A 63641-nucleotide genomic window follows, 5' to 3' on the forward strand; every position below is an offset into this window, starting at 1 on the left:
TTTATTAGTTAATGTTCTGTAAACTCTGACCACTGGTTATTAGTTATATTAGTTAATGTTCTATAAACTCTGACCACTGGTTATTAGTTAATATTATATAATCTCTGACCACTGGTTATTAGTTAATGTCCTATAAACTCTGACCACTGGTTATTAGTTAATGTTCTATAAACTCTGACCACTGGTTATTAGTTATATTAGTTAATGTTCTATAAACTCTGACCACTGGTTATTAGTTAATGTTCTGTAAACTCTGACCACTGGTTATTAGTTATATTAGTTAATGTCCTAGAAACTCAGACCACTGGTTATTAGTTAATGTTCTATAAACTCTGACCACTGGTTATTAGTTAATGTCCTATAAACTCTGACCACTGGTTATTAGTTAATGTCCTATAAACTCTGGCCACTGGTTATTAGTTAATGTTCTATAAACTCTCACCACTGGTTATTAGTTAATGTTCTATAAACTCTGACCACTGGTTATTAGTTAATGTCCTATAAACTCTGACAACTGGTCATTAGTTATATTAGTTAATGTTCTATAAACTCTGACAACTGGTTATTAGTTAATATTCTATAAACTCTGACCACTGGTTATTAGTTATATTAGTTAATGTTATTTAAACTCTGACCACTGGTTATTAGTTAATGTTCTATAAACTCTGACCACTGGTTATTAGTTAATGTCCTATAAACTCTGACCACTGGTTATTAGTTAATGTTCTGTAAACTCTGACCACTGGTTATTAGTTATATTAGTTAATGTTCTATAAACTCTGACCACTGGTTATTAGATAATATTATATAATCTCTGACCACTGGTTATTAGTTAATGTCCTATAAACTCTGACCACTGGTTATTAGTTAATGTTCTATAAACTCTGACCACTGGTTATTAGTTATATTAGTTAATGTTCTATAAACTCTGACCACTGGTTATTAGTTAATGTTATATAAACTCTGACCACTGGTTATTAGTTAATGTTCTATAAACTCTGACCACTGGTTATTAGTTATATTAGTTAATGTCCTATAAACTCTGTCCACTGGTTATTAGTTATTGTCCTATAAACTCTGACCACTGTTTATTAGTTAATGTTCTGTAAACTCTGACCACTGGTTATTAGTTATATTAGTTAATGTTCTATAAACTCTGACCACTGGTTATTAGTTAATATTATATAATCTCTGACCACTGGTTATTAGTTAATGTCCTATAAACTCTGACCACTGGTTATTAGTTAATGTTCTATAAACTCTGACCACTGGTTATTAGTTATATTAGTTAATGTTCTATAAACTCTGACCACTGGTTATTAGTTAATGTCCTATAAACTCTGGCCACTGGTTATTAGTTAATGTTCTATAAACTCTCACCACTGGTTATTAGTTAATGTTCTATAAACTCTGACCACTGGTTATTAGTTAATGTCCTATAAACTCTGACCACTGGTTATTAGTTAATGTCCTATAAACTCTGGCCACTGGTTATTAGTTAATGTTCTATAAACTCTCACCACTGGTTATTAGTTAATGTTCTATAAACTCTGACAACTGGTTATTAGTTATATTAGTTAATGTTCTATAAACTCTGACCACTGGTTATTAGTTAATATTCTATAAACTCTGACCACTGGTTATTAGTTAATGTCCTATAAACTCTGACCACTGGTTATTAGTTATATTAGTTAATGTTATTTAAACTCTGACCACTGGTTATTAGTTAATGTTCTATAAACTCTGACCACTGGTTATTAGTTAATGTTCTATAAACTCTGACAACTGGTTATTAGTTATATTAGTTAATGTTCTATAAACTCTGACCACTGGTTATTAGTTAATATTCTATAAACTCTGACCACTGGTTATTAGTTAATGTTCTGTAAACTCTGACCACTGGTTATTAGTTATATTAGTTAATGTTCTATAAACTCTGACCACTGGTTATTAGTTAATATTATATAATCTCTGACCACTGGTTATTAGTTAATGTCCTATAAACTCTGACCACTGGTTATTAGTTAATGTCCTATAAACTCTGACCACTGGTTATTAGTTCTATTAGTTAATGTCCTATAAACTCTGACCACTGGTTATTAGTTAATGTCCTTTAAACTCTGACCACTGGTTATTAGTTAATGTTATATAAACTCTGACCACTGGTTATTAGTTATATTAGTTAATGTCCTATAAACTCTGACCACTGGTTATTAGTTAATGTCCTATAAACTCTGACCACTGGTTATTAGTTAATGTCCTATAAACTCTGACCACTGGTTATTAGTTATATTAGTTAATGTCCTATAAACTCTGTCCACTGGTTATTAGTTAATGTTCTTTAAACTCTCACCACTGGTTATTAGTTAATGTTATATAAACTCTGACCACTGGTTATTAGTTATATTAGTTAATGTCCTATAAACTCTGACCACTGGTTATTAGTTAATGTTCTATAAACTCTGACCACTGGTTATTAGTTAATGTCCTATAAACTCTGACCACTGGTTATTAGTTAATGTCCTATAAACTCTGACAACTGGTTATTAGTTATATTAGTTAATGTTCTATAAACTCTGACCACTGGTTATTAGTTATATTAGTTAATGTCCTAGAAACTCAGACCACTGGTTATTAGTTAATGTTCTGTAAACTCTGACCACTGGTTATTAGTTATATTAGTTAATGTCCTAGAAACTCAGACCACTGGTTATTAGTTAATATTCTATAAACTCTGACCACTAGTTATTAGTTATATTAGTTAATGTTCTATAAACTCTGACCACTGGTTATTAGTTAATGTCCTATAAACTCTGACCACTGGTTATTAGTTAATGTTCTATAAACTCTGACCACTGGTTATTAGTTATATTAGTTAATGTCCTATAAACTCTGACCACTGGTTATTAGTTAATGTTCTATAAACTCTGACCACTGGTTATTAGTTATATTAGTTAATGTCCTATAAACTCTGACCACTGGTTATTAGTTAATGTCCTATAAACTCTGACCACTGGTTATTAGTTAATGTCCTATAAACTCTGACCACTGGTTATTAGTTAATGTCCTATAAACTCTGACCACTGGTTATTAGTTAATGTCCTATAAACTCTGACCACTGGTTATTAGTTAATGTTCTATAAACTCTGACCACTGGTTATTAGTTAATGTCCTATAAACTCTGACCACTGGTTATTAGTTAATGTCCTATAAACTCTGACCACTGGTTATTAGTTATATTAGTTAATGTCCTATAAACTCTGTCCACTGGTTATTAGTTAATGTTCTATAAACTCTCACCACTGGTTATTAGTTATATTAGTTAATGTCCTATAAACTCTCACCACTGGTTATTAGTTCTATTAGTTAATGTCCTATAAACTCTCACCACTGGTTATTAGTTAATGTCCTTTAAACTCTGACCACTGGTTATTAGTTAATGTCCTATAAACTCTGACCACTCGTTATTAGTTCTATTAGTTAATGTCCTATAAACTCTGACCACTGGTTATTAGTTAATGTCCTATAAACTCTGACCACTGGTTATTAGTTAATGTTCTATAAACTCTGACCACTGGTTATTAGTTAATGTTCTATAAACTCTGACCACTGGTTATTAGTTAATGTCCTATAAACTCTGACCACTGGTTATTAGTTATATTAGTTAATGTTCTATAAACTCTGACCACTGGTTATTAGTTAATGTCCTATAAACTCTGACCACTGGTTATTAGTTAATGTCCTATAAACTCTGACCACTGGTTATTAGTTAATGTCCTATAAACTCTGACCACTGGTTATTAGTTAATGTTCTATAAACTCTGACCACTGGTTATTAGTTAATGTCCTATAAACTCTGACCACTGGTTATTAGTTAATGTCCTATAAACTCTGACCACTGGTTATTAGTTAATGTCCTATAAACTCTGACCACTGGTTATTAGTTAATGTTTTACACCCTCAGTAGCTTGACTCTGTTTAGATGTTCTATTCCTTTATCTAGTTTTTGTTTGTTTGTCCACACTGCTGAATCTGTGTGATTTATCACCATTAGAGGGGGGGGGGTTACTCGACAAGCCCATCTTTTATCCCCTCCTGCACATACTGTTGTTGTTTTACTGTTAAAAACTGTAGTTTTTACAACAGCCACTTTCCTCAGCATCTAGTTCCCCGATCAATATATTCATTGCCTGTGTATTTTGCAGTTACGTCATAGGAAGACTGTTTTATCATGTGGAGATTTAATTTACGTCTCTCTGTTTTTAACCAAATTTTATGTTTGTCTTTGGCAGGCGAGAGACCAGACTCTCACTCTGACCGTGGAAAGGGTCCTTCAGGGGAACGAGACCCAGAGACGCCCAAACCAGCGAGACCACACCACTGCTCCCAGTGTAATAAGAGTTTTAAGTGGTTATGTAAGCTGAAAAAGCATGAGAAAATACACACAGGAGAGAAGCCTTTCCAATGCTCCCAGTGTGGAAAGAGTTTTACCCAGTTAGGGACCCTGAAAAGGCATGAGAGAATACACACAGGAGTGAAGCCTTTCCAATGCTCCCAGTGTGGAAAGGGTTTTACACGATTAGGGAACCTGAAAAAGCATGAGGGAACCCACACAGGAGAGAACCCCTTACAATGCTCTCAGTGTGGAAAACGTTTTACCAAGTTAGGGAACCTGAAGGAGCATGAAAGGACACACACAGGGGAGAACTCTTACCGTTGCTCTCTGTGTGGAAAGGATTTTACCAAGTTAGGGAGCCTAAAAGTACATAAAAGAATACACACGGGAGAGAAACCTTTCCAGTGTTCTCAGTGTGGAAAAGGTTTTACACGGTTAGGGCATCTGAAGGAACATAAAAGAATACACACAGGAGAGAAACCTTTCCAATGCTCCCAGTGTGGAAAGGGTTTTACCTTGTTAGGGAACCTGAATATGCACGAAAAAACACACACGGGAGAAAAGCCTTACCAATGCTCCCAGTGTGGAAAGAGCTTTACACAGTTAGGGAACCTGAAGGAGCATGAAAAGACACATACAGGGGAGACATCTTACCATTGCTCTCTGTGTGGAAAGGATTTTACACGGTTAGGGAACCTGAAAAGGCATGAGAGAATACACGCGCTCTTTCCAACGCGCCCAGTGAGGAGCAGGACTTGGAACCGGTTCAGGGAACAGAACCTAAACCCGGAAAAGAGCAAAACGTTTGAGGAACAGAAACAGAACCGATAACGAAAGTGATCTCTACCGTTCAAGAACAGAACCGTTATTTTTGAAAAGCTTGGGAACCGGTTAATGTTATTTTAAAGTAATTGTGGAAATCTAACTTTTCAAAGTTCTTATTCTGTTAAAATCATACCCAAATAATGTCTTCTCGTATTTTATACACCAGTGAGCAAAAGGGTGTAACTGAAATAGCTAAATCTTCATTTGAAGTGGTGTCCACATACGTTTGACCATGTGGTGTATCTCATCAATGTTCCCGTCAGTATTATTCCACCATGTTAGAGAGAGAACACAGGTGCTGATTGTAAAACACTTTTGATGAATGCAAACATTTTTTTCTGAATATAAATAAAATGTGTAAGGCCATTAGTGAACGTTCATTATATACATCTATGTATTGTTACACCATGTAGTAGCAGTATAGACCTAGTCTGTTCATTATATACATCTATGTATTGTTACACCATGTAGGAGCAGTATAGACCTAGTCTGTTCATTATATACATCTATATGATGTATTGTTACACCATGTAGGAGCAGTATAGACCTAGTCTGTTCATTATATACATCTACATGATGTATTGTTACACCATGTAGGAGCAGTATAGACCTAGTCTGTTCATTATATACATCTATATGATGTATTGTTACACCATGTAGGAGCAGTATAGACCTAGTCTGTTCATTATATACATCTACATGATGTATTGTTACACCATGTAGGAGCAGTATAGACCTAGTCTGTTCATTATATACATGATGTATTGTTACACCATGTAGGAGCAGTATAGACCTAGTCTGTTCATTATATACATCAACATGATGTATTGTTACACCATGTAGGAGCAGTATAGACCTAGTCTGTTCATTATATACATCAACATGATGCATTGTTACACCATGTAGGACCAGTATAGACCTAGTCTGTTCATTATATACATCTATGTATTGTTACACCATGTAGGAGCAGTATAGACCTAGTCTGTTCATTATATCAAATCAAATCAAATGTATTTATAAAGCCCTTCGTACATCAGCTGATATCTCAAAGTGCTGTACAGAAACCCAGCCTAAAACCCCAAACAGCAAGCAATGCAGGTGTAGAAGCACGGTGGCTAGGAAAAACTCCCTAGAAAGGCCAAAACCTAGGAAGAAACCTAGAGAGGAACCAGGCTATGTGGGGTGGCCAGTCCTCTTCTGGCTGTGCCGGGTGGAGATTATAACAGAACATGGTCAAGATGTTCAAATGTTCATAAATGACCAGCATGGTCGAATAATAATAAGGCAGAACAGTTGAAACTGGAGCAGCAGCACAGTCAGGTGGACTGGGGACAGCAAGGAGTCATCATGTCAGGTAGTCCTGGGGCATGGTCCTAGGGCTCAGGTCCTCCGAGAGAGAGAATTAGAGAACGCACACTTAAATTCACACAGGACACCGAATAGGACAGGAGAAGTACTCCAGATATAACAAACTGACCCTAGCCCCCCGACACATAAACTACTGCAGCATAAATACTGGAGGCTGAGACAGGAGGGGTCAGGAGAACAGTATAGACCTAGTCTGTTCATTATATACATCTACATTATGTATTGTTACACCATGTAGGAGCAGTATAGACCTAGTCTGTTCATTATATACATCTACATGATGTATTGTTACACCATGTAGGAGCAGTATAGACCTAGTCTGTTACATGTAGAAGCAGTATAGACCTAGTCTGTTACATGTAGGAGCAGTATAGACCTAGTCTGTTACATGTAGGAGCAGTATAGACCTAGTCTGTTACATGTAGGAGCCGTATAGACCTAGTCTGTTACATGTAGGAGCAGTATAGACCTAGTCTGTTACATGTAGGAGCAGTATAGACCTAGTCTGTTACATGTAGGAGCAGTATAGACCTAGTCTGTTACATGTAGGAGCCGTATAGACCTAGTCTGTTACATGTAGGTGCAGTATAGACCTAGTTGCTTATTTTGATGCTATCTGTTTGTTTAAATGGCTCAATAAGAAATTTAAATGCAGATCTGTAGTAGATGTTACATTTTATTTTATTCTCACTCATTAAAAATCTTCACCAATCAATCAACACTCTCTTCTCTTTGTACGTCTCAATACAATATTGTTAGCTATTTAGTTAAATAAACATTTAAACATTTTAAACAATTAAATGTCTTTCCCATCAACTTCCAGGTCAATAGCTTCAGCCCCACCACACACACACACACAATTCTTATTGACGTTGAGCTCCTTTTTTGATTCGTTCTAACATGCGCGCTATTTGCATGTGTAACGCCCACAAACTTCCTCGTCAAGAAAAAGTCTGCGATGGAGCTTTCTGAAAAGGAGAAACGAAACTGACACATCGTAATGACCAGGGATTAAAACAGGAGCAACTAGAAGCATTGTGAGCCTTCGTGTGAGGGGAGGATGTATTAGCGGTCTTACCAACGGGGGAAAAGACGAATTTACCAGCTAGCTATTTTAGCTCCACAGCAATAAAAGTTCCCGTCGTCCGTAGTGACCATAACATTGTGGTAATACAATAATTTATAAGAGATCTTACAAAATGTTTTCTCAGGACTTTTTTTGTTGTTGAAGATGTTCAACATGTGTGTTGGTCTGATGTGTATCAGGAAGTGGAAGTTCAACATGTGTGTTGGTCTGATGTGTACCAGGAAGTGGAAGTTCAACATGTAGGTTGGTCTGATGTGTACCAGGAAGTGGAAGTTCAACATGTATGTTGGTCTGATGTGTATCAGGAAGTGGAAGTTCAACATGTGTGTTGGTCTGATGTGTATCAGGAAGTGGAAGTTCAACATGTGTGTTGGTCTGATGTGTATCAGGAAGTGGAAGTTCAACATGTATGTTGGTCTGATGTGTACCAGGAAGTGGAAGTTCAACATGTATGTTGGTCTGATGTGTACCAGGAAGTGGAAGTTCAACATGTATGTTGGTCTGATGTGTATCAGGAAGTGGAAGTTCAACATGTATGTTGGTCTGATGTGTATCAGGAAGTGGAAGTTCAACATGTGTGTTGGTCTGATGTGTACCAGGAAGTGGAAGTTCAACATGTATGTTGGTCTGATGTGTATCAGGAAGTGGAAGTTCAACATGTGTGTTGGTCTGATGTGTACCAGGAAGTGGAAGTTCCACATGTGTGTTGGTCTGATGTGTATCAGGAAGTGGAAGTTCAACATGTGTGTTGGTCTGATGTGTACCAGGAAGTGGAAGTTCAACATGTGTGTTGGTCTGATGTGTATCAGGAAGTGGAAGTTCAACATGTGTGTTGGTCTGATGTGTATCAGGAAGTGAATCCAGAAGCAGCACCGGAAGTATTTGATCAATTGTTGACGAGCTCCTGTTAAGAAATGAACAGTAAGAACTGCTGAAGCAGCTGTGTCCGCATGTGTTGGTTTTATATTATAGGCACAACACTTTAGTGAGGAAACAGCATGCGAATGGTCCATCAGCATCAAACGCTTATTTTCTCTAGTTGGCAAAACACGCTCTAACTTAAAGTGTGCAGGTGCAGAGCCCCGGAGTGTGTCCAAGAGCCCTGATTGGTTGGAATGAATCAGTAACCCTGATAGTTTCCTCCCACCAAGGCTTCAACTTAATCATTCACCTCAGTAACCCTGATAGTTTCCTTCCACTAAGGCTTCAACTTAATCCTTCACCTCAGTAACTGTGACTGTATTGCACCCAAAAGGTGCCAAAAGAGCTCTCTTGTGACATAAACAGACAGTCATGCAGCGAACCTCAAAAATACAGAGTTCACTCTTCCCACTGGGCACACAGTGGTTGAATAAATGTGATTTAGATGTGATTTCATTAAAACTACATTAAATTAAATGTTTTTTCCCCCACCTTTACACACCAGACAGTATCAATCAAACTCCTTTTCAACCTGTGTTCTTTGCTTAGTTAGTCTGAGTCTGGGGCCGGCTCTAGGGGGTGGCATTGATTCCCCAGATAGAATTTGAATTTGTGCCCCTCCCTCCCCTCCTCCCCCAGCTTTGTTTCCCATAAACATAACAGATGGAATGTGAATAACCCTGTCTGGTTCTGCCAATGTAGCGCTGGCGGTCCCGTCAGTAGAGCAGACCAGGACAGAGATGTTATATGCCAGGTGAGAACTGGCGGTGAAGTAGGGGGATGTAATAATGTCATATTTAGTACTTGAAATCCCAAAATGCATTCTGATTGGGCACCTAGCCATGTAATGTCATAAGGTACCGCATTCATTATCTTGTTTAGGAAGCTCATTGGATCCTAGGGAGGGTTTTTTTTACTCACAGAAAGGGGAAAAGGTTGATCACTTTTTCAGACAGCTACAGCTAACAATAGGCTAGCTAGTAGCTACTAGCTTCGATATGTTTTTGGAAGCGGCGCGCTGAATACTTATAGCTAGTTGGCTAAACTTTGGTCAGCATGGATAACGGAGAAATGGCTGGGCAAAAACTGAGGAACACCATGTCGAGAGCGATACCAAGCTCACCGACCAGTGTACAGGCCCGACCACCGAGGCTGAGGACCCTAGCAGTAATTGTAATTCAGGGGAATTCATAGATTTCGAAAGTGTGAGATTTTATGCATATGGGGCGAAGGCAGTTGTCTTTAATAAGCACGTTCCTCTCTTGTTGCGTAGCAATAGAACGGCCGTTCTCTTCCTGTCACGACGTAGCGGAAATAAATGATCCATTTATCATTCCAGTCACAGGGAAGTTCTTCATACATTCAGCAGATAAAACCAATGATAGGAATGACTGGAAACTACATAAATAAATACAATTATGGTGCGCAGTCATCTTGGCCCTTCCAGCTATAAACAGCGTCTCTTCGAGCGTATGAACTCGGTAGCACAGACTAGATCCATATTTTAGTGTATTTTTTAAAAACGTATTTCACCTTTATTTAACCAGGTGAACTTGAGAAATAATGCATCGTGGGACGATATCCGGAAATACGTTCATAAATATGTAATAACGCAAAAATAACAGTTTGTACTTATAGTTAACCAGATCGTGACTACAATTAATTTACTACATCTTTAACCACACTGTGTTGTTACATTGGTGAGTAAAAACTCATGATTCCTACCCCCCGACCTCTCTGATTCAGGGTTAAATGCGGACATATTTCAGTTGAATGCATTCAGTTGTACTTGTAACTTGTCCGAAAATTAAATGTTTTTAATCATCTGCGTTCCCCACTCCAGTCAGCAGATGGCGGTCTGGGAATATAAGGCGATGCTGCTGGTGTGACGTTTAATGTAGTGGACGGAACTCCAGCTAGTCAGACACCTCGGTAGCTTGTAGACAACAGAGACGCACCAATAAAGCTCTTAGACGTTTTGTGGTATATTAGCCACTGTGGTGTAAACACATTTATGTCGTCTAACGTTAGTTATACCATTTACTGTCACATTTACGTTGTTATTAGTCAACTAGCTGGCTTGTTAAGTTAGCACTAGCCTAGCTAGCTAACATCTCTGACCATGAGTTCACTAAGCTACTCTCCTCCTGATAAAGAAGAGGAGGTCTGCTGGACGGAGAGAGAAACGCTCGTGAAAGAGGAGGAGGAAGAGGAGGATGTTACAATACAAAAACAAGTAGAGGGTGAGTCTGGTACTGTGAAAGAAGAAGAGAAAGACGTCTCAGTGAAAGACGAGGAAGACTCGTTCAGAGTGAAAGAGGAGGAGGATGTTACAGTAAAAGAAGAGGAGGAAGAGAAAGAGGATGCAGTTTTTGGAGTGAAAGAGGAGGAGGAGGAGGAGATGGCTGTCACACTGAAAAAGGAGGAGGAAGAAGAAGAGGAGGAAACTGGATATCTGGGCCCGGTTTCCCAAAGCCATCTTAAGGCATCCAATAGTTCTAATGATGAACTTAGTCATAAGATGCTTTTGGAAAACCGTTCCCTGATTAACACTAGTAAGTACTGTCTTAAAAACAGAGGTACAAACTCTGTAGTTGTTGAACTGATGTTTGGTGTTAAAGGGGAAATCTATAGTTGCTACATCCATGTTTGGACTTTTAAATTGTTTATTTATAGCCATGGATTCTTGAAGAATATAACACACGCCTCATGAGCTTAGTTCAACTGTTGTACCCCATCAGAACCCAAAATAAGCTTATTTTTTTACTCCAATGTTTAGAAACAATGTAAATCAACACTGTATATCCTCAACATGGTTAAAACTATAGTGTCGATATCATAGATGGTCAGTCCTTGCATCCATAGGTCTGTCTATGAATTTGAGCGACTGTCAAGTCAACACCTTATAATGTCTGAACATCGTGACGAGGTCACTAGGTTGCTATAAAAGCTTTTGTCTATGAATTTGAGACTACTTACATTTCTCCATCCCTCATCTTATTACCAAAACAGTGGCGGAATGACAGCTTTGTTATTGTTTCAACTGCAGATTGATTGATGTGGGATTTAATCAGCAACAAAATGTCAGCCCTGAGCCCTGTTTTATTTCACCTTTTACCTTCAGACCAGTCTTGTCAGGCTTGTCAGGTCCACATGTACGTGTTGGTGAGAGACTTACCTTTCTACAGAGGGATCATATTATTGTGTAGCTAAAAACTGTTCAGATGTTTTTGTGAGAAGTCTGATTTTCAGGATGTCTCATGGTCTGACAAACCCTGATGTATCTCTATCACTTTTCACTGCAGTTTAAACAACATGATCCTTACACAGGTGCACCTTGTGCTGGGGACAATAACTGGCCACTCTAAAATGTGCCATTTTGTCACACAACACAATGCCACAGATGTCTGAAGTTGAGGGAGCATGCAATTGGCATGCTGACTGCAGGAATGTCCACCAGAGCTGTTTTACAGAAAATGTAATGTTAATTTCTCTACCATAAGCCGCCTTCAATGTTTTTTAAAGAATTTGTCAGTACGTCCAACCGGCCTCACACTGCAGACCTCGAGTATGGCATCGTGTGAGTAAGCGGTTTGCTGATGTCAACGTTGTGAACAGAGTGCCTTATGGTGGCTGTGGGGTTATAGTATGGGCAGGCATAAGCTACGGAAAATGAACACAATTGCATTTTATTGATGGCAGTTTGAATGCACAGAGATACCGAGACGAGATCCTGAGGCCTTTAGTCGTGCCATTCATCCGTTGCCATCACCACTATTCCTGGACGCTGAAAATGTCCCAGTTCTTCCATGGCCTAGCATGCTGTTTCCTTACTAAAGTGTTGTGGATCGTGTACAACATCGTGTTCTAGTTCGCACCAATATCCAGCAAATTCGCACAGCCGTTGAAGAGGAGTGGGATAACATTTCACAGACCACAATCAACAGCCTGATTAACTCTATGTAAAGGAGATGTGTCACGCTGCATGAGGCAAATGGTGGTCACACCAGATACTGACTTATTTTCTGATCCACTACCTTTTTTTTTTTTTTAAAGGTATCTGTATTCCCAGTCATGTGAAATCCATAGATTAGGGCCTAATGATTTCCTTATACGAACTCTAACTCGGGAAAAAATCTTTGAAATTGTTGCATGTTGCGTTTATAGTTTCTGTTCAGTATAAAATCTTCACTCACCAAGCTCCAGAGCTTATTATATTATATTATATTATTATATTATATTATTATATTATATTATTATATTATTATATTATTATATTATATTATTATATTATTATATTATATTATTATATTATTATATTATATTATTATATTATATTATTATATTATTATATTATATTATTATATTATTATATTATTATATTATATTATTATATTATATTATTATATTATTATATTATATTATTATATTATTATATTATTATATTATATTATTATATTATTATATTATATTATTATATTATTATATTATTATATTATATTATTATATTATATTATTATATTATATTATTATATTATTATATTATATTATTATATTATATTATTATATTATTATATTATTATATTATATTATTATATTATTATATTATTATTATATTATTATATTATATTATTATATTATATTATTATATTATTATATTATATTATTATATTATTATATTATATTATTATATTATATTATTATATTATATTATTATATTATTATATTATTATATTATATTATTATATTATATTATTATATTATTATATTATTATATTATTATATTATATTATTATATTATATTATTATATTATATTATATTATTATATTATATTATTATATTATATTATTATATTATATTATTATATTATTATATTATTATATTATATTATTATATTATTATATTATATTATTATATTATATTATTATATTATTATATTATTATATTATTATATTATATTATTATATTATTATATTATATTATTATATTATATTATTATATTATTATATTATATTATTATATTATTATATTATATTATTATATTATATTATATTATTATATTATTATATTATTATATTATATTATTATATTATATTATTATATTCATAACTTGCAGCTTCCTCATTCGCAGGGAGGGGCCTATATTGCTGACTAAAAGTCTGCTTAGGGTTTCAGCAACTGTAATAACTTATGAATGCTAACGCTCCTTGACAAGCTAGTAGCCAAAGAGCATTTTACAGGTTGAAAAAGTATAAACCAGTTGATTTGAGACGATGGCAAAAAAATGTTGCTCCATGCAGATTTACTTCATCCTTAACGGTTTCTGTATTAGCAGGGACTACTTTTTTAACACAGAAAAGTGCCTATATTCTAGCCTAGAATCATCAATTTTACTACAAAAGTGAAAAAATAAGACAATGCGACTGTTGTTGATCACTGACTCATATTAAGACAATTGTCAAATAAGTTTATCAAAGCATTTAAATATTCATTACAGATGTAAATTGTTGTACAACATCATGGGCATCACATTTTTTGGGCGAAAAGAAACAGTTGACTTCTGCTGTTGTGGGCCTTTAACCATCTGTCTGACTTTGTTGTTCACACAGAAGAGAGACGAGACTACCGTGGGTCCTCTGGGGAGCCTCAACGACCTCATGATGCTGACGAAGCAGAGAAGAGTCTCTCCACATCAGAACGTCTGATAAAACACCGGCAGAGACTCACAGGGAAGAGAACTCACCACTGCTCTGACTGTGGGAAGAGTTACTCAAGATCTGATTCACTACAACTTCACCAGAGAATTCACACTGGAGACAATTCTCACTGCTGCTCTGACTGTGGGAAGAGATTCACCTCTTCAGCAGACCTTAAAAAACATTTGAGAATCCACACAGGAGAGAAACCTTATAGTTGTGATCAATGTGGGAAGAGTTTTACTAGATCAAGTAATCTGAAAGCACACCAGAGAACACACACCGCAGAGAAACCCCATAGCTGTGATCAATGTGGGAAGAGTTTTTCTTCGTCTAGCCATCTGACTACACACCAGAGAACACACACAGGAGAGAAACCTCATCACTGCTTTGACTGTGGAAAGAGTTACTCAAGATCAGATTCACTGAAAGTGCACCAGAGAATTCACACTGGGGAAAAACCTTATAGCTGTTTTCAATGTGGGAAGAGTTGTAATAACACAAACAGCCTGAAAACACACCAGAGAATTCACACTGGAGAAAAACCTTATAACTGTGATCAGTGTGGGAAGAGTTTTAATGATACAAGCAGCCTGAAAACACACCAGAGAATTCACACTGGAGATAAACCTTATAGCTGCTCTGACTGTGGGAAGAGCTTTTCAAAATCATCTACATTGCAATCACACCAGAGAATTCACACTGGAGAGAAACCTTATGGCTGCTCTGACTGTGGGAAGACCTTTTCAAAATTATATACATTACAATCACACCAGAGAATACACACAGGAGAGAAACCTTACAGCTGTGATCAATGTGGAAAGAGTTTTGTTACGTCTAGCCATCTGACTATACACCAGAGAACACACACAGGAGAGAAACCTCATAGCTGTGATCAATGTGGGAAGAGATACTCTGATAAAAGAGCTCTGATTAGACATCAGAAAGTACATACATGAAGGAGTTGTTTCATGATATCAATGAAATAATGTCACAATGTAGAATATTTTAACATTGTAGTAGGAGTATTTTAATGATGTCACAATGTAGAATATTTTAACATTGTAGTAGGAGTAGGAGAATTCTAATGATGTCACAATGTAGAAGCCTAAATGTTTGTCCCCTGATCTATTGATTTCAGCATGATATGGATATTAGCCTCATCAGGGGAAAAATCCAGGTTTTGAAAGAGTCCTATTTATGTGATTTAACAAAAAAAGTGTTGCATTAGCGACCCACTTGAATGAAAATGCAACACTTCAAAATGTAGCTAGCTGTTTTCTACAAATTGTCCTCTAACCAGGGATGTACACATTATTCCCAGATTCTGTGTGGTGTTTGAGCTGTTAGTTTTAACAGGACGTGCAACCTCTTCTCCCCCCTCTCGTGCAATTTATTTCCAAATGATATCGATATGAGTGATGACGAATAAGTGTTGCATTTCTCTTCGTTTTAGGGACCACTAAATGTAAATGCATCACTCCAACATGTAGCTGACTGTTTTCTGCAGATTATCTAACCAGTGAGGTAAAAGATATCTCCCATTTCCATTTTTAGTTGCGTTAGTTTCAACAGCAAGAAACAATCTGATTTCCCCCCTAATAGATATCAGTGATTTATTGTTAATTGACAAAACACGTGTTTTTGGTGTTTGTGTTAATAAGGTGTTTAAAAAAAATACAAGTAATATGTTTGTGTCGATAAAACGTTAAAACTGTTTTGACATTGGGGCTATCCCACCTAGTGTCATTGAAAAGAAGACTATGCCCGACGTCCAATCTACGTTCGGTTTTGGTTGAACGTTGAAAAAAACGTATTTTTCGAATCGTTTCAACGACTCCACTGAATCAACCTAATTTTAACGTTCTAGAAGTTTATGAACAATTTTATTAACAATCTTGCATCGCTCCTAGTATTTACACACACAGTATTTCTTTACAACATTCAATTGCTAATTGTCTTTATTAATTATTGCCAAAACATATTGACCAAAGGGATGTACATTCGGTTTTGATAATAATACATAAATGTAATGTAACATTTAGTAATCATAATTATTTATGCAACTAACTTACAATTTATTTTCGTATAATTATATTGTTTACTAACAATGTCGTAAATCAAGCTTATAGTTTGTGCCAGGAGTCATTACAACCTATTCTTACTATTTTAATCAATGGTCTTTCCTTAGAATCATCATTAGTCTTTCATTGTTTTTGTTATTCTTTGTTTGTTGTGTAGTAAATATTTCAGTTTTTATTTTCATTGCTTTATCATTTTCCTGTGAATCCATTGTGTTGAATCCATGTCTGAAATGTTCTATATAAATAAAGTTTGATTTGATTTGAACATATTGTAAAACAATGAACCCAGTGACTGACCAATCAATACAAATTAACCCAATGACCGACCAATCAAAACAGATTAACCCAATGACTGACCAATCAAAACAAATGAACCCAATGACTGACCAATCAATACAAATTAACCCAATGACCGGCCAATCAACAGACTAGCAAAACCAATGAACAAATATTTGCGAGAGTAACACATATCTTGGTCGATCTTACTATGAAAGACAGTATAAGTTCAGTATATCTTCCACTATGTCAAAATGGTGCATGTCATGTACGTTTATTATCACATTTCAACCAATCCAGTACATTTTGTACAATACGTCAAAGGATTCTACTGCTGAAAACTGAAACAAACAAATGGATCAAACAGCAGGTCCTGGACAAGGTAGCACGTCCTGTGAACAGGTCATAGCCGCAGGAAGAACAGTTGAAACTGGATCAGCAGCACATCAAGGTGGACTGGGGACAGCCAGGAGTCAGCAGGCCAGGTGGTCCCAACATACGGTCCTAGGGATCAGGTCCTCCGAAAGAGAGATGGAAGAATTAGAGGGAGCATACTTATGTTCACACAGGACACCAGATAAGACAGGAGAATTGTGTGACCTCTCACCTCTCTGGCTGTAGAAGTGTCCTTCCTAACCAGTCCCTCAACAGCTCTCTGACTGAGCTCCGCTCACACTGGGTCTTCAGAGGAGAGGAAGGCTGAGGAGGGATGGATCAATCATTCAACAAGTCAGTAATATAAAGAGAGTGTTCATCATCTCCCACCTATGGAGAGACCTTTATACTGTATCCAGGGTTGGGTAGGTTACTTTCTAAATGTAATCTGTTAGTTACTAGTTACCTGTCTAAAAGTGTCATCAGTAACGTAACTATTGGATTCCCCAAACTCAGTAATGTAATCTGATTACTTTTAGATTCCTTTCTCCTCAAGAGGTTCAACTTAGTACCACAGTCATAAAATATATAACCTTTACCACACTGCTAACCCTAATGGCTAACTGCTAACCCTAATGGCTAACTGCTAACCCTAATGGCTAACTGCTAACCCTAATGCCTACCTTGTCCCGGACTTTACCTTAAATAACCCTAACCTTTACCACACTGCTAACCCTAATGGCTAACTAACCCTTACCTTAAATAACCCTAACCTTAACCACACTGCTAACCCTAATGGCTAACTAACCCTTACCTTAAATAACCTTAACCTTAACCATACTGCTAACCCTAATGCCTAACCCTAACCTTAACCACACCGTTAACCCTAATGCCTAACCCTAACCTTAACCACACCGTTAACCCTAATGCCTAACCCTAACCTTAACCACACTGTTAACCCTAATGCCTAATCCTAACCTTAAATAACCCTAACCATACTACTAACCCTAATGCCTAACCCTAACCACACCGTTAACCCTAATGCCTAACCCTAACCTTAAATAACCCTAACCATACTACTAACCCTAATGATGGTTCTGGTAGAACCATGCTAGAACAACCATGGGTTGGGTTCCAACTGACCTTCAGACCCTCAGAAACCACCACTAGAATATTCACACAGAAGGCTGGTAGGGAGAATATTGCCTTTTTTAGTGAACCTTTTCTGTCTTACTGTTCTAGCATCTGAATCAGGGGTGATATGGGATATGATATATGTCCTGTCTAGGTCGGTGATAGGGTAGAATATTGAATCAGAGGTGATATGGGATATGATATATGTCCTGTCTAGGTCGGTGATAGGGTAGAATATTGAATCAGAGGTGATATGGGATATGATATATGTCCTGTCTAGGTCGGTGATAGGGTAGAATATTGAATCAGAGGTGATATGATATATGTCCTGTCTAGGTCGGTGATAGGGTAGAATATTGAATCAGAGGTGATATGATATATGTCCTGTCCAGGTCGGTGATAGGGTAGAATATTGAATCAGAGGTGATATGGGATATGATATATGTCCTGTCCAGGTCGGTGATAGGGTAGAATATTGAATCAGAGGTGATATGGGATATGATATATGTCCTGTCTAGATCGGTGATAGGGTAGAATATTGAATCAGAGGTGATATGGGATATATGTCCTGTCTAGTTCGGTGATAGGGTAGAATATTGAATCAGAGGTGATATGGGATATGATATATGTCCTGTCTAGTTCGGTGATAGGGTAGAATATTGAATCAGAGGTGATATATATGTCCTGTCCAGGTCGGTGATAGGGTAGAATATTGAATCAGAGGTGATATGGGATATGATATACAGTGCCTTGCGAAAGTATTCGGCCCCCTTGAACTTTGCGACCTTTTGCCACATTTCAGGCTTCAAACATAAAGATATAAAACTGTATTTTTTTGTGAAGAATCAACAACAAGTGGGACACAATCATGAAGTGGAACGACATTTATTGGATATTTCAAACTTTTTTAACAAATCAAAAACTGAAAAATTGGGCGTGCAAAATTATTCAGCCCCCTTAAGTTAATACTTTGTAGCGCCACCTTTTGCTGCGATTACAGCTGTAAGTCGCTTGGGGTATGTCTCTATCAGTTTTGCACATCGAGAGACTGAATTTTTTTCCCATTCCTCCTTGCAAAACAGCTCGAGCTCAGTGAGGTTGGAAGGAGAGCATTTGTGAACAGCAGTTTTCAGTTCTTTCCACAGATTCTCGATTGGATTCAGGTCTGGACTTTGACTTGGCCATTCTAACACCTGGATATGTTTATTTTTGAACCATTCCATTGTAGATTTTGCTTTATGTTTTGGATCATTGTCTTGTTGGAAGACAAATCTCCGTCCCAGTCAAGTCTTTTGCAGACTCCATCAGGTTTTCTTCCAGAATGGTCCTGTATTTGGCTCCATCCATCTTCCCATCAATTTTAACCATCTTCCCTGTCCCTGCTGAAGAAAAGCAGGCCCAAACCATGATGCTGCCACCACCATGTTTGACAGTGGGGATGGTGTGTTCAGCTGTGTTGCTTTTACGCCAAACATAACGTTTTGCATTGTTGCCAAAAAGTTCAATTTTGGTTTCATCTGACCAGAGCACCTTCTTCCACATGTTTGGTGTGTCTCCCAGGTGGCTTGTGGCAAACTTTAAACGACACTTTTTATGGATATCTTTAAGAAATGGCTTTCTTCTTGCCACTCTTCCATAAAGGCCAGATTTGTGCAATATACGACTGATTGTTGTCCTATGGACAGAGTCTCCCACCTCAGCTGTAGATCTCTGCAGTTCATCCAGAGTGATCATGGGCCTCTTGGCTGCATCTCTGATCAGTCTTCTCCTTGTATGAGCTGAAAGTTTAGAGGGACGGCCAGGTCTTGGTAGATTTGCAGTGGTCTGATACTCCTTCCATTTCAATATTATCGCTTGCACAGTGCTCCTTGGGATGTTTAAAGCTTGGGAAATCTTTTTGTATCCAAATCCGGCTTTAAACTTCTTCACAACAGTATCTCGGACCTGCCTGGTGTGTTCCTTGTTCTTCATGATGCTCTCTGCGCTTTTAACGGACCTCTGAGACTATCACAGTGCAGGTGCATTTATACGGAGACTTGATTACACACAGGTGGATTGTATTTATCATCATTAGTCATTTAGGTCAACATTGGATCATTCAGAGATCCTCACTGAACTTCTGGAGAGAGTTTGCTGCACTGAAAGTAAAGGGGCTGAATAATTTTGCACGCCCATATTTTCAGTTTTTGATTTGTTGAAAAAGTTTGAAATATCCAATAAATGTCGTTCCACTTCATGATTGTGTCCCACTTGTTGTTGATTCTTCACAAAAAAATACAGTTTTGTAAATTTATGTTTGAAGCCTGAAATGTGGCAAAAGGTCGCAAAGTTCAAGGGGGCCGAATATTTTCGCAAGGCACTGTATGTCCTGTCTAGGTCGGTGATAGGGTAGAATATTGAATCAGAGGTGATATGGGATATGATATATGTCCTGTCTAGGTCAGTTCTACATCTACACATACAGTTTAAATGTCACAAATAAACTGCTTTTCACAGCTGTTCCCTAACATTAAAACAAATTATACATTTTCACATAGGATTCAAGATGTTTTTAAAATCACAACGTTACAGTATGTTTTATTACGTAGGCTACCCAGCATTCTCTGCTTAAGGACGTAGTTGTGAATGCAGCCGCAGAGCATGTTTATAGTGTGTCGGTTGGTGGGGTTTTTGTTATTGTCATATTTCATCAACATTTAGTCGTCGATGTTACATTCTTTGCAAATGAAGCACATTTCCCCTCATACACTCACCGGGTATTATCAATGGCTGAGCGTACACTCACCGGGTATTATCAATGGCTGAGCGTACACTTACCGGGTATTATCAATGGCTGAGCGTACACTTACCGGGTATTATCAATGGCTGAGCGTACACTTACCGGGTATTATCAATGGCTGCCCCACCTCCAAAAAAATATATATATATATTTTGTGATGAAGTGACGTTCCGAAAATTTCGGAAGGTACATGATTGGCTTAAAACCAATTGGAACAAGCTAGGCTCTTCATTGGCAGGTTTTTTGCTCTCTTTCTCTGAATTGGAACAAGCTGAAGCATCTGATTGGAGGAGAGGAGTAATGGAACAATTTGGACAATTGGAATAGAGAGGAATGCGTGAAAGGATCACACAAAGAAATTGCCCGTTCTTCTCAGTCAGGAAGAGGGGGAAATGGGGGCGGAGTTTTGCTGGGTGACAAGAGGACCCGTTCTTCTCAGTCAGGAAGAGGGGGAAATGGGGGCGGAGTTTTGCTGGGTGACAAGAGGACCCGTTCTTCTCAGTCAGGAAGAGGGGGAAATGGGGGCGGAGTTTTGCTGGGTGACAAGAGGACCCGTTCTTCTCAGTCAGGAAGAGGGGGAAATGGGGGCGGAGTTTTGCTGGGTGACAAGAGGACCCGTTCTTCTCAGTCAGGAAGAGGGGGAAATGGGGGCGGGTTTTGCTGCGTGAGAGGAGGAGTCGGCTGGGAACATGTCAACAATGCATATTCAGTAGCCATGTGCTTTGAGCATCAGGTCAAAAACAGTGATGATGAACCAGAGTATACATAGGGAAACAGGATGAAAATGGAAGGTAATTATAGCAATGTAAATCCAATAAACATTAAATTATAATGTCAGCCATCTCTATACACAAAATAACACACCATCGTTGCTCTAATGTATTGTGTGTGTGTGTGTGTGTGTGTTCGACCTTAGTACACGGGACATTAGCATGCACACAGGCTCTATTTCTTCTAACCGTCAGGTGGATGTATAACATGTGCGGTGATAGGGCGCCTGGAGCATTGATCGATTGGCGTTACACCATCAAGAGCAGTTTGAAGAAAGTGCATCTGGGCCACCGACCTGTGGACATGTTCAAAAATAAATATATTTTTTAAAAAGTAAGTTATTCATGTATTATTATTATTATTTTTTAAATTTTACTCCTTTTTCGTGGTATCCAATTGTTTAGTAGCTACTATCTTGTCTCATCGCTACAACTCCCGTATGGGCTCGGGAGAGACGAAGGTCGAAAGTCATGCGTCCTCCGATGCACAACCCAACCAAAGCCGCACTGCTTCTTAACACAGCGCGCATCCAACCCGGAAGACAGCCGCACCAATGTGTCGGAGGATACACCGTGCACCTGGCAACCTTGGTTAGCGCGCACTGCGCCCGGCCCAGACAATCCTACTGGCCAAACCCTCCCTAACCCGGACGACGCTAGGCCAATTGTGCGTCGCCCCACGGACCTCCCGGTCGCGGCCGGTTCCGACAGAGTACTCATAAAATGTGCATGTTGCTTGGGAACGGACCGACGTTAGTCTGGTGTCTCGCCTCAGACCCGCCTACCATGGGTTACCCTACCAGTAGGTCTTATAAACTACAGACAATATAGCTCTGAGGGTCCTCAACACACACAAGCCTCTACACCGCGTTCAAGGTCTCGGTCCAGGTAGAGGGGAACTGAACTATTTACAATAGAAACATCCGACCATCACAACCAGTGGCTCAGTGTCCTTCACCTCTCCCCTTAGTGTCCTTCACCTCTCCCCTTAGTGTCCTTCACCTCTCCCCTTAGTGTCCTTCACTTCTCCCCTTAGTGTCCTTCACTTCTCCCCTTAGCGTCCTTCACTTCTCCCCTTAGCGTACTTCATTTCCTCCAGCCACTGGGCCACGGTCTTACCCCCCGCAGCAACAGAGCAGAACCCCACGCCGCCGAAGCGGCTGGGCCCCGTCTCCCGCCGCTTCGGCAACCCACATTTGGAGCAGACGTACTGCTCGCGTTGTCTTCTCTTCCCAGATGTCCCCTCCTCTTTGTCCTCCGCCATCCTCTTCCTCCTCCAAGCCGTTGTCCTTGGCACCGGAGGAGGTAAAGAGGAGCCCGTCTGTGGTCCTTGGGCTTGCAGGGTTTGGGAGGGGCCGGGAAGTGCGGGGGATTGTTGCTCCAGGTGGGCTGGCAGAATGGGCGCGTGGGCGGGCCCTCCTTGCTGGGTGGTCTGGCGTGGGACTGGTGGGGGCGGCGTAGGGAAAGGGAAGAGTGCCTGGATTCCCTCCCGCTGGTAGTGGAGGGAGGGGCTTGGCTGCAGGGAGGGGCTGGGCTGCAGGGAGGGGTGGGGCTGCAGGGAGGGGCGGGGCTTGGCTGCACGGAGGGGCTGGGCTGCAGGGAGGGGCTGAGCGGTGACGCTGAGTCTTTTCCTAGGACAATGGACGACTTCCCCTTCGTTGCCTTGAACCGCCCCTGAACGATCCTCTCCTGGTGCCGGGCAGGGTAGATCAAGCGCTGCTTGTCTAAGTCCGGCAGCGCCAGCCACAGCGCCACCAGATCGTCTACCCTGCGGTCCGACAGCCCCTGACGGTTCCTCACCCCCACCAAGGCCCTGGCAAGCCGACAGACGTGCTGGTAGCCCGGCAGTCTATCAGGGCCTTTCGTCTCCCCCTGAAGATAAAGAGACATGGAAGAATCGATGAGGACGATGTCACACACATTTAGGGGTAACACATAAGATTCTTCTACAAAAGGAAAGAGGAGATGTTATTTTATATCGTGTAACTGATGGAATCTGTTTAAATGTACCGTGTGTCAAGTTAAACTGTAGTTTGTTTTGTTTACCTGTTTAGTGAATGATCACTGTGAGTAGTTTTAATGGCGTTTAGGCCATGAAAACGGTGTGTATGCTCATTTAGAAACCATGACCCAATCAGATAAGAGGAAATTGCCTAGGATCAGAGACCAGGGTCCAGAAGATGGTTCGCTAAACAAAGAGAGGACCGAGGACATTCCACCGAGGGAAAGACGTTGGGGTCATAGAATGTAAAGCTGGGGAGGTGACGTCTACAAGGGAAGAGTATAAGACGTGCTGTGAGCTTTCTAAGTGGATGCACTCAGCTGATTGGCTGATCCGTGGTATTAAGCTGATTGGCTGATCCGTGGTATTAAGCTGATTGGCTGATCCGTGGTATTAAGCTGATTGGCTGATCCGTGGTATTAAGCTGATTGGCTGATCCGTGGTATTAAGCTGATTGGCTGATCCGTGGTATTAAGCTGATTGGCTGATCCGTGGTATTAAGCTGATTGGCTGATCCGTGGTATTAAGCTGATTGGCTGATCCGTGGTATTAAGCTGATTGGCTGATCCGTGGTATTAAGCTGATTGGCTGATCCGTGGTGTTATTAAACACTGTACGACGCCGACAGTGAAGCGCCATCTCCTTCCTGCCGTATTAAACACCCAAAACGTGTCTTGAGTTTGTCTCAATTCCTTATTTCAGAGGTTGCAATAACATTTTTCTTTTTAACAACACAAAAAGGTCAATTATAATTACCTCTGAATCAGAGGAGTGGTCAGGGTGAGGAGAACCGTGTCGACCAGGGGCCTCAGGAGAGGTTCCGTCTTCAGGGGCCTCAGGAGAGGTTCCGTCTTCAGGGGCCTCAGGAGAGGTTCCGTCTTCAGGGGCGGTGGGACTGGTTGGCCCAGACCTGGGTGCGTCAGCGGGTTCCCCTGACAGAGGTGCCGCTGAGCTGGAGGACGGGCCGCTCATAGGAGGGACATGAGGGATGTGGACTGTCGGGTCCACATCCTCCTCCTGAAAGCCCTCGTCCTCCTCGTCGAGCTGCTCGACGGCGACTGCCTCTTCCGGAAGGCTCTCAGTGGTGACACCTGACGCGAACCGCCGCATCAGGTGCCAGACGTCCAGCCGAACCACCAGCTGGTCCCACTCATTGTACATGGCAGCTGTCTTTGATCCGCCGAAGCTGGAGCAGCAGTCTCGGTCCACGTACATGAGCTGGGGGGGCGCCATCCCGGCGAGCCGGTACCGCTCCATGAGACCAGCCGCCATGGGGAGCAGGCCCTCGCCCTCACCGGCAGTGAGGACACTGACGAGGACCTGCCCATGCTCGTTACCGACGTTGGTGACCCAGGCGGCTGTGTCTGCAGCGGTACCCGCAAGTTTTTTAGTCACCTGGAGACAGACACACAAAGACAGAAAGGTAAAGACATTGTTGGGGCGGCAGGGTAGCCTAGTGGTCAGAGTGTTGGACTAGTAACCGGAAGGTTGCAAGTTCAAACCCCCGAGCTGACAAGGTACAAATCTGTCGTTCTGCCCCTGAACAGGCAGTTAACCCACTGTTCCTAGGCTGTCATTGAAAATAAGAATTTGTTCTTAACTGACTTGCCTAGTTAAATAAAGGTAAAATAAAAAAATTAAATGTAAATATAGATATACAAAACCAGACATGACTTATCTCTACATTTTTAAGTGAAAACTCACCTTCTTGGTAGAGCATCTTTAAGATGGACCCAAAGATGGAGGTGACCCTGGCCTTCACCTCGTCCAGCCGCGACAGCACGTCACGGCTGTAGACCGTCAGCAGCAAGACGGGTGAGGGCACCGGGGGCATCTCCGGCGGATCGGTGAACTGCCGCCCAGTGCCCAAGGCCAGAAACTGCTCGCACTCCCCGAGGTACCGTATACAACTCCGCATCCAGGACTCGCTGTGACTTTCACACAGCTTTCTGTAGGTCTGTGACGCACTGTTCCCCAAAGGGCGCGACCTCAGCATCCTCACAACCCGCAGGTCACAGGACAGCCTAAGAGGAGAGAGAAAGAGAGAGATAAATCATATGAATGACATGCAATTAATTTGACTTCATTACTAACTAACAAAATTTGTGTGAACTTACTTGTATGTCAATATTGCTGGAAACTGGCAGCGATGCCTAGCGTCCAGCTGACTGACAAGGTCCCGTGACCACGCCGCGACCTTCTTCTTACACCGACCGCATTCCAGGTACTCAGTGGCCATGAGATACCAGCGGTCGATGTCCAAGACCCTCCGGATGGTCTTGTAGAGCCCAGCCTCACAGAGTGTGCCTCTGCACCCAGACTGGGGGCATGCCAGCCTGTATGCCCATATACGTACGGGCATCCAAAGGAACAGCTGACATGCGAAGAAGGGCTCGGGGGATGCGGGCGGATGATTGTAGATCGGCCGCGGTTGGGGAGGCGTCCACCACGTGACCAGGTCAGTGGCGAGCGTCGACCTCCCAAAGCTGTTCCTGGTGAACAGCGTGCGGCCGATCCACCGCTGCTGCTCCTTGGTGAGAGATGAACGCCAACTCTCTGGAAGCAGCAGCTGAGTGAGAGGAGAGAGTGACAGGGGAGAGGGGATGGTGATGTTTCAGAGAAACGGACAGGGAGAGAGGACGCAGGAGACAAGACAACTGGGCAGAATGGCATACTGTTTACTATCTTAACTGTGTGGTGTCAGTGCAGTCGATGAATTTACCTCAGCACTTTCGGAGGCGGGCCTTGGAGGCAGGAAGGACTGCCGGGGCAAATCCTCCTCTTCGCTCCACCCCAGTAGGGCAGGAACCGGGGCAGGATCCGGGGCAGGAACCGGGGTCGGGACTTGGTCAGTTGGAGACCGAGGGAGCGATGGGGGGAGCTGCAGGGCTACGGCTTTTGCAGTGACACAGAAATAAGTTGAATGAATAAATAAAATAACTAAATGCATGCATGAATGAATGAAGACATATCACAAATTTAGATTACATTGATTAAATTAATTGCACATTCCAACATGCCCACATCAATATCAATCATTGATACGATGTGATAAAAGAATGAAATGAGCGTTGGTCAAGTTTTAGAGTAAAACAAATGAAATTAGTGATGAAAATGGAAAAGAGAAACTCATGATTACGCTACATACATGGATGACAGCTACATACATGGATGACAGCTACATACATGGATGACAGCTACATACTGGATGACAGCTACATACTGGATGACAGCTACATACTGGATGACAGCTACATGGAGGATGACAGCTACAGACTGGATGACAGCTACATACTGGATGACAGCTACATACATGGATGACAGCTACATACTGGATGACAGCTACATACTGGATGACAGCTACATACTGGATGACAGCTACATACTGGATGACAGCTACATGGAGGATGACAGCTACATACTGGATGACAGCTACATACTGGATGACAGCTACATACATGGATGACAGCTACATACTGGATGACAGCTACATACTGGATGACAGCTACATACTGGATGACAGCTACATACTGGATGACAGCTACATGGAGGATGACAGCTATATAAAGGATGACAGCTACATACAGGATGACAGCTACATACTGGATGACAGCTACATACTGGATGACAGCTACATACTGGATGACAGCTACATACATGGATGACAGCTACATACTGGATGACAGCTACATACATGGATGACAGCTACATACTGGATGACAGCTACATGGAGGATGACAGCTACATGGAGGATGACAGCTATATAAAGGATGACAGCTACATACAGGATGACAGCTACATACAGGATGACAGCTACATACTGGATGACAGCTACATACAGGGTGACAGCTACATGGAGGATGACAGCTACATGGAGGATGACAGCTACATGGAGGATGACAGCTACATGCAGGATGATAGCTACATACATGGATGACAGCTACATGCAGGATGACAGCTACATGGAGGATGACAGCTACATGGAGGATGACAGCTACATACAGGATGACAGCTACATACTGGATGACAGCTACATGGAGGATGACAGCTACATGGAGGATGACAGCTACATACAGGATGACAGCTGCATGCAGGATGACAGCTACATACATGGATGACAGCTACATACTGGATGACAGCTACATGGAGGATGACAGCTACATGGAGGATGACAGCTATATAAAGGATGACAGCTACATACAGGATGACAGCTACATACAGGATGACAGCTACATACTGGATGACAGCTACATACTGGATGACAGCTACATACATGGATGACAGTTACATACATGGATGACAGCTACATACTGGATGACACCTACATGCAGGATGACAGCTACACGCAGGATGACAGCTACATACAGGATGACAGCTACATACTGGATGAAAGCTACATGGAGGATGACAGCTACATGCAGGATGACAGCTATATAAAGGATGACAGCTACATACAGGATGACAGCTACATACAGGATGACAGCTACATACTGGATGACAGCTACATACAGGATGACAGCTACATGGAGGATGACAGCTACATGCAGGATGACAGCTGCATGCAGGATGACAGCTACATGCAGGATGACAGCTACATGCAGGATGACAGCTACATGGAGGATGACAGCTATATGGAGGATGAAAGCTATATGGATGATGACAGCTACATGGAGGATGACAGCTACATGGAGGATGACAGCTACATACATGGATGACAGCTACATGCAGGATGACAGCTACATGGAGGATGACAGCTACATGGAGGATGACAGCTATATGGAGGATGACAGCTACATGCAAGATGACAGCTACATGCAGGATGACAGCTACATGCAGGATGACAGCTACATACATGGATGACAGCTACACACATGGGTGACAGATACATGCAGGATGACAGCTACATGCAGGATAATAGCTACATACATGGATGAAAGCTACATGGAGGATGACAGCTACATACATGGATGACAGCTACATGGAGGATGACACCTACATGCAGGATGACAGCTACACGCAGGATGACAGCTACATACATGGATGACAGCTACATGGAGGATGACACCTACATGCAGGATGACAGCTACACGCAGGATGACAGCTACATGCAGGATGACAGCTACATGCAGGATGACAGCTACATAGAGGATGACAGCTACATGGAGGATGACAGCTACATGCAGGATGACAGCTACATACATGGATGACAGCTACACACATGGATGACAGCTACATGCAGGATGACAGCTACATGCAGGATAATAGCTACATACATGGATGAAAGCTACATGGAGGATGACAGCTACATACATGGATGACAGCTACATAAAGGATGACAGCTACATGGAGGATGACACCTACATGCAGGATGACAGCTACACGCAGGATGACAGCTACATGCAGGATGACAGCTACATGCAGGATGACAGCTACATAGAGGATGACAGCTACATGGAGGATGACAGCTACATGGAGGATCACAGCTACATGGAGGATGACAGCTACATGGAGGATCACAGCTACATGGAGGATGACAGCTACATGGAGGATCACAGCTACATACATGGATGACAGCTACATACATGGATGACAGCTACATGGAGGATGACAGCTACATACATGGATGACAGCTACATGGAGGATGACACCTACATGCAGGATGACAGCTACACGCAGGATGACAGCTACATACAGGATGACAGCTACATGGAGGTTGAAATCTACATGGAGGATGACAGCTGCATGGAGGATGACAGCTACATGGAGGATGACAGCTACATACATGGATGACAGCTACATACATGGATGACAGCTACATGCAGGATGACAGCTACATGGAGGATGACAACTACATAAAGGATGACAGCTACATGGAGGATGACAGCTACATGCAGGATGACAACTCCATGGAGGATGACAGCTACATAAAGGATGACAGCTACATGGAGGATGACAGCTACATGGAGGTTGACAGCTACATGCAGGATGACAGCTACATGCAGGATGACAGCTACATGGAGGATGACAGCTTCATGGAGGATGACAGCTACATTGAGGATGACAGCTACATGGAGGATGACAGCTCTCAAACCTGTTTGAAAATATCAGGACGTCTGGGACTGCTCAAAGACGTGATCAGTAGCCCTCAGATTGTGTCTCTGACCAGCTCACATTAAATGAGTGTCGGTGACGGCCGCACACCCCGAGTAGGCAACGACACAGTGACTTTGTCCCAATCACAAAAACTTGTCAAAGACAGCTAAATCGGGGCCAAAATCATGTAGTGTACAGGCCCCTTCCTGTACTGTGCCATCCCCACAGCATCAGCAATGGATTTGTCCACTTAAAATATATATACATGGAGGATCACAGCTACATGGAGGATGACAGCTACATGGAGGATCACAGCTACATGGAGGATGACAGCTACATGGAGGATCACAGCTACATACATGGATGACAGCTACATGGAGGATGACAGCTACATACATGGATGACAGCTACATGGAGGATGACACCTACATGCAGGATGACAGCTACACGCAGGATGACAGCTACATACAGGATGACAGCTACATGGAGGTTGAAATCTACATGGAGGATGACAGCTACATGCAGGATGACAGCTACATGCAGGATGACAGCTACAAGGAGGATGACAGCTACATGCAGGATGACAGCTACATACAGGATGACAGCTACATGGAGGATGAAAGCTACATGGAGGATGACAGCTGCATGGAGGATGACAGCTACATGGAGGATGACAGCTACATACATGGATGACAGCTACATACATGGATGACAGCTACATGCAGGATGACAGCTACATGGAGGATGACAACTACATAAAGGATGACAGCTACATGGAGGATGACAGCTACATGCAGGATGACAACTCCATGGAGGATGACAGCTACATAAAGGATGACAGCTACATGGAGGATGACAGCTACATGGAGGTTGACAGCTACATGCAGGATGACAGCTACATGCAGGATGACAGCTACATGCAGGATGACAGCTACATGGAGGATGACAGCTTCATGGAGGATGACAGCTACATTGAGGATGACAGCTACATGGAGGATGACAGCTCTCAAACCTGTTTGAAAATATCAGGACGTCTGGGACTGCTCAAAGACGTGATCAGTAGCCCTCAGATTGTGTCTCTGACCAGCTCACATTAAATGAGTGTCGGTGACGGCCGCACACCCCGAGTAGGCAACGACACAGTGACTTTGTCCCAATCACAAAAACTTGTCAAAGACAGCTAAATCGGGGCCAAAATCATGTAGTGTACAGGCCCCTTCCTGTACTGTGCCATCCCCACAGCATCAGCAATGGATTTGTCCACTTAAAATATATATACAAAAAATGTATATAATTTGCAACTGCTCGACTGCTCAGGAGGCGAGTAGTTTAGTGAACTCATGGTCGGGGATGTTAGCAAGCTAGGCTAATGCTAACTTAACCAAATGAATAATAACAACAGCATAAATATGAAATTAAATCGGATAACTAACTAGACGACAGAAGCGGGTTTAAAACACAGTGGCTAATATACACTAACCCGTCTAAAGAGCTTTATTGGTTCGTCTATTTTGTCTAGCAAGCTACCGAGGAGTCTGACTAACTGTTGCTGCTGTTGAAAAGAAGCGTTCCGTCCACTAGATTATACGTCACACCAGCAGCATCGCTTTAAAGTCGCACATCGCCACCTGCTGACTGGAGTGGGTAACGCAGTTGAGTAAAATGCAACTTCAGCCAGTTGAGTAAAATATAACTTCAGCCTCTTGTGAAAATGTGAGCTGCTGTCTGATGAAGAGAAACAGATATATCTAGCCTCCAAATACTGAAATAAGATACATAGATTTTTGTTAGAGTGCACTGAAAATATTCAGCTGCAATAATAATTATCTTGATAGTTTGTAAAGCTAGCCAATGTTACAGTTTGAATAGCCTAGCCAGCTACTGTAAATGTCCATTTGTGTTTCGAGGCTGTTGTTACATCCTAGATAAAAGCAGGTCATTGGCTGCCTCGATCACAAGAGGTCTGTACTGGACTTCTGATTGGTTCCAAGTTTAGGAGTTTGGCAAATTTGCCTGAGCAGACAGACAGCGTGTTAAAATATACTTTTCATGCGAAAATGTGCAAGAACAAGAGAACAAAAGTTATAGACATGACAATGTTGTACTGTGATATCTTGCCCACTCGTCAGCAGATGACGGTCTGCGACTTTAAGGCGATGCTGCTGGTGTGACGTATAATTTAGTGGACGGAACTCTTCTTTCAACAGCAGCAACAGTTAGTCAGACACCTCCGTAGCTTGCTAGACAACAGAGACGCACCAATAAAGATCTTTAGACGGGTTCGTAGAGCCAGTGTATTTTATTTTATATTATTACTGTCGTCTAGTTAGTTATCCCATTTAATTTCATATTTACGGTGTTGTTATTAGTCAGCTAGCTGGCTGGTTAAGTTAGCATTAGCCTAGCTATCATCCGCGACCATGAGTTCACTAAGCTACTCTCCTCCTGACAAAGAAGAGGAGGTCTGCTGGACGGAGAAAGAAGGTCTGGGGCTGAACATTGTCGTGAAAGAGGAGAAGGAAGAGGAGGATGTTACAATACAAAAACAAGTAGAGGGTGAGGCTTTTACCGTGAAACAAGAAGAGAAAGGCGTTTCAGTGAAAGAAGAGGAAGACGCGTTCAGAGTGAAAGAGGAGGAGGATGTTACAGTAAAAGAAGAGGAGGAAGAGAAAGAGGAGGATGCAGTTTTTGGAGTGAAAGAGGAGGAGGGGGAGATGACTGTCACATCGAAAAAGGAGGAGGAAACTGGATATCTGGGCCCGGTTTCCCAAACGCATCTTAAGGCATCCAATGGTTCTAACGATGAAGTTAGCCATAAGATGGTTTTGAAAAACCGTTCCCTGATTAACACTAGTAAGTACCGTCTTAAAAACAGAGGCACAAACTCTGCAGTTGTTGAACTGATGTTTGGTGTTAAAGGGGAAATCTGCAGTTTGGACTTTTAAATGATTTATTTATAGCCATTGATTCTTGAAGAATATAACACATGAGCTTAGTTCAACTGTTGTACCCCATCAGAACCCCAAATAAGCTTATTTTTTTACTCCAATGTTTAGAAGCAATGTAAACCAACAGTGTATAGCCTCAACATGGTTATAACAAAATGTTGATATCATGGATGGTCAGTCTTTGTGTAACAGTATAACTTTAGACTGTCCCCTCGCCCATACCCGGGCGTGAACCAGGGACCCTTTGCACACATCAACAACAGTCACCCACGAAGCATCGTTACCTATCGTTCCACAAAAGCCGCGGCCCTTGCAGAGCAAGGGGAACTACTACTTCAAGGTCTCAGAGCAAGTGACGTCACCAATTGAAACGCTATTTAGCGCGCACCGCTAACTAAGCTAGCCGTTTCACATCCGTTACACTTGCACCCAAAGGTCTGTCTTTGCATTTGAGAGTAGTTACATTTTTCCAGCCCCATTCCTCATCTTATTACCAAAACAGTGGTGGAATGACAGATTTGTTATTGTGTAAACGGCATATTGGTTGATTGATGTGTGGCTTTTTAAAATGGGGCAAACTAGGATTTAAACAGCAACAAAATGCCTGCCCAGAGATTTGGCTTGGTAAACAGCTGAAGGATGGAGCAATGTAACCACTCTCAAATTCATAGAAAAAGCTATTGTAGGAACCTTAACCCAAAACCTAGTGACCTCATCAAGAAGTTCAGACATCTTGGCGTAACAGATATAAGGTGTTGACAGTCGTTGGACCCAGGTTTGAGTTCAGCTCAGGGCCTCGCTCTGAATTCACTACATTATGAATACAAGGACTGGACATCCAGAAGGTCAAAATTATCGTTTTAACCAGATTTTGAGGCTATACAGTGTTTGTTTATGAACAATGGCGTTTAACGAGCTCATGTTTTGGTTTCTGATGGGGAAATACAGTTGAATCATTTGAGGCATTTATAAGTTCTATTCTTCAGGAATCAATGGCTATTATGATGTCATAATGATATAATGTCTGACCCCATTTAGTCGACTGGTCGATAGGCTGTTGGTCGACCAACATCTTTTTAGTCGAGCAAATTATACATGTTTTTTATGGCACAAGACACATGTCCTGCGCCGTTTCAGTGGACTAATCCATTGCGGAGGCTGTGGGGATGGCACAGTCCAAGAAGGGGCGTGTACCCTACATGATTTTGGCCCCGATTTAGCTGTCTTTGACAAGTTTTTGTGATCTGAGACCAAATCCCCATGTTGTTGCCTACTCAGGGTGTGCGGCCGTCACCAACACTCGTTTAATGTGAGCTGGTCAGAGACACAATCTGAGGGCTACTGATCACGTCTTTGAGCAGTCCCAGACGTCCCGATATTTTAAAACATGTTTGATTTTAACGGAATATAATCTACAATGTATTTTTAGTGGTGAGATGTGCAATGACATGTTTTGAGAACGGTGATCAGAAATAGCCAATGAGAGCTCACCAGAGAAGAAGCCATGGAGATGATAACATTGTGTAGACCCCCCTAGTAGGAGAGATGACTACTAGTATGTGTTTGTATTTGCCTTTTAACCAAAGCCAGTGTGAAATCGATACAGCTTTGATGTTCACGAGCAACATAATCTACAATGTTATTCAATTCAAAGTGTTTGGTGGATATGTCAACTCTGTAGTGTGAGGGTGAATATCTGACTGAAAAGGTTTATGCTTCTGCTTTCAGACACAGCTTGTTCTAGCTCCGTTAACAATCTAATTACATCATCACATCATTGTGTAATTACATCATCACATCATTGTGTAATTACATCATCACGTCATTGTGTAATTACATCATCACGTCATTGTGTAATTACATCATCACGTCATTGTGTAATTACATCATCACGTCATTATCATCACATCATTGTGTAATTACATCATCACGTCATTGTGTAATTACATCATCACGTCATTGTGTAATTACATCATCACGTCATTGTGTAATTACATCATCACATCATTATCATCACATCATTGTGTAATTACATCATCACATCATTGTGTAATTACATCATCACGTCTTTGTGTAATTACATCATCACGTCATTGTTTTAGAGAGGTTGTAAATCAAATCAAAGTTTATTTGTCATGTTCAACTTACAGTGAAATGCTTACTTACAGGCTCTAACCAACAGTGCAGTTCAAGAAGAAATATTTACCAATTCTTAAGTAAAAAAAAATAGACAAGTAAAGAAATCAATTTAAAAAACAGTTAAATGACAGTGAAAATAACAGTAGCGAGGGTGGTACTGGCACAGAGTCAATGTGCGGGGGCACCGGCTAGTCGTGCTAATTGAGGTAATATGTACATGAATGTATAGTTAAAGTGACTATGCATAGACGATAAACAGAGAGTAGCAGCGCCGTAAAAGAGGGGTTGGGGGAGGGGGTGGCGGGTCACAATGCAAATAGTCCGGGTAGCCATTTATTTACCTGTTCAGGAGTCTTATGGCTTGGGGGTAAAATCTGTTGAGAAGCCTCTTGGTCCTAGACTTGGCGCTCCGATACCGCTTGCCATGCGGTGGTAGGGAGAACAGTCTATGACTGGGGTGGCTGGGGTCTTTGGCCGTTTTTAGGGTCTTCCTCTGACACCGCCTGGTGTAGAGGTCATGGATGGCAGGCAGCTTAGCCCCTGTGATGTACAGGGCCGTACGCACTACCCTCTGCAGTGCCTTGCAGTCGGAGGCCGAGCAGTTGCCGTACCAGGCAGTTATGCAACCAGGCAGTGATGCAACCAGTCAGGATGCTCTCGATGGTGCAGCTGTAGAACCTTTTGAGGATCTGGGGACCCATGCCAAATCTTATCAGTCTCCTGAGGGGGAATAGGCTTTGTTGTCTTGATGTGTTTTGACCATTCTAGTTTGTTGGTGATGTGGACACCAAGGAACTTGAAGCTCTCAACCTGCTCCACTACAGCCACGTCGATGAGAATGGGGGCGTCCTCGGTACTCCTTTTCCTGTAGTCCACAATCTCCTTTGTCTTGATTACATTGAGGGATAGGTTGTTATTCTGGCACAAACTTAATGATTGTGTTCGAGTCGTGCCTGGCCATGCAGTCGTGGGTGAATATGGAGTACAGGAGAGGACTGAGTACGCACCCCTGAGGGACTCCAGTGTTGAGGATCAACGTGGCAGATGTGTTGCTACCTACCCTCACCACATGGGAGCGGCCCGTCAAGAAGTCCAGGATCCAGTTGCAGAGGGAGGTGTTTAGTCCCAGGATCCTAAGCTTAGTGATGAGCTTTGAGGGCACAATGGTGTTGAACGCTGCGCTGTAGTCAATGAATAGCATTCTCACATAGGTGTTCCTTTTGTCCAGGTGGGAAAGGGCAGTGTGGAGTGCAATAGAGATTGCATCATCTGTGGATCTGTTTGGGCGGTATGCAAATTGGTGTTGGTCTAGGGTTTATGGGATAATGGTGTTGATGTGAGCCATTACCAGCCTTTCAAAGCACTTCATGGCTACGGATGTGAGTACTACGGGTGTGTAGTCATTTAGGCAGTTTACCTTAGTGCTCTTGGGCACAGGGACTATGGTGGTCTGCTTGAAGCATGTTGCCAGTTGATCAGCACATGCCCAGAGCACGCATCCTGGTAATCCGTCTGGCCCAACGGCCTTGTGAATGTCGACCTGTTTAAAGGTCTTACTCCCATCAGCTGTGGAGAGCGTGAAGACACAGTCGTCCGGAACAGCTGATGCTCTCATGTATGTCTCAGTGTTGCTTGCCTCGAAGCGAGCATAAAAGTGATTTAGCTCATCTGGTAGGCCCATGTCACTGGGCAGCTCGCAGCTGTGTTTCCCTTTTATAGTCTGTAATAGTTTGCAGGCCCTGACACGGTGCAGTACGATTCAATCTTAATACTGTATTGGCACTTTGTCTGTTTTGATGGTTCGTCTGAGGGCATAGCAGGTTTTCTTATAAGCTTCCGGTGTTAGAGTCCCACACCTTGAAAGCGGCAGCTCTACCCTTTAGCTCAGTGCAGATGTTGCCTGTAATCCATGGCTTCTGGTTGGGGTGTGTACGTACAGTCACTGTGGGGATGATGTCCTCGATGCACTTATTGAATCCCGGAACATATTCCAGTATGTGATAGCAAAACAGTCCTGTACTTAGCATCTGCTTCATTTCACCACTTTTTTATAGACCGAGTCACTGGTGCTTCCTGCTTTAATTTTTGCTTGTAAGCAGAAAATAATTATGGTCAGATTTGCCAAATGTTGGTCGAGGGAGATCTTTGTACGCGTCTCTGTGTGTGGAGTAAAGGTGATCTAGAATGTATTTCCCCCTCTGGTTGCGCATTGAACATGCTGATAGAAATGAGGTAAAGCTGATTTCAGTTTCCCTGCGTTAAAGTCCCCGGCCACTAGGAGCGCCACCTCTCGGTGAGCAGTTTCCTGTTTGCCTATTTCCTTATACAGCTGACTGCGGTCTTACTGCCAGCGTCTGTCTGTGGTGGTAAATAAAGAGAAAACTCTCTTGGCAAATCGTGTGGTCTACAGCTTATCATGAGATACTCTACTTCAGGCGAGAAAAATCTTGAGACTTCCTTATATTTCGTGCACCAGCAGTTGTTTACAAATACTCACAGACCTCCCCCTGTTCTGTCTAGCCGGTGCAGCGTATTTCCCACCAGCAGAATGTTTTCCATGTCGTCGTTCAGCCACGATTCGGTGAAACAGAAGATATTACAGTTTTTGATGTCCCGTCGGCGGATCCTCTACACCTGCGTCTCTTTCTCTATGACGGGGATGTTGGCCTTGTCCGGTGTCTGAAGTACATCCTGTGCTTCCAGCTTGTTGAAAAATAAAATCTGAGGTGAGCGATCGCTGATCCTGATATCCAGAAGCTCTTTTTCTGCCGTAAGATACGGTTGCAGAAACATCATGTACAAAATAAGCTACAAATAATGCGAGGGAAAAAAAACACATAATAGCACAATAGGTTAGGCACCCCCGTAAAACGGCTGCCATTTCTTCTTGACCCAAGTGAATAAGACGACCCGTCTGACGACCAAGTGAGGAATCTTGTAGTGTGTGACAGATGGTCAGTGTGCTCACCACCACTATGTTGGTAAGACTTAACTAGAGGGAAGACGGTTGTTTAATGCGAGGCTCGGAGATGTTTTGTAGTGTCCATCCGGTATAAGATGCTCAAGGTATGTCTCTATCCAGACGGCCATCACTGACGGTTGTTTAATGCGAGGCTCGGAGATGTTTTGTAGTGTCCATCCGGTATAAGATGCTCAAGGCATGTCTCTATCCAGACGGCCATCACTGACGGTCGTTTAATGCGAGGCTCGGAGATGTTTTGTAGTGTCCATCCGGTATAAGATGCTCAAGGCATGTCTCTATCCAGACGGCCATCACTGACGGTCGTTTAATGTGAGCTGGTCAGAGACACAATCGCTCTCTCTCTCCCCCAATTAGTGCGCATTCATTGTTTCCTCATTTCAATGTGTGAATTGTTTGCCTTTCGATTGTTCGATGTCTCACTGTTTGACAAACATTGCTGTAGCTCTTTCACCACAGCTTAAACAGAGGGGGGTTGTATTATGCTAATTCGTTTTCAGGGGGGGGGGTGCAGACATCAACTCTAGGGGGTTAAGCTGTCTCCCCCTCATCTACACTGATTGGAGTGGATTTAACAAGTGACCTCTATAAGGATCATATTTTTAACCTGTCTCCCCCTCATCTACACTGATTGGAGTGGTTTTAACAAGTGACATCAATAAGGATCATGTCTTTCACCTGGATTCACCTGGTTAGTCTGTCATGGAAGGAGCAGGTGTTCATAATGTTTTGTTCATTCAGTGTATAAAGTCTTCTGTCCCTGTAAACATGTGGAACTGCATGAAATGGGTTTTAGTTTCCAGTCATTTAGAAATGTCCCACATTATCCTCTTAATTAACAGAAACTCATATACAGTATAGTATTAGTTTAAAACTAAAATGGACCAATCCTGGATCGCCCCCTGTATTATCAGCCACTGAAATAGGAGAGACCAAAACACCCCATGTAGCCCATGGCAACCTGATGACTCAGAGTCACGTCATAAACAAGTACACCGGTTACCAGGTTATTACTGCTAAATAAACTGTTCACCATCTGGGACCATTCAACAGTCTAGATTTACCAGGTTATTACTAAATAAACTGTTCACCATCTGGGACCATTCAACAGTCTAGATTTACCAGGTTATTACTTCTAAATAAACTGTTCACCATCTGGGACCATTCAACAGTCTAGATTTACCAGGTTATTACTAAATAAACTGTTCACCATCTGGGACCATTCAACAGTCTAGATTTACCAGGTTATTACTAAATAAACTGTTCACCATCTGGGACCATTCAACAGTCTAGGTTTACCAGGTTATTACTAAATAAACTGTTCACCATCTGGGACCATTCAACAGTCTAGATTTACCAGGTTATTACTGCTAAATAAACTGTTCACCATCTGGGACCATTCAACAGTCTAGATTTACCAGGTTTGTACTGCTAAATAAACTGTTCACCATCTGGGACCATTCAACAGTCTAGATTTACCAGGTTATTACTGCTAAATAAACTGTTCACCATCTGGGACCATTCAACAGTCTAGATTTACCAGGTTATTACTAAATAAACTGTTCACCATTTGGGACCATTCAACAGTCTAGATTTACCAGGTTATTACTAAATAAACTGTTCAACATCTGGGACCACGACTGTAATAATGTATTTATAGCCTAGAATCATCCACTACTGTGGAAACAATAATACAAAACATGTATGTTGTTGCTCACTTGACTGTCTTTTTAAGTAAGTTTCTAAAAGCATTTAAACATTCATTACAGACGACATGGGCGTCATCTTTTAGATAAAAGTTGCTCTGCTGTTGTGGGCCTTTCTTTAACCATCTGTCTGACTTTGTTGTTCATACAGGAGAGAGACGTGACTCTTGTGGATCCTCTGGGGAGCCTCAACAACATCATGAAGCTGACGAGGCAGAGAAGAGTCTCTCCACATCAGAACACCTCAAGAAACACCAGCAGAGACCCACAGGGAAGAAATCTCACCACTGCTCTGACTTTAGAAAGAGTTACTCAAGATCATATTCACTAAAAGTACACCAGAGAATTCACACAGGAGACAGAACATATCGCTGTAATCAATGTGGAAAGAGGTTTGCTCACTTAAAAACACTGGTATTACACCTGAGAATACACACTGGGGAGAAATGTCACAGCTGCTCTGATTGTGGGAAGAGATGCACCTCTTTAGTAACTCTTAAAATACATCAAAGAATCCATACAGGAGAGAAACCTTATAGCTGCTCTGACTGTGGGAAGAGGTTTTTTTGGTCAGGACATTTAAAATCACACCAGAGAATACACACGGGAGAGAAACCTTATAGCTGTGACCAATGTGGGAAGAGTTTTACTCAGTCAAACAACCTGATATCACACCAGAGAACACACACAGGTGAGAAGCCTTACCACTGCTCTGACTGCGGTAAGAGTTTCTCAAGAACAGATACACTAAGAGTACACCAGAGAATCCATACAGGAGAGAAACGTTATAGCTGCTCTGACTGTGGGAGGAGATTTTTTTGGTCAGGACATTTAAAATCACATCAGAGAAGACACACTGGAGAGAAACCTTATAGCTGTGATCAATGTGGGAAGACTTTTACTCAGTCAAGCAACCTGATAGCACACCGGAGAACACACACAAGAGAGAAATATCACAGCTGCTCTGATTGTGGGAAGAGATGTACCTCTTTAGTAACACTTAAAATACATGAGAGAGTCCATACAGGAGCGAAATGTTATAGCTGTGACCAATGTGGGAAGAGTTTTACTCAGTCAAACAACCTGATATCACACCAGAGAACGCATACAGGGGAGAAGCCTTACCACTGTTCTGACTGCGGGAAGAGTTTCTCCAGATCAGATTCTCTAAAAAGACACCAGAGAACACACACAGGAGAGAAATCTCATAGCTGTGCTCAATGTGACAAGAGATACTCTGATAAAAGATCACTGATTAAACATCAGAAAATTCATACATGAAGGAGTTGTTCCATGATATCGATGAAATGATGTCACAATATAGAATGTTTTAACATTGTAGTAGGAGTATTCTAATGATGTCACAATATAGAATGTTTTAACATTGTAGTAGGAGTATTCTAATGATGTCATAATGTAGATATGACATACATGATATCAATGAAATAATAATGAGTATTTGAATGATGTTCTATTGATTTCAGTGTAACATGGATATTATATAGCCTGATAGCCTCATCAGGGGAAAAATCCAGGTTCTGAATTGAAAGATGACTATTTAACAACAAAAAGTGTTGCGTTTACACCTACCGCGTTGGTGACCCACTTGAATTAAAATGCAACACATCAACATGTAGCTGTTTGCTACTCATTGTTGTTTAACTGGTGATGTACATATTATTCACAGATTCCGTGTGGTTTTTGATCTGTTAGTTTTAACAGGACGTCACCCTTCGCGCAATTTATTTCCAAGTGATATCGATTTGAGTGATGACAAATAAGTGTTGCATTTCTCTTAGTTTTGGGGCATCCGACATTTAAATGCATCACTCCAAAAATGTAGATGACTGTCTTCTGCTAGTTGTCGTTATTCCACTACTGAAGAAGCATGTCTCAAATCACCTCATATTTCAAACATTCAGCCTGACAAAATATACATGTTTTATTATTCTATGCCTCACCATTAAGTGAAGTATTGCCACTACATATTAACAAAGGGGTGTATATTTGGTTTTGATATTGAATATTTCATAACATTTTCAATTCATGTAACGTTTGCAACCAACTTACAGTTTGTATAAATGTTTATAAAACAATGTAGTAAAACTAGCTTATATTTCTGGTTGGATGTTACATCCTATTCTTAATATTTTAATGTATTTTCCTTAGAGTGATCATTAGTCTTTCAGTTTTTATTGTTATTCTTTAGTTTTTTTATCCTCATATTAGTTTTTGAGGGGTCTCCATTTTGCAGTGTAATAATGATGTTGAATAATAATAAACTACAATCATCAATCTGACTCCATTACCATGTGAATGCTATAGGGCCCGTAATAGAATCCAGTGGGTATAGCCAAGGTTGTGAGTCTATCGTCACCACTCAGAATACTATAAGATGCAAGTGTCTAGGTTTAGGGCCCGTAATAGAATCCAGTGGGTATAGCCAAGGTTGTGAGTCTATCGTCACCACTCAGAATACTATAAGATGCAAGTGTCTAGGTTTAGGGCCCGTAATAGAATCCAGTGGGTATAGCCAAGGTTGTGAGTCTATCGTCACCACTCAGAATACTATAAGATGCAAGTGTCTAGGTTTAGGGCCCGTAATAGAATCCAGTGGGTGTAGCCAAGGTTGTGAGTCTATCGTCACCACTCAGAATACTATAAGATGCAAGTGTCCAGGTTTACCATTATGCAACTATTATTAAGGCTGAGGAACAAGGAGCTAATATTGATGTCTTTAGCATTAAATGATTGAGTTAACCTTAGCTCAGAGATGCACCGTTAGAGACTGAGCATTTATGCTATGTCCAGTGCGTTTGGAAAGTATTCAGACCTCTTGAAATATCATAAATATAATAAATATATATATATATATACATAAATATACTTTTTTCACATATATGTTATTATTCTAATTGGGTCTTATTAATCAACTAATTATTCTAAAATGGATTAAAAAATATTCATAATCCTCATCAATCTACACAAAATACACCATAATGACATCACAATACCCCATAATGACATCACAATACACCATAATGACATCACAATACCCCATAATGACAAAGCAAACACTGATTTTTTTTATATTTTTTTGCTCATTTATAAAAAATAAAAAATGAAATATGACATTTACATAAGTATTCAGACCCTTTACTCAGTACTTTGTTGAAGCACCTTTGGCAGAGATTATAGCCTCGAGTCTTCTTTGGTATGACACTACAAGTTTGGCACATCTGTATTTGGGGAGTTTCTCCCATTCTACTCTGCAGATCCTCTCAACCTCTGTCAGGTTGGATGGAGAGTGTCACTGCACAGCTATTTTCTGTTCAAGTCCGGGTCCTGGCTGGGCTACTCAAGGACATTCAGAGACTTGTCCCGATGCCACTCCTGTGTTGTCTTGGCTGTGTCCTTAGGGCCGTTGTTCTGATGAAAAGGGAACATTTGCCCAAGTCTGATGTCCCGAGCGCTCTGGAAAAGGATTTCATCAAGGATCTCTCTGGACTTTTCTCCGTTCATCTTACCCTCGATCCTGACTAGTCTCCCAGTCCCTGGCGCTGAAAAACATCCCCACAGCATGATGATGCCACCACCATGCTTCACCGTAGGGATGGTGCCAGGTTTCCTCCAGATGTGACGCTTGGCATTCAGGGCAAAGAGTTCAATCTTGGTTTCATCAGCCCAGAGAATCTTTTTTTATCATGACTCATCAGAGTCTTTTCGGTGCCGTTTGGCAAACTCCAAGTGAGGCTTTCATGTGCCTTTTAGTGAGGAGTGGCTTCCATCTGACAGTTAGAAGCAGCCTCTTCCCGTCTGCAGTCGCATAGGTTGGGAATGAGACAGAGTGAGTCACAGCCTAGAGAAACCATGAACCTGGTGAGTCATCAAACACTGTGAGCAAACCTCAAGTTCTATTTCTAAGTGCACCATTATACCGTCTGTCCCTGTCCCTCGCTCCTCTCTCTCCCACCAGCCTTATACCCTCTGTCCCTGTCCCTTGCTCCTCTCTCTCCCACCAGCCTCTGTCCCTCGCTCCTCTCTCTCCCACCAGCCTTATAGCCTCTGTCCCTCGCTCCTCTCTCTCCCACCAGCCTTATACCCTCTGTCCCTGTCCCTCGCTCCTCTCTCTTCCTCCAGCCTTCAAGCTGCTAGAAATAACAAGGTCATGTCTTTACTTCCCTTCTTCTTTTAGTAGGAAAGTTCATGTTTTTTTATATCTTACAATCAACATAGTTCTTATTGCAAGCTGAATATTTCAAATGCACTCTGAAACATATAATTATCATTAGACAGCAGCTCACATTTTTCACAAAAGGCTCTTCCAAGTTTAGGAGTTTGGCAAATTTGCCTCAGCAGACAGTGTTAAAATATATTTTTTTATAAGAAAATGTGCAATAATTGAAGGTGACAACAAATGTTATAGTCATAACAATATTTTACTGTGATATTTTTCCCACTCCAGTCAGCATACGGTGATGTGGAATTTAAGGCGATGCTGTTAGTGTGACGTATAATCTAGTGGACGGAACTCTTCTTTCAACAGCAACAACAGTTAGTCAGACACCTCGGTAGCTTGATAGACAAAACAGACGAACCACTAAAGCTCTTTAGATGCTTTCGTGTATATTTGCCACTGTGTTTTAAATCAACTTCTGTCGTTTAGTTCGTTATCCCATTTAATTTCATATTTACGGTGTTGTTGTTAGTCAGCTAGCGGGCTTGTTAAGTTAGCATTAGCATAGCTAGCTAACATCCCGACCATGAGTTCACTAAACTACTCTCCTCCTGATAAAGAAGAGGAGGTCTGCTGGACGGAGAAAGAAGATCTGGGGCTGAACATTGTCGTCAAAGAGGAGGAGGAAGAGGAGGCTGTTACAATACAAAAACGAGTAGAGGGTGAGGCTGTTACAGTGAAAGAAGAAGAGAAAGACGTTTCAGTGAAAGACGAGGAATACGCGTTCAGAGTGAAAGAGGAGGAGGATGTTACTGTAAAAGAAGAGGAGGAAGAGAAAGAGGAGGAGATGACTGTCACGTCGAAAAAGGAGGAGGAAGAAGAGAAGGAAACTGGATATCTGGGCCCGGATTCCCAAAGGCATCTTAAGGCGTCCAATGGTTCAAATGATGAACTTAGCCGTAAGATGGTTTTGAGAAACCATTCCCTGATTAACACTAGTAAGTACTGTCTTAAAAACAGAGGCACAAACTCTGCAGTTGTTGAACTGATGTGTGGTGGTAAAGGGGAAATCAGCAGTTGCTTCATCCATATTTGGACCTATAAATTATTTAGGACTGGCCGTCCATGAGGTCATAATGATAGTTTTAACCAGATTCCGAGGCTATACAGTATATTCTAGAATTCATCCATGATGTCATAATTATAGTTTAACCAGATTTCTAGACTATATAGTATATTCTAGAATTCATCCGTGGTGTCATAATGATAGTTTTAACCAGGTTTCTAGGCTATATAGTATATTCTAGAATTCATCCATGATGTCATAATGATAGTTTTAACCAGATTCCGAGGCTATACAGTATATTCTAGAATTCAACCATGATGTCATAATGATAGTTTTAACCAGATTGAGGCTATACCGTGTTAATTTACCAACAGTGGCGTTATAGGAGCTCATGTTTTGGTTTCTGATGGGGAAATACAGTTGAATCATTTGAGGCATTTCTAAGTTATATTCTTCAGGAACCAATGGCTATTATGATGTCATAATGATATAATGTCTGACCCCGTTCAGTCAGCTGGTCGATTGTTTTGGTCGACAGGCTTTTGGTCGAGCAAGATCTTTCTTGTCAAGCAGTCGCAAATTATATACATGTTTTATCGCACAAGAGACACCTTGTCTGATTCACGCCTGTCTCAGTGGACTAATCCATTGATGAGGCTGTGGGGATGGCGCAGTCCAAGAAGGGGCGTGTACCCTACATGATTTTGGCCCCGATTTAGCTGTCTTTGACAAGTTTTTGTGATTGGGACAAAGTCACTGTGTCGTTGCCTACTCAGGGTGTGCGGCCGTCACCGACACTCGTTTAATGTGAGCTGGTCAGAGACACAATCTGAGGGCTACTGATCCCGTCTTTGAGCAGTCCCAGACGTCCTGATATTTTCAAACAGGTTTGATTTTTATCTGCACAAAATATGCTCAGCGGTGGATTTTGACAGTCGTTTAGTGGTCCACCTGGCATAAGATGCTAATTGTGTCTTCCACTTCATTCACCACTGATTGGACTGGATTTAACAAGGGATCATATCATTCAGCGTATAAAGTCTTCTGTCCCTGTAAGTTCACATGTGGAACTGCATTAAATGTTTTTTTATTCTTTTATTGAATATTCGAAACATACAATATACTTGCAGTGAAGCCGCTCAATAACGACACCATACCAGTCATCCAACAGACTCCCATCCAACAACTACACCATACCAGTCATCCAACAGACTCCCATCCAACAACTACACCATACCAGTCATCCAACAGACTCCCATTCAACAACTACACCATACCAGTCATCCAACAGACTCCCATCCAACAACGACACCATACCAGTCATCCAACAGACTCCCATCCAACAACTACACCATACCAGTCATCCAACAGACTCCCATTCAACAACTACACCATACCAGTCATCCAACAGACTCCCATCCAACAACGACACCATACCAGTCATCCAACAGACTCCCATTCAACAACTACACCATACCAGTCATCCAACAGACTCCCATCCAACAACTACACCATACCAGTCATCCAACAGATTCCCATTCAGAGAGACACACAGAAGCATCCAGGGTCAATGCCCTGCTCAAGGGCACGTTGACTGATCTACCACCAGGCCAAAAAACAGGAACTGTTTACCAGGTTTACCAGGTTATTACTAAATAAACTGTTCACCATCTGGGACCATTCAACAGTCTAGATTTACCAGGTTATTACTAAATAAACTGTTCACCATCTGGGACCATTCAACAGTCTAGATTTACCAGGTTATTACTAAATAAACTGTTCACCATCTGGGACCATTCAACAGTCTAGATCTACCAGGTTATTACTAAATAAACTGTTCACCATCTGGGACCATTCAACAGTCTAGATTTACCAGGTTATTACTAAATAAACTGTTCACCATCTGGGACCATTCAACAGTCTAGATTTACCAGGTTATTACTAAATAAACTGTTCACCATCTGGGACCATTCAACAGTCTAGATTTACCAGGTTATTACTAAATAAACTGTTCACCATCTGGGACCATTCAACAGTCTAGATTTACCAGGTTATTACTTCTAAATAAACTGTTCACCATCTGGGACCATTCAACAGTCTAGATTTACCAGGTTATTACTAAATAAACTGTTCACCATCTGGGACCATTCAACAGTCTAGATTTACCAGGTTATTACTTCTAAATAAACTGTTCACCATCTGGGACCATTCAACAGTCTAGATTTACCAGGTTATTACTTCTAAATAAACTGTTCACCATCTGGGACCATTCAACAGTCTAGATTTACCAGGTTATTACTAAATAAACTGTTCACCATCTGGGACCATTCAACAGTCTAGATTTACCAGGTTATTACTTCTAAATAAACTGTTCACCATCTGGGACCATTCAACAGTCTAGATTTACCAGGTTATTACTAAATAAACTGTTCACCATCTGGGACCATTCAACAGTCTAGATCTACCAGGTTATTACTAAATAAACTGTTCACCATCTGGGACCATTCAACAGTCTAGATTTACCAGGTTATTACTAAATAAACTGTTCACCATCTGGGACCATTCAACAGTCTAGATTTACCAGGTTATTACTAAATAAACTGTTCACCATCTGGGACCATTCAACAGTCTAGATTTACCAGGTTATTACTAAATAAACTGTTCACCATCTGGGACCATTCAACAGTCTAGATTTACCAGGTTATTACTTCTAAATAAACTGTTCACCATCTGGGACCATTCAACAGTCTAGATTTACCAGGTTATTACTAAATAAACTGTTCACCATCTGGGACCATTCAACAGTCTAGATTTACCAGGTTATTACTTCTAAATAAACTGTTCACCATCTGGGACCATTCAACAGTCTAGATTTACCAGGTTATTACTTCTAAATAAACTGTTCACCATCTGGGACCATTCAACAGTCTAGATTTACCAGGTTATTACTAAATAAACTGTTCACCATCTGGGACCATTCAACAGTCTAGATTTACCAGGTTATTACTTCTAAATAAACTGTTCACCATCTGGGACCATTCAACAGTCTAGATTTACCAGGTTATTACTAAATAAACTGTTCACCATCTGGGACCATTCAACAGTCTAGATTTACCAGGTTATTACTAAATAAACTGTTCACCATCTGGGACCATTCAACAGTCTAGATTTACCAGGTTATTACTAAATAAACTGTTCACCATCTGGGACCATTCAACAGTCTAGATTTACCAGGTTATTACTAAATAAACTGTTCACCATCTGGGACCATTCAACAGTCTAGATTTACCAGGTTATTACTAAATAAACTGTTCACCATCTGGGACCATTCAACAGTCTAGATTTACCAGGTTATTACTTCTAAATAAACTGTTCACCATCTGGGACCATTCAACAGTCTAGATTTACCAGGTTATTACTTCTAAATAAACTGTTCACCATCTGGGACCATTCAACAGTCTAGATTTACCAGGTTATTACTAAATAAACTGTTCACCATCTGGGACCATTCAACAGTCTAGATTTACCAGGTTATTACTTCTAAATAAACTGTTCACCATCTGGGACCATTCAACAGTCTAGATTTACCAGGTTATTACTAAATAAACTGTTCACCATCTGGGACCATTCAACAGTCTAGATTTACCAGGTTATTACTTCTAAATAAACTGTTCACCATCTGGGACCATTCAACAGTCTAGATTTACCAGGTTATTACTAAATAAACTGTTCACCATCTGGGACCATTCAACAGTCTAGATTTACCAGGTTATTACTAAATAAACTGTTCACCATCTGGGGCCGTCAGGAGATCTCCAGCCGCAGGGTTTTCTTCGGGGGGTCGACCACTGAGGTGACACGAAGTCCCCTGAAGGACGGGGGCCAGCACCGGAATTGGAGTCGGAACCCCTCGAGCATTGTGGACAATACCTCAGGGGAACTCCACACCCTCCTCATAATTTGTGCTTTGAGACTGGGAGAAGTGGCCGAGGCCTGGGAAGGGTGGGTCAGGGGTCTTGCCGGGGCCCGCCTCTCCTATGGCGCCCTGAGTGCCTGGGTCCCCATTGACAGGTCGTATCTCCACTGCTGGGGAGTGACACGCAGTCGTAGTGTAACGCTAACAAAACACCAGTACGACAAACCACACGGAGTCGTAGTGTAACGCTAACAAAACACCAGTACGACAAACCACACGGAGGGTCGTAGTGTAACGCTAACAAAACACCAGTACGACAAACCACACGGAGGGTCGTAGTGTACCGCTAACAAATCACCTGTACGACAAACCACACGGAGGGTCGTAGTGTAACGCTAACAAAACACCAGTACGACAAACCACACACAGTCGTAGTGTACCGCTAACAAAACACCAGTACGACAAATACTGGAAGATACAGATCAACCGCACGCAGTGAGTGGAGCACTCAAGAGGAGGGGCGGGCAATATAGTGAAACGTAACCGTGGTTACATAAGTAGTAACCTTCGATCCAATATAGTGAAACGTAACCGTGGTTACATACGTAGTAACCTTCGATTCAATATAGTGAAACGTAACCGTGGTTACATGCGTAGTAACCTTCGATTCAATATAGTGAAACGTAACCGTGGTTACATACGTAGTAACCTTCGATTCAATATAGTGAAAAGTAACCGTGGTTACATACGTAGTAACCTTCGATCCAATATAGTGAAACGTAACCGTGGTTACATACGTAGTAACCTTCGATCCAATATAGTGAAACGTAACCGTGGTTACATACGTAGTAACCTTCGATCCAATATAGTGAAACGTAACCGTGGTTACATACGTAGTAACCTTCGATCCAATATAGTGAAACGTAACCGTGGTTACATACGTAGTAACCTTCGATTCAATATAGTGAAACGTAACCGTGGTTACATACGTAGTAACCTTCGATCCAATATAGTGAAACGTAACCGTGGTTACATACGTAGTAACCTTCGATCCAATATAGTGAAACGTAACCGTGGTTACATACGTAGTAACCTTCGATCCAATATAGTAAAACGTAACCGTGGTTACATACGTAGTAACCTTCGATCCAATATAGTGAAACGTAACCGTGGTTACATACGTAGTAACCTTCGATCCAATATAGTGAAACGTAACCGTGGTTACATACGTAGTAACCTTCGATCCAATATAGTGAAACGTAACCGTGGTTACATACGTAGTAACCTTCGATCCAATATAGTGAAACGTAACCGTGGTTACATACGAAGTAACCTTCGATCCAATATAGTGAAACGTAACCGTGGTTACATACGTAGTAACCTTCGATCCAATATAGTGAAACGTAACCGTGGTTACATACGTAGTAACCTTCGATCCAATATAGTGAAACGTAACCGTGGTTACATACGTAGTAACCTTCGATCCAATATAGTGAAACGTAACCGTGGTTACATACGTAGTAACCTTCGATCCAATATAGTAAAACGTAACCGTGGTTACATACGTAGTAACCTTCGATCCAATATAGTGAAACGTAACCGTGGTTACATACGTAGTAACCTTCGATCCAATATAGTGAAACGTAACCGTGGTTACATACGAAGTAACCTTCGATCCAATATAGTGAAACGTAACCGTGGTTACATACGAAGTAACCTTCGATCCAATATAGTGAAACGTAACCGTGGTTACATACGTAGTAATCTTCGATCCAATATAGTGAAACGTAACCGTGGTGACATACGTAGTAACCTTCGATCCAATATAGTGAAACGTAACCGTGGTTACATACGTAGTAACCTTCGATCCAACATAGTGAAACGCAACTTGTGATATAAAGGCCTTTATTGTTGATATTTTCTTTGTTTTTTTAAGCACTACCTCACTGCACATGGCCACATTCACATGTTCAAGCATTTCGCTACACTCGTAATTGTAATCTACTTGAAGTTAATAAAGTATTTTATTGTTGACATCTTTGTTTTTTTTAAGCCTCACTGTTTTATCACATGGCCACATTCTCATGTTCCAATGTGAACTCTTTGAGAGATGGGCGGGTCTAAGGCTCTAGAGGGTGTGAAGGATGATAAATGGGCGTGAACAAAGAGCAGCACTGAAGATATACAGCAATAGACAATGTAATACTGTTTGCCTAATGGGGGAACCTGGTGAGATAAATACTGTTAATGGTTTGCCTAATGGGGGAACCTGGTGAGATAAATACTGTTAATGGTTTGCCTAATGGGGGAACCTGGTGAGATAAATACTGTTAATGGTTTGCCTAATGGGGGAACCTGGTGAGATAAATACTGTTAATGGTTTGCCTAATGGGGGAACCTGGTGAGATAAATACTGTTAATGGTTTGCCTAATGGGGGAACCTGGTGAGATAAATACTGTTAATGGTTTGCCTAATGGGGGAACCTGGTGAGATAAATACTGTTAATGGTTTGCCTAATGGGGGAACCTGGTGAGATAAATACTGTTAATGGTTTGCCTAATGGGGGAACCTGGTGAGATAAATACTGTTAATGGTTTGCCTAATGGGGGAACCTGGTGAGATAAATACTGTTCATGGTTTGCCTAATGGGGGAACCTGGTGAGATAAATACTGTTCATGGTTTGCCTAATGGGGGAACCTGGTGAGATAAATACTGTTCATGGTTTGCCTAATGGGGGAACCTGGTGAGATAAATACTGTTCATGGTTTGCCTAATGGGGGAACCTGGTGAGATAAATACTGTTAATGGTTTGCCTAATGGGGGAACCTGGTGAGATAAATACTGTTAATGGTTTGCCTAATGGGGGAACCTGGTGAGATAAATACTGTTAATGATTTGCCTAATGGGGGAACCTGGTGAGATAAATACTGTTAATGGTTTGCCTAATGGGGGAACCTGGTGAGATAAATACTGTTAATGGTTTGCCTAATGGGGGAACCTGGTGAGATAAATACTGTTAATGGTTTGCCTAATGGGGGAACCTGGTGAGATAAATACTGTTAATGGTTTGCCTAATGGGGGAACCTGGTGAGATAAATACTGTTAATGGTTTGCCTAATGGGGGAACCTGGTGAGATAAATACTGTTAATGGTTTGCCTAATGGGGGAACCTGGTGAGATAAATACTGTTAATGGTTTGCCTAATGGGGGAACCTGGTGAGATAAATACTGTTAATGGTTTGCCTAATGGGGGAACCTGGTGAGATAAATACTGTTAATGGTTTGCCTAATGGGGGAACCTGGTGAGATAAATACTGTTAATGGTTTGCCTAATGGGGGAACCTGGTGAGATAAATACTGTTAATGGTTTGCCTAATGGGGGAACCTGGTGAGATAAATACTGTTAATGGTTTGCCTAATGGGGGAACCTGGTGAGATAAATACTGTTAATGGTTTGCCTAATGGGGGAACCTGGTGAGATAAATACTGTTAATGGTTTGGGGGAACTTGGTGAGATAAATACTGTTAATGGTTTGCCTAATGGGGGAACCTGGTGAGATAAATACTGTTAATGGTTTGCCTAATGGGGGAACCTGGTGAGATAAATACTGTTAATGGTTTGCCTAATGGGGGAACCTGGTGAGATAAATACTGTTAATGGTTTGCCTAATGGGGGAACCTGGTGAGATAAATACTGTTAATGGTTTGCCTAATGGGGGAACCTGGTGAGATAAATACTGTTAATGGTTTGGGGGAACTTGGTGAGATAAATACTGTTAATGGTTTGCCTAATGGGGGAACCTGGTGAGATAAATACTGTTAATGGTTTGCCTAATGGGGGAACCTGGTGAGATAAATACTGTTAATGGTTTGCCTAATGGGGAAACCTGGTGAGATAAATACTGTTAATGGTTTGCCTAATGGGGGAACCTGGTGAGATAAATACTGTTAATGGTTTGCCTAATGGGGGAACCTGGTGAGATAAATACTGTTAATGGTTTGCCTAATGGGGGAACCTGGTGAGATAAATACTGTTAATGGTTTGGGGGAACTTGGTGAGATAAATACTGTTAATGGTTTGCCTAATGGGGGAACCTGGTGAGATAAATACTGTTAATGGTTTGCCTAATGGGGGAACCTGGTGAGATAAATACTGTTAATGGTTTGCCTAATGGGGAAACCTGGTGAGATAAATACTGTTAATGGTTTGCCTAATGGGGGAACCTGGTGAGATAAATACTGTTAATGGTTTGCCTAATGGGGGAACCTGGTGAGATAAATACTGTTAATTTGGTGAAAGTATTCCTTTTCTAAATATATGTTTCTCAATGATTTAATGGGTGAAAACCACAGAAAAATGTTAGAATGCCCCTTTGTCCTGAATGGGATTCTAAATGTAATGTTTTAAATCTACATTACTTCCTCATGTTTCCTCCAATCACAGTGTATGATACCATGTAGAAGCTCTGAGTCATTACTTCCTCATGTTTTCCTCCAATCACAGTGTGTGATAACCATGTCGAACCTCTGAGTCATTACTTCCTCATGTTTTCCTCCAATCACAGTGTATGATACCATGTAGAAGCTCTGAGTCATTACTTCCTCATGTTTTCCTCCAATCACAGTGTATGATAACCATGTAGAAGCTCTGAGTCATTACTTCCTCATGTTTTCCTCCAATCACAGTGTTTGATACGCTATTTAGAAGCTCAGAGTCATTACTTCCTCATGTTTTCCTCCAATCACAGTGTTTGATACGCTATTTAGAAGCTCAGAGTCATTACTTCCTCATGTTTTCCTCCAATCACAGTGTTTGATACCACGTAGAAGCTCTGAGTCATTACTTCCTCATGTTTTCCTCCAATCACAGTGTATGATACCATGTAGAAGCTCTGAGTCATTACTTCCTCATGTTTCCTCCAATCACAGTGTATGATACCATTTAGAAGCTCTGAGTCATTACTTCCTCATGTTTTCCTCCAATCACAGTGTTTGATACCATGTAGAAGCTCTGAGTCATTACTTCCTCATGTTTTCCTCCAATCACAGTGTATGATACCATGTAGAAGCTCTGAGTCATTACTTCCTCATGTTTCCTCCAATCACAGTGTATGATACCATTTAGAAGCTCTGAGTCATTACTTCCTCATGTTTTCCTCCAATCACAGTGTTTGATACCATGTAGAAGCTCTGAGTCATTACTTCCTCATGTTTTCCTCCAATCACAGTGTATGATACCATTTAGAAGCTCTGAGTCATTACTTCCTCATGTTTTCCTCCAATCACAGTGTATGATACCATGTAGAAGCTCTGAGTCATTACTTCCTCATGTTTCCTCCAATCACAGTGTATGATACCATGTAGAAGCTCTGAGTCATTACTTCCTCATGTTTTCCTCCAATCACAGTGTATGATAACCATGTAGAAGCTCTGAGTCATTACTTCCTCATGTTTTCCTCCAATCACAGTGTTTGATACCATGTAGAAGCTCTGAGTCATTACTTCCTCATGTTTTCCTCCAATCACAGTGTTTGATACCATGTAGAAGCTCTGAGTCATTACTTCCTCATGTTTTCCTCCAATCACAGTGTTTGATACCATGTAGAAGCTCTGAGTCATTACTTCCTCATGTTTTCCTCCAATCACAGTGTTTGATACCATGTAGAAGCTCTGAGTCATTACTTCCTCATGTTTTCCTCCAATCACAGTGTTTGATACCATGTAGAAGCTCTGAGTCATTACTTCCTCATGTTTTCCTCCAATCACAGTGTTTGATACCATGTAGAAGCTCTGAGTCATTACTTCCTCATGTTTTCCTCCAATCACAGTGTTTGATACCATGTAGAAGCTCTGAGTCATTACTTCCTCATGTTTTCCTCCAATCACAGTGTTTGATACCATGTAGAAGCTCTGAGTCATTACTTCCTCATGTTTTCCTCCAATCACAGTGTTTGATACCATGTAGAAGCTCTGAGTCATTACTTCCTCATGTTTTCCTCCAATCACAGTGTTTGATACCATGTAGAAGCTCTGAGTCATTACTTCCTCATGTTTTCCTCCAATCACAGTGTATGATACCATGTAGAAGCTCTGAGTCATTACTTCCTCATGTTTTCCTCCAATCACAGTGTATGATACCATGTAGAAGCTCTGAGTCATTACTTCCTCATGTTTTCCTCCAATCACAGTGTTTGATACCATGTAGAAGCTCTGAGTCATTACTTCCTCATGTTTTCCTCCAATCACAGTGTATGATACCATGTAGAAGCTCTGAGTCATTACTTCCTCATGTTTCCTCCAATCACAGTGTATGATACCATGTAGAAGCTCTGAGTCATTACTTCCTCATGTTTCCTCCAATCACAGTGTATGATACCATGTAGAAGCTCTGAGTCATTACTTCCTCATGTTTTCCTCCAATCACAGTGTTTGATACCATGTAGAAGCTCTGAGTCATTACTTCCTCATGTTTTCCTCCAATCACAGTGTTTGATACCATGTAGAAGCTCTGAGTCATTACTTCCTCATGTTTTCCTCCAATCACAGTGTATGATAACCATGTAGAAGCTCTGAGTCATTACTTCCTCATGTTTTCCTCCAATCACAGTGTTTGATACCATGTAGAAGCTCTGAGTCATTACTTCCTCATGTTTTCCTCCAATCACAGTGTTTGATACCATGTAGAAGCTCTGAGTCATTACTTCCTCATGTTTTCCTCCAATCACAGTGTGTGATATTACTCATGTTTTCCTCCAATCACAGTGTATGATACCATGTAGAAGCTCTGAGTCATTACTTCCTCATGTTTTCCTCCAATCACAGTGTATGATACCATGTAGAAGCTCTGAGTCATTACTTCCTCATGTTTTCCTCCAATCACAGTGTTTGATACCATGTAGAAGCTCTGAGTCATTACTTCCTCATGTTTTCCTCCAATCACAGTGTTTGATACCATGTAGAAGCTCTGTACTTTTATCCAATGTATAAAATAAACACCATTGAAAAGGTTGCTACATAAGACTGAATAGAGACGGCGGGTCACATATTTGGTTGTGAAAGTTGTAAAATACCTAATCACAGTGTTTGATACCATGTAGCAAAGCTGTTAGCTTGAATGCTAAACGCTCATTGACAGGCTGGTAGCAAAGCTTTTATCCAATGTATAAACAGGCTGGTAAACTAGCCAATGAGCATTTTACTGGTTGAAGTTGAAGTGTTTTTTTAAAGTATAAAGCAGTTGATTTGTGACAATAACACACTATATTACAATTATAATCCAAAAGTAGTGTGAAATGCACTCATAAGCACAGGCTATGTCATTAATTAACGGTGGTGAATTAATGAATAGACACAGAGCTTAATGTGAGTTTCAGATATACAGATATATGCAGATATACAGTACTACATCCATAACTAGTGGTTTCCTCATTAGCAGATATACTACATCCATAACTAGTGGTTTCCTCATTACCAGATATACTACATCCATAACTAGTGGTTTCCTCATTAGCAGATATACTACATCCATAACTAGTGGTTTCCTCATTACCAGATATACTACGTCCATAACTAGTGGTTTCCTCATTACCAGATATACTACATCCATAACTAGTGGTTTCCTCATTACCAGACATACTACATCCATAACTAGTGGTTTCCTCATTACCAGATATACTACATCCATAACTAGTGGTTTCCTCATTAGCAGATATACTACGTCCATAACTAGTGGTTTCCTCATTACCAGATATACTACATCCATAACTAGTGGTTTCCTCATTAGCAGTTATACTACATCCATAACTAGTGGTTTCCTCATTACCAGATATACTACATCCATAACTAGTGGTTTCCTCATTACCAGATATACTACATCCATAACTAGTGGTTTCCTCATTACCAGATATACTACATCCATAACTAGTGGTTTCCTCATTAGCAGGGAGGAGTTTCTGCAACCAAATTGTGTGTGCATCGGCCCTTGTGGGGCAATTTTAGCAAACACAGAATGGGGCCTATATTGGTGATCAAAAAGTCGTCTGGCACACTGCTTAGGATTTCAGCAACTTTAAAAACGTATTTCTAGCCTAAAATCATCCACTTTACTACTAAGGTGAAGAAAATAAGACTAAATATGGCTATTGTTGCTTGACTGGTCTTTTTAAGACAATTGTCAAACAAGTTTGTACACAACATCATGGGCATGAGGCCTTTCAGCTAAAATAAACGGTGGATTTCTGTTGTGGGCCTTTTAACCTTCTGTCTGACTTTGTTTTTGTTGTTCACACAGGAGAGAGACGTGACGATCGTGGATCCTCTGGGGAGCCTCAACAACATCATGAAGCTGAAGAGGCAGAGGAGAGTTTTTCCGCATCAGAACATCTCAATAAACAGAAGCGTAAACGCACAGGGAAGAAACCTCACCGCTGCTCTGACTGTGGGAAGAGATTCACCTCTTCAGCAGACCTCAAAAGACATCAGAGAATCCATACAGGAGAGAAACCTTATAGCTGTGATCAATGTGGGAAGAGATTTACTGATCTAAGCAGCCTGAAAAGACACCAGAGAATTCACACGGGAGAGAAACCTTATAGATGCACTGACTGTGGGAAGAGTTTTAATGTTCCAAGCAGCCTGAAAACACACCAAAGAATTCACACGGGAGAGAAACCTTATAGCTGCACTGACTGTGGGAAGAGTTTTAATGTTCCAAGCAGCCTGAAAACACACCAAAGAATTCACACGGGAGAGAAACCTTATAGCTGTGATCAATGTGGGAAGAGTTTTGTTTCATCTAGCCAACTGACTGTACACCAGAGACCACACACAGGAGATAAATGTTATAGCTGTGATCAATGTGGGAAGAGTTTTGTTTCATCTAGCAAGCTGACTGCACACCAGAAAACACACACAGGAGAGAAATCGTATAGCTGTGATCAATGTGGGAAGAGATACTCTGGTAAAAGATCTCTGATTAGACATCAGAAAATACATGAAGGAGTTGTTCCATGATATCAATAAAATGTCACAATGTAGAACCCTAAACGTTTGTCCCCTGATCTATTGATTTCATCATGATATGGATATTAGCCACATCAGGTGAAAAGTCCAGGTTCTGAAATGAAAGAGTACTATTTATGTGATTAACAAAAAGTGTTGCGTTATACTTATCTCGTCGGTGATCCACTTGAATTAAAATGCAACACTTCAAAATGTATCTAGCTGTTTACCGCAAGTTGTCCTCTAACCAGTGATGTACACATTAAACCCAGATTCCATGTGGTTTTAGAGCTGTTCGTTTAATCAGGATGCGCAACCTCATACCCCCCTCTCTCGCGCAATTGATTTCAACGTGATTTCGATATGAGTGATGACAAATAAGTGTTGCATTTCTCTTCGTTCTGGGGACCTCTACATTTAAATGCATCACTCCGAAATGTAGCTGACTGTCTTCTGCAGATTATCTAACCAGTGAGATAAAAGATTTTAAAATTCCAAAAGATATCTCCCATTTCCACGTGTTATTTTAGTTGTTAGTTTCAACAGCAGTTTCAACCTGATTTCCCCCCAGTAGATTTATTGCCAGTTGTCAAAACAGCGTTTTTGGTGCTTATAAGGAGCTCGTTTAAAAAAGAAGATTTGTTTCACACTTTGTTGGTTACTACATTCCATATGCGTTATTTCATAGTTGTGATGTCTTAATTATTATTCTACAATGTAGAAAATAGTTCAAATTAAGAAAAACCCTTGAATGACTAGTGAGTGTGTCCAACTTTTGACTGGTACTGTATGTCTGAACTATCAAATCAAATTGTATTATGTTTATTTGTCACATGCGCCGAATACAACAGTGAAATGCTTATATTTCGATGCACTCACAACATTCAGACATTTGTGTTACTGTTACTGTCGACAATAAAAAGTCCTCACAAACTGGCGTCTTCTCCCTTCGGACAACGACAACACTCTGACCTGAGTGTGCGGGTGTAGTGTCCAGATGCGCATTTCGAAGCGCTCTGATTGGTTGGGAATTTGCAGGGCTATGATGGGTGAGGGATAATTTAGGTAGGCTGAGCAGCCAATCTAACGGGACTAAATGGAAACTGAAGGGACTGTGAGGGGACGTTAGGTAGAGAGGAGAGGAGCAGGATGTACTTTTTACTCACTACCAAATATGGCGATGAGAGGAAGCCCAGTGAAAGATGAGTGGGAGATGATAGAGTGAAATGGATTTTGTCCAACATTCTGCACATTTTCTCATCGATGAAACGTTTGATCTCAATACAGTTTTCTGTTTCCATAACTAAAATCTGTAACAAACAGAGTGTACTACGTTTTGCGTTAAAATGGCGTTAAAAGGAGTGCAAGCGTTAATTAATTATGAATAATTAATAAGCTAAATCATACAAATATAACTTGTCTGCAGTACATACGAGAACTAACGGGACTGCCCCTGTACAGCTCCTGACAGACGTGTACTATGGTGCATTGAGTTGGTTGGAACCTCTCCAGCTAGCTGACAATAAAGATGAATTAACTGTTGACTTTGAGTGTCCCTTTGTTGAATTTCCATGAAGAGTCCTTTAGATGCCTTTTGGGAAACTCCAAGAGAGCTGTCATGTGCCATTTACTGAGGAGTGGCTTCTGTCTGGCCACTCTACCATACAGGCCTGATTGGTGGAGTGCTGCAGAGATGGTTGTCCTTCTGGAAGTTTATCCTATCTCCACACAGGAACTCTGGAGCTCTGTCAGAGTGACCCTCGGGTTCTTGGTCACCTCCCTGACCAAGGCACTTTGCCCCTGATTGCTCAGTTTGGCTGGGCGGCCAGCTCTAGGAAGAGTCTTGGTGGTTCCAAACTTCTTCCATTTCAGAATGATGGAGGCCAAACTTAAACTGTCATGTGCCTTTTACTGAGGAGTGGCTTCCGTCTGGCCACTCTACCATACATTTCTGATTGGTGGAGTGCTGCAGAGATGGTGTTCTTGAGGACCTTCAATGCTGTAGACATTTGTTGGTACCCTTCCCCAGATGGTATCTTTCCAAATCATGTCCAATTAATTGGATTTACCATAGCTGGAAGGAAATCAAGTTGTAGAAACATCTCAAGGATGATCAATGGAAACAGGATGCACCTGAGCTCAACTTTGAGTCTCATAGAAAATGGGTCTGAATACTATGGAATACAAAGGGTCTGATATTTCTGTTTTTTTTCATTTTTAAAAATATTCTAACATTTCTAAAAACCTGTTTTTGCTTTTTTTTATGGGGTATTGTGAGTAGATTGATGAGAGGAAAACAGCGATATTATATATTTTAGAGTAAAGGCTGCAATCTGTAAAGGCTGCAATCTGAAAATGTGGAAAAAGTCAATCGGGTCTGAATACTTTCCAAAATGGAAATATCACACTTACATAAGTATTCAGACTCTTTATTCAGTACTTTGTTGAAGCACCTGTGGTAGCAATTACAGCCTCGAGTCTTCTTGGGTATGACGCTACAAGCTAGGCACACCTGTATTAGGAGAGTTTCTCCCATTCTCTGCAGATCCTCTCACGCTCTGTCAGGTTGGAAGGGGAGTGTCGCTGCACATCTATTTGCAGGTCTTCGATCGGGTTCAAGTCCGGGCTCTGGCTGGGCCACTCAAGGAAATTCAGAGACTTGTCCCGAAGCCTGCGTTGTCTTGGCTGTGTACTTAGGGTCGTTGTCCTGTTGGAAGGTGAACGTTTGTCCCCAGTCTGAGGTCCTGAGTGCCCTAGAGCAGGTTTTCATCAAGGATCTCTCTGTACTTTGCTCTGTTCATCTTTGCCTTGATCCTGACTAGTCTCCCAGTGCCTGCCGTTGAAAAACACCCCCACAGCATGATGCTGCTACCACCATGCTTCACCGTAGGGATGGTGCCAGGTTTCCTTCAGACGTGACGCTTGGCATTCAAGCCGAGAATCTTGTTTTTCATGAGAGTCTGCAAACTCCAAGCGGACTGTCATGTGCCTTTTACTGAGGAGTGGCTTCCGTCTGGCCACTCTACCATACATTTCTGATTGGTGGAGTGCTGCAGAGATGGTTGTCCTTCTGGATGGTTCTCCCATCTCCACAGAGGAACTCTGGAGCTCTGTCAGAGTGACCCTCGGGTTCTTGGTCACCTCCCTGACCAAGGCCCTTCTCCCCCGATTGCGTCACGTCTGGAGGAAATCTGGCACCATCCCTACGGTGAAGCATGGTGATGGCAGCATCACGTCTGGAGGAAATCTGGCACCATCCCTACGGTGAAGCATGGTGGTGGCAGCATCACGTCTGGAGGAAATCTGGCACCATCCCTACGGTGAAGCATGGTGATGGCAGCATCACGTCTGGAGGAAATCTGTCACCATCCCTACGGTGAAGCATGGTGATGGCAGCATCATGCTGTGGGGGTATTTTTCAGTCAAGTTTGGCTACTTCGAAGAATCTGAAATATAAAATATATTTTGTATTGTTTCACTATTATTCTACAATGTAGAAAAGAGTAAAAATAAAGAAAACCCCTTGTGTGTCCAAACGTTTGACTGGTACTGTATATGATTGGAATGTTTTGTTAAGCCAGCAGCTAGTTACTGGAAATGAGACATATAATCATGACATGATTAAAAAATACTATTAACTGACATGATTAGGTAGCTAATGAAACACCAATGGACATTTACAGTAGCTGGCTAGGCTATTCAAACTGTAAGGTTGACTAGCTTTACAATACATTGGAATAAATGGTCCATGAAGTTACCTCTTCATACTATCAAGATAATTATTATTGCAGCTGAATATTTTTAAGTGCACTCTAAAACATATTATTATCTAATTTCAGCCTTTGGGAGCTAGATACGTCTGTTTCTCTTCATCAGACAGCAGCTCACGTTTTCACAAGAGGCTGTAGTTACATCGTAGATAAAAGCAGGCTTTTTTTAAAGCATAAAAGCATTCAGTTGTAAATAAAAGTAAATAAAAGCATTCAGTTGTAAATAAAAGTAAATAAAAGCATTCAGTTGTACTTGAAACTTGTCTGAAAATTAACTATAAACTCTACGTTTTACTCATCTGCGTTACCCCCTCCAGTCAGCAGATGGCGGTCTGAGACTTTAAGGCGATGCTGCTGGTGTGACGTATAATGTAGTGGACGGAACGCTTCTTTCAACAGCAGCAACAGTTAGTGAGACACCTCGGTAGCTTGCTAGACAACATTAACGAACCAATAAAGCTTTTTAGTGTATATTAGCCAATGTGGTTTATCCCACTCCTGTCGTCTAGTTAGTTATCCGATTTAATTTCTTATTTACGTTGTTGTAGTTATTAGTCAGCTAGCGGTCTGGTTAAGTTAGCATTAGCCTAGCTAGCTAACATCCCCGACCATGAGTTCACTAAGCTTCTCTCCTCCTGCTACAGAAGAGGATGTCTGCTGGACGGAGAATGAGGGTCTCGTCAAAGAGGAGGAGGAAGAGGAGGCTGTTACAATACAAACACAAGTAGAGGATGAGGCTATCACCGTGAAGGAAGAAGAGGAAGACGTTTCATTGAAAGAAGAGGAAGAAGCGTTCAGAGTGAATGAGGAAGAGGATGCAGTTTTTGGAGTGAAAAAGGAGGAGGAGGAAGAAGAGGAAGAAACTGGATATCTGGGCCCGGTTTCCCCAAAGCACCTTAAGGCATCTAATGATGAACTTAGCTGTAAGATGGTTTTGAGAAACCGTTCCCTGATTAACACTAGTAAGTACTGTTTTAGATACAGAGGCACAAACTGCAATTGTTGAACTGGTGTTTGGTGTTAAAGGGAAAATCTGCAATTTAAATGATTAATTTATAGCCATTGATTCTTGAAGAATATAACACATGCCTCATGATCTTAGTTCAACTGTTGTACCCCATCAGAACCCAAATAAGCTTTTTTTACTCCAATGTTTAGAAACAATGTAAATCAACACTGTATCGCCTCAACATGGTTAAAACTATAATGTTGATATCATGGATGGTCAGTCCTTGCATCCATAGGTCTGTCTATGAATTTGAGAGTAGTTACATTTCTCCAGTCTCATCCATCATCTTATTACCAAAACAGTGGTGGAATTACAGATTTGTTATTGTTTCAACTGCAGATTGGTTGATTGATGTGGTTTTTTAAAGGGGCAACCTAGGATTTAAACAGTAACAAAATGCCTGCCCTGAGTCTTGGTTTGGTAAACAGCTGAGGGATGGGGTCTGGAGAAATGTAACCACTCTCAAATTCACAGAGAAAGTTATTGTAGAAACCTTAACCCAAAACCTAGCGACCTCGCCAAAAAGTTCAGACATCTTGGCATAACGATTATAAGGCTTGACAGTCACTATGTATACAAGGACTGGACATCCAGAAGGTCAAAATTATAGTTTTAACCAGATTTTGAGGCTATACAGTGTTTGTTTATGAACAATGGTGTTTAACGAGCTTATGTTTTGGTTTCAGATGGGGGAAATACAGTTGAATCATTTGAGGTGTTTATAAGTTCTATTCTTCAGGAATCAATGGCTATTATGATGTCATAATGATATAATGTTTGACCCCATTTAGTCGACTGGTCCATTGTTTGGTCGATCGGCTGTTGGTCGACCAATATCTTTTTGTTGAGCAGTCGCAAATATAGATATTTTTTTTATGGCACAATAGACACTTGTCTGATTCGCTCCTGTCTCAGTGGACTAATCCAAATGTCTGATTCGCTCCTGTCTCAGTGGACTAATCCAAATGTCTGAATCCCTCCTGTCTCAGTGGACTAATCCAAATGTCTGAATCGCTCCTGTCTCAGTGGACTAATCCAAATGTCTGAATCGCTCCTGTCTCAGTGGACTAATCCAAATGTCTGAATCGCTCCTGTCTCAGTGGACTAATCCAAATGTCTGA

General features: G+C 41.2%; 5 protein-coding genes across 5 annotated transcripts in view; 4 read left to right on the top strand and 1 right to left on the bottom strand.

The window, feature by feature from the left end:
* The window catches only part of LOC139394685 (zinc finger protein 678-like), a 13433-nt gene extending 6129 nt beyond the window's left edge, over window positions 1-7304 (top strand). The window contains exon 2 of the mRNA XM_071142777.1: window positions 4293-7304. Within this exon, the coding sequence (XP_070998878.1) occupies window positions 4293-5227 (935 nt within the window). The 3' untranslated portion in view covers window positions 5228-7304. The remainder of the gene's footprint in view (window positions 1-4292) is intronic.
* Window positions 7305-10719: 3415 nt separating this feature from the next.
* On the top strand, window positions 10720-16504 carry LOC139394684 (zinc finger protein 391-like). The gene is made up of 4 exons (XM_071142776.1): window positions 10720-11152; window positions 14208-14354; window positions 14415-14640; window positions 14809-16504. Exons 1-4 carry the CDS (start codon window positions 10720-10722, stop codon window positions 15251-15253), a joined length of 1251 nt encoding a protein of 416 aa, XP_070998877.1. The 3' UTR covers window positions 15254-16504.
* Window positions 16505-22766: 6262 nt separating this feature from the next.
* On the bottom strand, window positions 22767-26879 carry LOC139394680 (uncharacterized). Its single transcript, XM_071142771.1, has 6 exons — window positions 26437-26879; window positions 25832-26283; window positions 25419-25738; window positions 24471-25078; window positions 23375-23584; window positions 22767-23264 (listed from the first exon to the last, which is right to left on the bottom strand). The coding sequence occupies exons 1-6, from the start codon at window positions 26662-26664 to the stop codon at window positions 22767-22769; spliced, it is 2316 nt and encodes a 771-aa protein (XP_070998872.1). The 5' UTR covers window positions 26665-26879.
* Window positions 26880-32192: 5313 nt separating this feature from the next.
* Window positions 32193-40861, top strand: LOC139394681 (zinc finger protein ZFP2-like). The gene is made up of 2 exons (XM_071142772.1): window positions 32193-32660; window positions 39732-40861. The coding sequence occupies exons 1-2, from the start codon at window positions 32228-32230 to the stop codon at window positions 40859-40861; spliced, it is 1563 nt and encodes a 520-aa protein (XP_070998873.1). The 5' UTR covers window positions 32193-32227.
* Window positions 40862-44169: 3308 nt separating this feature from the next.
* On the top strand, window positions 44170-57785 carry LOC139394686 (zinc finger protein 723-like). The gene is made up of 2 exons (XM_071142778.1): window positions 44170-44755; window positions 57032-57785. The coding sequence occupies exons 1-2, from the start codon at window positions 44344-44346 to the stop codon at window positions 57751-57753; spliced, it is 1134 nt and encodes a 377-aa protein (XP_070998879.1). The 5' UTR covers window positions 44170-44343; the 3' UTR covers window positions 57754-57785.
* Window positions 57786-63641: the final 5856 nt, after the last annotated feature.

The sequence above is a fragment of the Oncorhynchus clarkii genome, unplaced genomic scaffold, assembly GCF_045791955.1.
Source record: "Oncorhynchus clarkii lewisi isolate Uvic-CL-2024 unplaced genomic scaffold, UVic_Ocla_1.0 unplaced_contig_449_pilon_pilon, whole genome shotgun sequence".
NCBI classification, from domain to species: domain Eukaryota; kingdom Metazoa; phylum Chordata; class Actinopteri; order Salmoniformes; family Salmonidae; genus Oncorhynchus; species Oncorhynchus clarkii.

Excerpts from the sequence above, each read along its gene's own strand:
- LOC139394680 (XM_071142771.1), bottom strand. The coding sequence starts at position 26,664 with ATGCATTTAGTTATTTTATTTATTCATTCAACTTATTTCTGTGTCACT. Across the intron at positions 25,079-25,418 it reads AAAGATGCTCTACCAAGAAG|ACACAGCCGCCTGGGTCACC; the intron begins GTGAGTTTTCAC and ends GTACCGCTGCAG. Across the intron at positions 23,585-24,470 it reads ACCACTCCTCTGATTCAGAG|GGGGAGACGAAAGGCCCTGA; the intron begins GTAATTATAATT and ends CTTTATCTTCAG.
- LOC139394686 (XM_071142778.1), top strand. The coding sequence starts at position 44,344 with ATGAGTTCACTAAACTACTCTCCTCCTGATAAAGAAGAGGAGGTCTGC. Across the intron at positions 44,756-57,031 it reads CCATTCCCTGATTAACACTA|GAGAGAGACGTGACGATCGT; the intron begins GTAAGTACTGTC and ends TTGTTCACACAG.
- LOC139394681 (XM_071142772.1), top strand. The coding sequence starts at position 32,228 with ATGAGTTCACTAAGCTACTCTCCTCCTGACAAAGAAGAGGAGGTCTGC. Across the intron at positions 32,661-39,731 it reads CCGTTCCCTGATTAACACTA|GAGAGAGACGTGACTCTTGT; the intron begins GTAAGTACCGTC and ends TTGTTCATACAG.
- LOC139394684 (XM_071142776.1), top strand. The coding sequence starts at position 10,720 with ATGAGTTCACTAAGCTACTCTCCTCCTGATAAAGAAGAGGAGGTCTGC. Across the intron at positions 11,153-14,207 it reads CCGTTCCCTGATTAACACTA|AAGAGAGACGAGACTACCGT; the intron begins GTAAGTACTGTC and ends TTGTTCACACAG. Across the intron at positions 14,355-14,414 it reads AACTCACCACTGCTCTGACT|ACAATTCTCACTGCTGCTCT; the intron begins GTGGGAAGAGTT and ends TTCACACTGGAG.